This window comes from Manacus candei, unplaced genomic scaffold (genome assembly GCF_025592945.1).
Source record: "Manacus candei isolate 608988 ecotype Guabito, Panama unplaced genomic scaffold, ASM2559294v1 h1tg000067l, whole genome shotgun sequence".
Classification (NCBI taxonomy): Eukaryota; Metazoa; Chordata; class Aves; order Passeriformes; family Pipridae; genus Manacus; species Manacus candei.
In genome coordinates, this window is record NW_026138115.1 from 8,128,040 (window position 1) to 8,200,128 (window position 72,089).

A 72,089-nucleotide genomic window follows, 5' to 3' on the forward strand; every position below is an offset into this window, starting at 1 on the left:
TGATATGTACAAGTGCTTTGTAAGCTTAACCTGCTACATCCTCCTTCACCTCTAACACCCTTTCCCCCCAGCTCACCACCTTTTTATTCCCTCCTAGCATTGTGTTCATGGAAATACTGGAACAAAGATTATAGAGCTCTGAAATTTCAGCCAAGGAGAAACTTTGCCAACATTTTTTACCTGGAAAAAAATGATTTTGAAAAAGAAAAGGTAAGGAATAGTCTTTATTTTAATCTAGAATTGCACAAACTAATTGGCCGCTCTGGGGCATAGTTATTTGGCATAACATATTGCTTTGGGAGCTGTTTCCAGGTACAGCGTGGAGCAAATCAAGCCCTTTCTTGTTTCTGGGAGTTCCCTGTCCTTGCCATGGAATTGCATTAAGCAGTCAGAATGCTGTGGTCAGTGGCATAATTGGGTTTGGTCCCGGAAATTATGGGAATTCAGCCAAAGCCTCTGAGGGAAAGAGAAAGGACTCTGTAAACAGTTGTAATTGGGTCTGACTGGAAAAAAAAATCATTAATGGTGCTGTGACTTTTAAATTGCTAAAGGTGTTCTTATACTCTAATTCTCCCCCTAAATGTCTGCATTTTGTCTCTATTGTTACCCCTATGTCTATATGGAAGACATAGTTCCTTTCAATTCAGTACTGAAGAGACGGGTTGGATCCTTACATTCTGCCTATACTTTTTTATCTCCTTCCTTTAGTATGAGAGGTAGCAATGCTGCCAGAAGGTAGAAGTTTTAAATATTTCTGCTACCCTGTGGGGCAGCTCCCCCTATATAACAGGAGAACCATTGCAACTCCCCACTTCTACTATCACCCATCATCATTGTGGTTGTATGTAACTCCGCTGATAACCAGGTTATGTATCAGATAAGTTGCCTGAACATTCTGAAAATACCTGAATTGTTCTCTGTGGAACATATATGACAGAGACAGCTGCAGAGGAAGGCAAGATATCCAAAGAGATCAATAATGTAGATACCTCCATTCTGAAAGAAATAATTGGGAGACAGGAAGAACAGCTGGGTAGATGGGAAAACAGCTAACAGGGAATAAAACTGCAGCATTTTGGTAAGAGAATTAAAAAAATGGTTTGTGTATATCTGTACGCTTAAAAGAAATTCTTGATATACAAGGAAACAGAATGATCAGGACTCATAGTTTTTCACTTTCTTGCTCAACACAGTAAAAATTAGTTCTTGGAGCCAGGATGGTGCTATGCCATTCTACAGCTGAGCCTGTGCACCATTAGGGAGTTGGCCCAATTGCATCTCTGTGTTTCTTCAGTTGTTACATAGAGTAGTGATGTTTGCCACATTTTCGTCTTTTTGTCCCAGTGGATGGCAGCTGCAGCACCAGGGAATGACATTTTTGAAATGTCTTTTTTGTCAGATGAGGCCTACAAGGGGAGAGAGTGAAAAAAGAGGCATGAAGACTGACCTGCGTGCCTCAAAACTTGGCTGCTACTTAATCTGATAAAATATATTGACTTTGTATACAGACTTTGTTCTAGATAGAAATAAACAAGAGTCGTGGTCTAAAATCTAAGGTGAAGACAGAGTTTTCTTCATATAAAATACTGGCAAAACTGAAGTGCAAGAACCAGAGTGAAGCCCTACCCTGTCTGGGTTGACTAATGCCCAGTAGCAAAGGCACTCCAGAGAGGGGCTCTACTTATATGATTTAACTAAAAAAACCTTGTGTTAGACTTGGTGTGTAATATATCTAATGATCTGGAAAATGCATGTTGGATATTCTCCCTGAGGGCAGGAACCTAGACACAGAAAGACAGCTGTATTTTTCAAAAGTCAAGATTACTGCTCAGCTTTCACACAATCTGTACACATTAAAACTGACCCTGTCTTTTAAATATTGAAGAAAGTAAAAAATCAGTGGAACTAGGGAATTACTGAAATAATGTAGTACTTTTGAAGCCAGACCCATCCATATTTAGGAGGAAAAATGTAGTGGAAGCAATGCAACCTGAGAATTATTTTCTGCATAGTTTCAACTTGAGTTCTCACTCCAAATTCAGAGATAGACTTGTCTAAGTTTCCAGGTATCTCCTTGGCCTCATCACACAGCATCTGAATGTGTAAGAAGGCTTGGGAATCTTCATGATGCCTGTGAGGCAGGAAAGGTATTCTTGTTTTACTTTTGTTTTAAGGAGGAAAAGAAAGATATGTGAAGTGAATTGCCAAAGGGCATACAAATATCTGTGCCAGAGCCAGGAAACAGGTACAAGTGTACCAGCCCAATGCCTGAACCAGCAGATTTTTTTTCAGTCCTATCTATTTATGCATTACATAGAGAGGTAGACGAGTAGTGTAAAGATTTCCTACTATGCATTTGCTCAAAGCATAGATGTTTTACATAATTGCTGTGACATTATTGGAGAAGTCCCTGGTCAAACACACACCAAGCTCATGTCCTGGAAGTCTGTTTCAGTGCTGTAAGACATAGAGAGAAGTGGGTCTAATATCTTCTGTCTTGGCCCTGAGTCAGGGTCAAGAGGATATTTCCAACGGTTACTTTTTCAACAAAGAACGTTCTGAAATCCCAGGCTGTGTGAACTGAACAAATGCTCAGAGCACACACTTCTATAAGAAGCTTGTTTGCCTACTAAGCAATTCCCAGTAATGTCTTTGGCTGCAAGCTATTGTTATTTGTTTGTACTGTGGCAATGCCTAGAGGCTCCAGTCGTGGATCAGGGCCCCATTGTGCTAGGTATTGTAGAGACACAACAAAAAGGTCTTTGTCATGCTCTTAAGTCAAATCTGAGGTGAGTCTGGGAAAAGAACTTTCCCAAATCCAAAGTTCTAGGGCCAACTTCTAAGCAGTTTACTGCTCTCTCCAGACTTTGGGTTTATCCTTGGTTTTCTCATCTGTATTGTTTATTCAACACAGATAATAAGTGAACTCTGAAAACAGAGTCGGAAATGGAGAAAATCGATGTAGTTACTGATATTTGCCACTGACCTTTTAAACTAATAGCCAACCAGTGATTGACTGAGGTGCCTTAGGAACTTTGTTACCGTCTTGGGGTTGCTTCATCCCTCTCAGTGTTTTGTTGTGGTGACTAAAGTGTATCCTGAGGCAGAAATGACTCTTGCCAGAAAACCAACTTTTTCTGTCCATATTTCAGATGTGTGTATTTCATTTGCTTCGTGCATATGCCATTGCTGGGGGTATCCACATGACAACAGGATTTTTGCTCCTCAGGCATTCACCAGCTGCTGGTACTTGAAGTCACATTCCTTTCTGTATCACATCACGTTTAGTTGCCGTGGATACTCTTGTGATGCCAAAAACAAAGGATTAGGATTTGCTGTAGTCCTTCCTCTTCTAGAACAAAAGGTTCTGCTTCTGAATGTCCTATCTGCAGTACAGGCAAGTGGAGCAGTGAGGGTCACTGAGGCAGGAGAGTACTGAAGCTCCACAAAACCTGCCACCCTACACATATGGCAACTAGGTGCTTACCTCCCAAGAGGACTTTGGGTGAATTAAATAGGGAATTAAACTTGTAGTGAACTATTAAGTGCAAATACCTGCAAAACCATGTCAGATCCCACCCACCACATGCTCCCCTCACCCCATTTCTTCATCTTACCAGGAAATACTCCACCATTCTTTCAGCATTTGGCTTTTTATGTTTCCTGGATGTCCTCTTTACTCTTAAACTTAGAACGAGAATAAACTTTTCTAAGTTTTGGAGATACTTCTGATGGCACAGAAAACAGGTCTGGAAAGCCCCTCTTCATCTGCTGGGAAATCACTCTGTAATGCAAGAGGAAGACAGTCTGAAGCTGTAGTTTAGATCTTTCTGACCCTCAAAAGCAGTTCTGTAGGAAGTGATTCTATTTCAAAATCCACATTCAGCTAACAAAAGAAAAAAACTGAAATATTTCTGGCAAAATATTAATGTTAAATATTATGTTTATTCTCAGAATAATTCAGCATTTATTACTCAAATCTTAGCTATTTTGATCTATATCCCAATTAATTAAATATCTTTATAACTAATTTTTTAATTTTTAAAAAAGTATTCTTATGCTCAAAATAAAAATGAAGTTAATAGATTTAGCCACTGTTGGTGGGCTTGTTTCATTCACCTTTTCCACCATGGATTTTAAACTTGAGAGACATTTATCAGCTGAAACAAAGCCTTTTTTCCAGTTTCCTTTACTGTCTTCTGAGATGCATTCCAGACTTTCAAAGAAGCCACAATAAAGCTTTAATTTTCTATTTATATGCTCATACATTATTTTCATTCATATATCTATAACCAGACAAAGATCCTGAAAATTCACATAGAAGTATAATCACTTTGTTCTTCTTTTGGGATACTAACTCATAATTAAATAGATGCAGCTGAACGACAAAAATGTGGCATTGAGACTGTACTGCTGCAGTAAGGGCAAAAACCAATGGAAACAGAAGTTCTAAGGTCAGCGAAGCAGATTGTAATAGGAACTTCAAAAATCAGGTTAATGTCCTGGTGCATCCATAGATATCCTGTACCAATCATGTCAGTTACAGATAGTGTTTTATATTTTGGCTTCAAAATGGGAATAATTATTTTGCTGTGTCAGAGCCTTTTGTGGGGAATAATACCTATTAGTGACAGTATCAAGAGAAACAAGAGGCTTAATTAGCCTCTCACTAGAGAACTGATATCTTCCTTAGAGCCAGAGACAAGAGGTGCCGAAGGCAGCCAAAATTCAACCCTTTGCTGTTTATTTAATGAGTTAACTCAGAGTTGGTATTTGTTATGAATTGTACAGTTAAAGAATTTACTTTAAAAATGCCTTTTTGTTGAGTCTTGAATGTCTTGTCCAAAATGTCTCAGTTTTAACAAACTTTCAGAGAATTTGAGCCTGACCTGAATTCTGAACCTGGCCAGATGTAACACTGCCAGGCAGCATCTGCAGCTCTGGGTTAGGTAGCTGCAGGAACATTTCCAGGGTAGGGCTGTGCGCTCCAGGTCTGCAGCCTGGCTGAGCTTCACCACCCTGTTGGAAGGGGTCTCAGGCTGCTACTGTGGAGCCAAAACTTACAGAGTTGGAAGTCTGGAAAAGGTTTTTTGGATCTGCAGGGCAGGCCTGTGCCACCACTCCAGCACAAGCTGTAGGTAGGGACTCCCCTGTTCCGGGACACAGTCCTTTCATGTCTTCTTGCTGTAGAGTCAGAGAAGCAGAAAGGAAAACAAAGTGTTAGATTTATTGTTTTATAAGTCCCTGCCTTAAAATAAACAATTTCCTTCTTGGGGACAAAATGTCCCTTAAATGAAAATATTGTATTTCTTATAAAAACTGTTAATGCTGCTGAAATGTTGGAGATAATGAATGTAATCATTGCTTTTAAGGTGTCAGAAATGTATATGGTCATATTGAAACAAAGTATAGTCTACTTCAAACTGATCACACGTAGCAAGTAACAATTGTGTCTAAAAGATTGTAACCATCTAAAGTTTTTAGAAATGTCTTTGTTTAAAAATAAGATTTACCCATGCATTTTTAAACAATTTAAAACCATTACAAATTGGGTCATAAGAAAATACATTTATTTTATTTTTAGTCTCTTGTCTTCAGGAAGAGGATAGGCAATTTCCCTGAGTTCTCTGAAATATTTCTATTAAGCTCCAAGCTCTCATTTATTCAAGTGATAATTTTCCGTGTCTAACCTCAATTTTATTAGAAAGGAAAATTTCTATAACTTGACTCAGTCCCTATTTCATGTTGCACTGCAAAGGAAACCCAGCTGTTTTTACAGACATATCTCAAGCAAGGTGACCTGCCTTTCCATGTAACTCTTGCAAGCACAGTGCTGCCACTTTTACAAAAAAACGGTAATGTGAAATAGTTAAATTCTTGACATATATTTTAGGGTGTTACGAAATTAAAGTCTTAACCAAACTGAAGGTGGATTCTTAAAATAACTTGTAGAATTCAAGTCTTCTGTAACATTTTTGATGTGGAAGATCTGCTAAGAGGATAGAATCATAGAATACTTTGAGTTGGAAGGGACCTTTAAAGGTCACCTAGTATAATTGCCTCTGCAGTGAATCCCATCCAAGCTGACCTTGAATGTTTCCAGGAATGGGATGTCCACAGTTTCTCTGGGCAACCTATTACTCTCATAAAAAATTTTTCCTTATTTCTTGTCTGAATTTACCATCTTTTAGTTTAAAACCTGCTGCAACAAGCCCTGCTTAAAGGCTGTTCCTATCTTTCTTATAAACCCCCTTTAATTATTGAAAGACTGCAGTAAGGTCTTCCTGAAGCCTTCTCTTTTCCATGCTCAACAGCCCCAACTCTCTCAGCCTATCCTCACAGGAGAGGTGCACCAGCCTTCCAATCATTTTTGCGGCCCTCCTCTGGACTTGTGCCAACAGGTCCATGTCTTTCCTGTGCTGAGGATCCAGAGCTGAATGCAGCACTCCAGGCGGGGTCTCATGACAGCAGAGTAGAGAGGCAGAATCATCTTCCTTGGCCTGCTGGTCAGGATTCTTTTAATGCAGCCCAGGGTGGCTTTTTGGGCTGCAAGTGCACACTATTTAATCATGTCCAGCTTCTCATCCACCAGCACCCCCAAGTCCTTCTTTGCAGTATAGTAAATGATCTATCAAGGACAAAATATATTTGTTCTGAAATTTAAATTCACATATTTTTTTCAAGCATTTTCCATTCCTTAACCTTAAAATTTGCCTGTACTACAGGAATTTATCATTAAAATTGGCCATAGCAGGTCTGGAAGTCCTTGAGTTCAGGTAGCCAGAGGACGTTAAGACTACTGTCCCTAGTTGGTTTCCAATGACTTCCACATTCCTTCTCATGGGGCATCCCTGAATGTTTTCTGGACTATTAGATTTCAGAGCAACCCATCTATCTAGGTCAGCCTAGGCCAGCTGATGGCACTGGAAGTACCAATTTCATTCACCACCTGCAAACTCAGAGAAGATGCTTTTAAAGGCAGCACAGAAAATGTGTTTTCCAAAACCATTTGTTTGTACTCTTGAGCTTGCGAGAAACCTAAGATATTGTTTTCAGTGTGACTCAGGCAAATATTATATTTGAAAAATATGAGATTTTCACTAATTCAAAGTCCTTCAATTTTTGTGAGTTTGCACACATCATTACACGAGTCATTGTTTATAGCATACCATGGCTGGGCTTCGTGAACGAAGATTTGGGAAGGGCTCTACCCACGTTTGTTACAAGTGTGTTGGTGGCTAAAAAGGCCAATATGAGACAGGCACGTCCGGTTGGAAAAGGCACAGCAGAAAGACTCCTTAGGAGGTATATTCTGCAAGGCATGAATCTTTTTGCGTTGTCTTTTCTCCTCGAGAGTGATCCTGAGTGCTTTCTCAAAGGCATCGGCAGCGTTATAGATGGTGTGTATGTGTAGTGTGTATGTTATAGCATAATGTGGTATCTTTAGATAGAACAGTAATGCTAAGAAAAATATAAAACAGGTTGCTCTTTGGTAGAGAGTATGGAGATCTGAAACTAGTAAATCTACTAATGACTGAACTTCTGCTGTACTTTCAACTGGTAAACTGTCATTTTTGTGCATCATTTTGGCTGCTGCTCTGTGTACCTTCAATGAGTGAGGAAAAGACCCACAGCTTCTGCCTTTGGCTTGTCTTGCAGGCTGACTGTGGAGGACAGCTGGTGCATGGGGTGCTGCAGGCAGTCATTGGGCTCCCAGGCTGTGTGCACAGAGGGGACTATGTACTCTCACTGCAAGAAGACCATGGTCTGCACTGGAGAAGACAAGGGTTGCAATAAACAAATATAGATAAAATGTTTATCTTCTTATTTCCCGAACTTATACAAAATTAAGAGACCAGCTTTGAGAAAATTGCACTGGTAAACTGTTCTCTGTTGTGAGCAGCATCTTACTGTCTTCACCCAAGGAGGAGTTTCATATTCCAAAGGCCCTAGTTTGCAGAGTTAAAAAAAGTTGTACATTTCCTAGAAGCCTGAAGATTTTTAGCTACTAGAAATGCTAGAGATTTCCTCATGGTAAGAAAAACCACAGGCTTCTCCAATTACAAATATAATTGTAATTCACAATTAGAAGTTACAATAAATAACATTTCCTGAAGAACACTCTTACCAAAGACCAGTTCAAACTTGTAGTCATTGTTTGCAGGGCAGGAAGGATACATTGTGACTGCTACCCCTTATGTGGATTATACATTGCCATTACTAAAAGAAACATTATGCCCAACTTGGAAACACTCTTGAAAGGCAAAGTGAAACATTTGGAATGAGAAAGGCATTTCTCAAATGGCTTTTTCATCTTCTCCATCATTCTGTCCCAAAGCATTCAAGACGCATTGTCATCTGTCAGACTAAACAGAGAAAGGAAAACATTATTCAATTCCTGAAATATTTCAGTGCCCACACATCCTCAGTTCTCATGACTTTTTTCTTCAGCCATTTGTGTCAATGATATTATCTATTCGGAAAAGTATGAGGCAATAGTATAGAATGTTAATTTCTATAATGTCTTTCATTCCATGTACTGCCACAAACAAACACTTTACCAAGTTAAATAACATACCTATGGAATTAAAATGTTACAGAAGGAGAAACAAGGATACGCCAGTGTTTTCTGCTGAAAGCAGAATAGTGATGGCAGCTTCTGAGGCTTGTTACAGTGTGCAAATGAGGGTGGTCTTATAACTTCAGTTTCTGTATTTCAGGGACTTTGTTAAGGGCAGGATGCTCAAGCAGAATTTCGAAGAGGGCATTTCCAAGACATGAAAATGGGGCAGAATGGCATTTCAGTTCTATTTAACCAGTTCAGCTCTATCCTGCTTTTGTGTTTGTTTCTGATTGCATACAAAACTCAAAGGGATACCATTTTCCAGAATAGTGCACATTGATGTAACTCTTAAATTTACAGTGTGATGCTGGTTTATACGAATTAGAGGTTTAATAAATCAAGAAAGTGGAATATTAGGAGTTTGTGAGTTTTTTGTAGTTGTGAGCTGAAACTTTACTAAGACAGCCTATGAGATTTTGGGCACACTTAGGTAAGATACTACACTCTATTCAGAGCTTAGCTTCCAGCACACATCTGAACTTCATTTCAGTCTGAAGTTTTATGTTAATCCAGGTCTGAATTCTACTCTTTAGTGCATTTGTCTCACTTTTATCCTGCCCATACTGTGTGGATACAATATACAAATATTGTCTCACTACTTAATCTGTTAATGAATCACTGACTTTACAGAAATATATACAAAAGTAAATACAAAACCAAAATAGAGCATAATTACATCACAGTGAAATCTTTGGCAGCTGGTTCATTAAAACAGTCACGAAGATAATTTTTCAGTCTACATAAATATTAGTGGTAGATGCCCTAGCATTGTGCTTTCCAAAGAAAGTTATGCATAATCAAATATTGGATTACTCACATTCAGTGATTTATGAAAGTAATCATCCTCATGGGAGGCAACAGCTAGACCTTTTCTCTTTGACATTTCATAGTCATTAAAAAGGTACCTCAAAATATGTATGCTTGACTTTGATACTAGCTTAAAATTACACTGGGAAAAGCCCTGAAGTCTAAGTGCATACAGAAAGAAGAAAAATCATTTTTTATAGTTATCTGGACATTGTGAAGGAGCACTGATGACACAAATAGGATGTAAACTCTTGTATAGTTGGCTGTGTTTTCAGTTTTATGCTGCTAGTGTAATTCTGTGAGTGAAAAATATAAATGTTACATGTAAAATACAACAGTTCCTCTTGCAAGAGGTAGTCTATATTTAAAAAAAAATTAAAAAATGAAGAGTCACTATAGATTAATATATTTGTATTATTTAGGCATGAAATAAATCCTCACATAATCCAGTAACAGACGTTACATTCCTTAACAGCGTCTTCCAGTAATTTAACAAGTATGGAGCAGCAGTGTAGGTAATGACATTTAAAAGTTGTCAGTTGCTTGGTGTTTGAAGTTTTGCAATTCTACCTCTCAATTTATGAATAGTTGCCAAATAATTCTACACTTTAATGAAAATTGAGGATTTTTGAATAAAACCGAAATAAAGCATTCCACAAAGCACTGACTTAGCACATGCTAACCTGTACAACTTAGCAAAATCTGACCCATTCAGTCCCACATTATCCAAACTATTAAGAAAGGAGATTAAGAGAAAACTAAAGAAAGAGAGAGAAAAATCATAGCTACCACTAGAGAATCCTGTGAGAGTCCAGCTTCCACGTGTACAGGTGTTAGGGTTCAAACAAACACAGAGAGCACATGGTGCTGCTTTTATGTGCTTTGGCCCCACTGTGGCCACACCCCCTGCTCCCAGGTGGGACTTCTGCTGTGCTGAAATCTGGGGCTGGGTTAGGGGCTCCAGGGTGTGGTATGGGCTGTGCTCCTGATGCCCAGTGACTGCCAGCTGCTCCAGGGCTGCACTAGGAGTCTCACAGGGGTTGGAATGTGGGACAGGGCATCACCTCGCCTCTGTGAGATTTGACATGTTCCTCCCACTCCCCTACACACACCTGAGTTAGTCCAAGCCAATAATTAATATAATAATCCATTGTCTCACAAACAGGAGGATGAAACAAGTATTTCCTGCTGCTTTACCCATACTATTTGCCACCAGTACTATTATCACAAGCCTTTTTTGTGCTATTATTTCATCCCTGCAAATATTCTTCAAAGAATAGTCAGGGAGCTATAGAGCTAAGCTTAATACAGTTTTTGAAATATACTATAAAGTGCTGCAGACCAGAATCCAATATGTGAGATGATCTGATCATTCCCACTTATAAAAACAGAAATGATCATAATAACTAGTGACTCAAACTAGGTCCAGCTGGACAGCTGGAATCTTTATGTGAATTAATAATTTACTAAGGTACTAAACAGAAAGCTATTTCTCTGTCTTCTGAAAAAAGTTGTGAATGTCCCAAGGAACTGGAAATAACTGATAGTCCTCTTCATCTAAAACCTCATCTATTTTCCTTTTAACATTCTCAGAAAATCAAAATCTGACATGGCTGTCAACAGTCTCAAAATCTGAGCGAAATACTCTGCACTATACTGGAGTATAGTGGAGAAGCAAAAAGGAAGTCATTCACTCTCCTATATATTACAGTGTCTAGATATACAATGACAGTATTCTTCAATTAAAAAAAGAATTTGAATTCAGTAGATCCAAGTCCTTCTGGTATTTTTTTCTGCTGGTGTATCCATGTAGAAGCAGTGATACTTTTGCTCTGAGACCATCTCCTATAAGGACTGGATTTGTTTCAATGCTCACCATATGACTTAATTTTTCCAAAGAAATTATGAAAATATTTTGTAAAATCAAAATATTTGAGGTGCAGCTAGCTTAGTGTCATGCCTCTAACTGTGGCTAAATATGGTTGCCAGAAGAATTTCAGAATAGGGCAAATGTACAGATATTTCTACATCATACTTTCCCAACATTTTTGGATTTCCTAATGCAACAATACATATTTCTCCATTAGAAATATAAATTATGTACCTCTTACTTAGTTTTGGGGACCTGTTTTATGGAAAATAAATATATCCAGATAAGCATGTACACACACACACACACACACACACACACACACGGTTGTTGTCGGAGTCTCAATACGTATGTAGATAAATTCCCATTCTAATGCCAAAGTGCATTCTTGGTCTACTTGGGTGATGGCAGAAAGCAGGTTGCTGCACATCGGTACATCAGTGCATGAGTAAGATTTTTATTGATTGTCTGTGGAGTATACCTGTGCCGGCTCAAAACATCCAGCCTTCATGGTTGACATCTGTCCTCAAAAACTGTGGGCACTTGAAAAAAACACGGAATCACAGAGAATCACAGAGAATCACAGAATCTTTAAGGTTGAAAGACACCTTCAAGATCATCTAGTCCAAGCATCAATTTAGCACCAGAATCACCCCTAAACCATATCACTAAGTGCCATATCCAGACACCTCTTGAACACTTCCAGAAACTGTTACTCTACTACCTCCCTGGGCAACTTATTTTTTCTAATATCCAGTCAGAATCTTTCCTGGTATGACTTAAGGCCACGTGATTTCATTATACAAAATAATAAAAAAAAATTGGAAGGGAGATTTTCATTGTCTTCTGACTCTTAGATGTTCATTTGGGGAATGTTTTTTGACCTTTTTTCCCCCAAAGATTTAAAATAAAATTTGTTTCCAGTTCCTGAAGTGTCATGTAGCCACATCTTCAAATACCTTAAGCTGTTAGGAAAGCAGCAAATCCAGCTAGCATTGACACAGCAAGTAATTTTTAGGTAAAAAGCTTCAGTCAGTCTTTCACAGCCACTGCTACATTCCTTCTTTATGATGCTTTAGAAGTTCCAGACAGAAGAGGAAGTGCTGAAATACTCAGAAAAAGGCACTTCTCTGCCCTAGGATGGAGTCCTGTCTGGAACTCAATGTGAACCACTGTACCATGGAAGGGAGACCGTTCTTGGGCGAGACTGATTCTGGCTTCTACAAACCTATGGCAGCTGAAGACTTGATCTAAGATGTAGGGCTATAGACTGTGACCTTTTGTGTGCATTCTTCCCATAATTATACAACAAAAATGCAGACTGTTATTTCTATCTTGCTAAATATCAGCTGTGAATTTGAAACTGTCCAAGATCCAGACCAACACACTTTCTCTTTAACTTAGAAGTTAAAAGCTTAAAAAGTAGGCAAAAGCCACAAGCTGGAGATCAGGGATAGCAGTATGTCTTACAAAAAGAGGTGTGATAAGACAATACTGATGGAAATTTGTGTTTGTCTGTTGGGTAGAAACTGGAAATTTTCTAAGACTTTCTAGGAGAAAGCCGTGTGGAGTGGTTTTGGGATGTCAGAAAACTTTGACAGTAGTCAGGTAGGGAGAGCCTTTAGGAAGGTCAGAGAATGGGTTGAGGGAAGGATTTGAAGAAGTTGTCATTAACTTTGCAGAAACTGCGAGGTAAGAGAAATAATAGCAGAGAAACAAAAGTTATTTTATTACTGAAATTATATTTGCCAATCAAACATTTCTATTTAATGAGAATAGGTGATAACAATTCCTAGGAAGATATCATGGGTCTCAAAACCATTTAATCCTTGCTCACTTGTGTACATACAAAATCACAGTGGAAAGAGAGCTCTGAGGTCAGTTCAGCAATTCTTTTTTTGGCACTAACCTGTGTTTGTCTTCCAGATGATCAGAGAAACTTATTGAGCAATGTCTTGTAGTCAGTGATAGCAGAAAAGATATCATAATTATTTCTGATATTTGGTTGGTGCTGTGCCTTCACCAAGCCATGGCTGCTGAGGCAGATACGCAAAGCTTTACATCACGCTGACTGAGCTTTTCCTTGATAACAGGAAACACCTGCATAATGTTAAACCAGAGCAGATTATCTACCTTGCAGGTATCTGCAGCTTCAGAAGGGCCTGGAGCACTTCCATAGCTAACTGGTTTGTGGTCATCATCAGTATTATAAGCCAGAAGTGAAGTCTCTTCCCCCTCTGAGCACCTTCTGAAACACTTTTGTAACATGTACCTTTCATGCCACTTCATTAATTTCCTCTGCTTCTCAGAGTATCTTGTACTTTTGTAAAAAAGGCTGATAGTGAACATAGTCCCATGATGCAAATTAACAGGCATAGCAGACTTAACTGAACTGGATTGAAGTCAAGCCTGTCCGTACAGCCCATTGCCATGCCAAAAAGACGAAGATGTGAGTTATGATGTATCTCCTGTGTGTTGTAATTTTTTCTATGTGGAATACTCAAGCAGAAATATTATTGGTGATTCAATGTATTTCAGCCTGATGTATTATCTAGAAATCACATATATTTTTGAACAGGTAACAAATGGACATATTTTGCTCGCTGATAAAGAAATATCTTGACATATTAATTTGTTGTAATCACCTTTTCCAGTCTTTTGTTACTTTCAGCTATAGTTTTGTTAGGAAGTTGTTGTAGATCCGGAATGGGACTCCTAATGAAGATGAAATGCAGTTGCAGAGCAGATATAGCCCAGTGTACAGGGCCATCTGTCTAATTCCAATGAGAAACCTAAACTTAAATCTCCAACATCCTAGAAACTGTAGGAGCTCTCTCTTCCCCCACTCCCTTCATGATCAAGCATCAGAGGTTCCTTTGAGGATTTATGTTTTGTACAGGATCTGGTAATATTTAAATGAATTATGGCCTAAAATAAATGTGCACAGAAAAAAAAGGATATATGATTTTTGAAGTATTTTTAAAACCAGTAGAACTTAAACCCATCAATTCAGGGAGTCACAGCTGTGCATTGTGCCAGGAACAACAAAATTAAGTGAAAGAGTTTTCTTATTTTTCTTCTTGGTCATCCATCTTAAATGCAAATGCTCCTATTTGTGCAAATGTTGACACTGAAAATAGGATAATCAGGGTTTTAGTAGGATTTTACTATGGTGAGAATCAAATACAGTGTTATCCAATGACTTTGTGAAGGAAATTATTAACTCTGCAGAGAGTCTGAAGTGACTACAGATAAAATTGGAGAGAGCCTACAGAACTATAAGCAAAATTTATGTCTATCCCTAATGTTGATTTTGGCACAAAGGGAAATGACTGAGCAAGTGCAAGAATAGGAAAAAATTAAACTTTGTCAGAAATTTTTTAGTGTTCTTAAGCAGCCTGTGAATAAATCAACAAGAGAGAGAAAACTCCCAGGTATGTCCACAAAACTACCTCTCATTAGATGAAGGACAGTGAACAGTGGCTCTTCAGTTGAGTGAAGGCTACCACTGAAGCAGGCCATGCTTTAGGCAGGAATAGACTGCATTTTGGAAGTCAGTCTGAGTGTGGAAAATAGGGAGACTGTAGGGAGTGGAGTTAGTAACAGTGAAATAGGGAACAGCATTATTAACACATTGAATACATTACTCTCCTGTGATAAGTGAACAAGGGCATGTGTTCTGAGACTGGGACTTCCTTGCTTTTCAGGCTAGAGATAGATCTGATGTTATTTCATGTTGTCCTTGGATTTGGCAATATTACATCTCACCAAGAAGGAGTCATCTTTTCATTGCTTCTGCCACCTTTTCCACATCCACCTGTGGTGACAGGCTAAAAAGGTTGATTCAGTAAAGCAGAAGTATTTCTTCATGTGCTTGTTTTGATTTCAAAGCTTTAAGTTTGCTCCTCCTTTGCACTCTATGGAAAGCCGACCAATGCAGAAGTATATAAACAGCTTCTGGGTTGCCAAATAATAGAATTCCCTCATAAGTTAATGAGGATGGGCACTCAGGTGAGATAAGGTGTGGCTCAGTAATTGTTTTTTTCCACGTATGTGCAGGTTTCTTTGTTTGTTTGTTTGTTTGTTTAATACCTCAAAATGCAGAGATTTTTGCTTGTTTCTTACATTCAATATTCTAACATTCTTATTTTTTTATAACCAAGGTTCTACTTTAGAAATTTTAATTTTAGAGCAAATATTTAAACACTTGTTTATTTTCTGCTAAACACAGGCCTGAAAAAGCATGTGTTTACAAAGTATTTTTGGGGTTGGGTTGAGAGTTGCGGCAACAAGAAAATCTAGGGTGGTTTGGGGGTTTTGGGGGGAGGGAGAGGTTTGAGACAAGAAAAGACACTAGTACTTTTTGTGAAAATCACATCTTTGAGAAGGAAAACAACCTCACATGTTTTCCAGTTTCCCACAGGTATAAGATGGAATAATAGTTTTATTCTGCAAAATAGCTATGCTTCCTTTCATAATAAAGTGGATAGAAGAGCTTTGATTTTGGCCAGATTAAAGAGGGGACACTGCTACTTGCTGTGAAGTGTGTAACCTATAATGCAGCAGTAGGAGAGCTGCAAAGAGAGCCTTTTTCTCGACACTGCGATACTCAGTTGGACTAAGTACTTGGAAACACGATTCTGCATGTGTTTAACTTTTGATGCACAAATAATTCAGCTGAAGTCAAGCTCACATGTGATTCCATGCACCCTTCTTGGGAAAGTATTCATTACTGCTGGGAATATTCCGTGGAGCTACGTGTATAAGGGCCACCTATATCGAGAACAAACATAGACAGTGTTGCCAGGGAACCCCAGGAGCTTTGAGAGTGCACGACAGCAAAAACAGACTGAAAGGGTCTGTCCTGTACTGCTTACACTGCAGAAGTACACACTGTGGATTATAATCAGCCCCTTGAGGGCTGCCAGTTTATCCTGCCTGCATTTCACTGCAAATCATTCCTCTCTGCTGGGTGTATAGCCACTGTGACACTACTGAGGTCATTTTACTTGAGTCAAGGTGGCAGTCGTTACAACTAACTACTTCTTTGGCAAAACATTGACAGCTTTATGGTGAAAGTAATTTCTGAGAACCTGGAGTCCAGCACGTCCTTATTTATTTTTGTCTTAGATGTTTTAAAATATTTGGTTACACCATTAAAACTAGTGGATCACGTAGGTCATGTTAACCAGCTATCTTTCTTCTCTCTGTCATTGTACTCACAAACCCATGCTTGCATTAGGGTCAGAATATTGTTATTTTTAACTTTCTCTCTGGTTGCTTTTGGGCCATGTCAACACTTGTTTTCTTCTTTTTTTTTCACAGCTTTTTAAAAATCAAGATTCTTGTCTTTGTCCTCAGGGCATTTCTTCATTTAACTCATCTACACAGGAGGACAGTCGAAGCTGCTGTTTAGGAAGATGGCCACAGACATCAAAGACTAGCTCTGAAAACTGTCTACTCTTTGCACCTTATTTTATTGTCATGGAGTCACCCCTACCTGACTTATCTGTGCATTTGTTTCACCGTTTTTTCACGTGCTTCTATGTTAAATGTGGGATGTTCTTTTTAAATGAGCCAAAACACCACAATACTGACTCTTAGAATCATAGAATATCCTGAGTTGGAAGGGACCAACAAGGATCATCAAAATCCAACTCCTGGCCTTGCACAGGACAGCCCGAAGAATCCCACCACATGCCTGCTTGTCCAAACATCCCCAAGAGTCACACTATGTGCCTGAGAGCAATGTCCAAACACTTCTTGAACTCTGTCAGGCTTGGTGCTGCAATCACTTCCCTGGGGAGCCTGTTCCAGTCCCCAACCACCCCTTGGGTGAAGAACCTTTTCCTAACATCCAGCCTAAACCTCCCCAGACACAACTTCAGGCCAGTCCCTTGTGTCCTGTCACTGGTCACCACAGAGTGGTGCCTGCCCCTCCTCTTCCCCTCAAGAGGAATCTGTAGACTACAATGAAGTCTCCGCTCAGTCTTCTCCAGGCTGAACAAACCAAGTGACTTCAGCTTTCCCTCTAGAGCCTTCACCATCTTCATGCCCCCAGAGCCCTTTCCATGGCATTGCTTTCCAGCACCTCATTCCCCAGTCTGTATGTACATCTGGGGTTGCCCCATCCCAGGTGCAGAATCCAGCACTTTCCCTCATTGAAATTCATGTGATTGGTGATTGCCCAGCCCTCTAATTGGTTCAGGTCTCTCTGCCTTTGAGTGAGTCAACAGCTCCTCCCAATTTAGTATAGGCAGACTTATTTTATTTTATTTTTATTTAAAGCACTCTTGTGTGTTTTGCTTTTGCTGTGTACAAGACTTTAGCCAATGGATACAGTAAAAGGTAACTGTATATATAAGGATTTGTGAACCTAAGATTTGTGAACTGTATGCTGGCAACTCTGTTGCTTAGCTTTTCACTGTTGTGTGATTAGCTTTCTGGGCTTTGTGTGTGGATTCTTGAGATAATACAATGCAAATTACAAAAAATGGAGGCAGGACAATGAATTCACACAGCTTTGTCTCTTGCCTCTGAAAATTATGGGTAGAGTCTTAACAGCAAAGACAAAACCAAATAAGTGGTGTTGGTGGTGAAAACAGAACATCTCCTGTTTCAGATACTAATTTAAGGTCAGGAGGTAGAAATGAGGAGTAACTAGGAATGCCTTAATGGATTCCTGTCCTGCCATCAAGGCTTTGAGCTTCAATACATTTATTCAAATCTTCAATGCTTCACAGCAATATTACAGAAAGTAATTACTTGGCCATTGTTTGTGGAATTAGTTTCTAACTGCAAATGAAGAACAATATAATTTTCTCAAATTTGGCTGAGATGAGTTTTATGTAATGTTTTGATTCCATTTCTATGAGTGTAATAATTTTCTATTTTGGTCTGGCTGCTTGGTGAAAGGCAAACAGGGGTGCAAAGGAGTTTTTTGAAAATGCTTGGAAATGCTTGTTAGGGAATTCATGGCATGAAAACCAGCCAGATGGTACAAAGTCTAGAATAAAACCAGGTCTGGTCAGTGGAAGTAGAGATCACAACAACCTTTAATAGACATGACCTGCCCTTAGGCATCAGATAAACTTTGTTCAACCTGTGATGTTTAGAAGAAAGAAGTAGAGACAATGAGACATGTTTTCATTTCTTTCTTCCATCAAGTTTGCTACTTAAGCCTTTTCTCATAAAGTAGCAACAGTTTTATTTTACTTAAATTGATATCGTAATTAAATGAAAAGCAGAACTGCCTTTCAAAGATTTTAATTTTTTTTCCTTCCTCTAAGATAAGATACCAGAGTAAAGTTATATGTACAGAACAGCATGAATGTTCAGTAAATATGTGGTGTATCTCATCTTTATTTCAGAAACTTCAACACTGGGTTCCCTCAATAGGTAGTAATCTGCAATACCAGATATGGGTATCATCCTGAAAAGTTCAGGTAAGTGTAATAATATATTTAAATTATTCTGGATATTGCAGATTACATCTCACTGTTTTTTGTTAGAGGTTCATTCTTTCACATACTGGTACAGAAATGAGTTTTGAATGAGTTCTTTTGCGCCTTGAAATTTTACTCAACCATGTAGTAATGTTCTAACTTTAAATACCACAGGAGGCTTTCATTGTTTGAAGGGCTGACAACTGAAGAGTATGTTTGCACAGTATGTTAAAGAGATCTTGGGGAGTGTGAGGAGAACAAGGAGGGTGCATGCGTGTGTTGGCTGTTTTTCAGTATGTTACCACTATGTTCAGTGTGTTTGGTTTTGTGCTCTACTTTCTGAACTACTGTTTTATTCTCTGTGTGTAGAACTTTAAATTTGGAAAATACTGCCACTGGAGAGCTTTTCTAGGTGCTGGTATTGTCCCAATTTTCTTAGCAACTGTGTGCGTCAAAAATGTATAGATTTCCAGTACCTCAGTGACACAGAGAAGGACTGTCATTCTGATTTTAAGACAGAACATGTGCAACTTTTCAACATGACAGTCTCTCTGTGTCAGGATGAAAATGAAATACACAAGTGCTGGATTCAAGCTCAGTTTTGGCATGATCTTCCCCTGCACTGGAAAGGAAGAAATTGTACCTTTTCTTACCCAGAATTAGAATTCTTCTTTAGCCTATAAGTGCTCATTAACTTTTACATACAAGTGACAAATACATGAGCACAGTGCAGGATAGATCTTTGGCTGATGTACATTGATCCGACTCCACCAGTCATATGAAACTATGACAATTGACAACATCTGCTCATATTCATTGCAAGAAATTATTCTCCTTAGTGCTACGTATGATGACCAGCTCTTAGAAAAAAATTAATTCTAAAGGCTGAATCCTCGGACTCTTAAATTTCTTCAAGTATTGAGCTGTGACCTTCACTTAAGCTCTTTGAGTTCACACAGCATCATACCTTAACCCTTCTTTCCTATTTGACTTTATTCTTTCTCTTGAATAGTGTCATCTTCAGAGCATTTGAGTGGGCCTCCAGAAATCTGAGCTTAGTTCCTGGTCTTGCCACAGGCCTTCTTCAGGCAGTACTTTATATTCCCTGCTTTCAGTGAGTTATGGATTTAGAACTGTTGGTCTAGTGAATATAGGTGAAGAGATTTTGATTTATCTGTACTCCTGTACTACTATGATGCAACTATGAATAATCATATTAGTACTGTGTTTGTGTACATATACACACACTGAATCTCTCTCACTCATGCCTGTGTCATGATTTGGGCACAGGTAAAGAAAAATAAATAATGCAAAAGTGTAATAATTTAGGACTTGTCAGGCTGAGGGATGCTATCTCTTTGCACAATCTCTCAAAATCATGATGAAGTGCCTAGGCAGGGAAGGGACAATGCCCTGGAGCTTGTTTCCAATGGGTGTTGGGTTGTTTTTTTCTCCCCCACTCCCTATTTTCTGTTCTACTTTCTACCACTGCAAAAATTCTCTTAACCATTCTGCTATTAATCAATGCATTTGCAAGTGACTTAATTAAAAAAACCTCAATTATGCTGAACACCAGAAATTAATAATATCCATTGAAACAATCATTGTTGTCCACATCAAAAAGATTTTAGCAGTAGACAGGATGCATAAATGAGAACAACATAGGCAGCAGAACCTGGTATATATATGCTGATGATTAAAAAAAATCAAAATACCTTTTAATCTCACAATTTAATTATCCTGTAATTCAAATAATTGCTTAAGCATTTTTTAATTGAAACGGAAGGAAGAAATTCAGTAAAAATTAAAAAAATGCTATACAAGTGATTGCTAAGTTCACTTCTGGATACTCTGTTGTTGCTATTGTGGTAGTAGCTGCTGTGATAGTGATGACTGCTGTGCTAGATGAGGGCTCCTTTTGTGTTAGGTGCTGCACAAACACTGGGTTCAGCAGTGAAGCGAAATTAGGCTCTAGGATCTACACTGTGAAACGAAGGCAGAAGAATCTATACTTAAGTGGTTAAAGGAAATGGAAATTCCTTCCTGTACCTCCAGAGCTGAGGGCAGAGTTGAGGCAAAAACCCTAACAGTGATTTAAAAAAAATAAACCCCAATATTTAATGAAAACTAATCTTGCATGTTTACATATAGAAAAAACTTATGTAAATGAATAGAGAGGCCACAAAAAGAAACCAATAAGACACATAAACTAAAGGCTGTCAAGGCTAGGATTAGACCTTATAACTTGACTCACAATTCCTCGTAGTTAGTAGATCATACTGCATGACACCAGTCATGTGTTTTCATCATCCATTCTCTGGCTGATTAGTTATTTTGAGTCGCTACAAACAACATACTTAGTCTACAGGTTTTCCTTTCCCTTAAAAGTCTGTTTTTCCTAATTCCCAGATAAACTGGAACACCTCCTGTAAGCATGATCATTATATATTTAAGAGATAGAAGGAAATCCCTTAACCTGTAAGAACAATGTCTGGCTTGCCTGCCTTTTGTAGAAGCTTGAGTATGCAAAGAAAGGTCAGTGTTTCTGCACTATACAGGAAACCAGAGATTGCTTATGGTCAATTGCCTCAAGTATTTTTATGGAGTTTAGTGACCTGCTTTTTTAGAGCAGACAGTGTCAGCTGCAGGTTGTTTCACCATGTTTTTTTTTTTCCTCCAAAACCCATTTATTTTATACTTAGTGACTCAGTCACTTTTGCCAAAAAGGCTTCTTAGTTTTTTATTCCTCACAATGGGACATAGAATGGCGTTGAAAGGTATTGTAGCTGGCATAGCCTGCAGGCACTGTGAAACTGGGTAGAATACTTCATCTCTTTCTCACTGTTTAATCTTGGCTTACAGTCATACAGACTTATTAAAACAAAATGGAAAAAACCCAACCCACCCAAATATTCCAGCTTGATTTTTATCTGAAAGGGCTTCTGTGCCAAGAAGACACCTGGTTGGTTTCAGTGTTATTTTCCAACATAGCCAGATTATTAATTATTTTTCTTTTTAAGGGCCATGTCAGAATTTTGAACTCTGAACATCACGTACCTCTCCACAAAGCAGATGTATAGGATGGCTTTTATTAATTGTCCCATCCTGAGACTGCAAGGTACTGACAAGAGGGCATAGTTGTATTAACCAGATGAAGATCTGGAATCTCCCTGAGCTGTTATGCCTTTGCCTTTTCATCAACACACCCTAGAATCTTTACTTTCTTCATATTTCCAGTGCAGTTTCAGACTTCTGCCTAGTCTTTATCAGTTCTCTCTTAGTTTATGACCTTGAACATTTGGAGATGGACTTCTAAACTTGCCAGTTCCAAACTCTATGATTATAGCAATAATTCAAGAAGTCAGGAGCCAACTGGAAATTCAGTTTCAAAAGTGAAATTCAGAACTACAGGCATATCATGAGCCCAAGGAGACATTTCCAGAAAAAAAAGCTTGAAAGTTGCTATACTAGAAGTGAAGTTGTGGCTGTCAGTTGCTGTTATTACGCTAAATAATGATAGCTGGCCTAATGCTGGAAAGCATGTGACACACATGAGGACCTCTGTGATCTTGCAACAAGATGTTTTAGCTGCAACCCACTGGAGAGAAAAAAGGGGTACCAAAACTGTACTGAGAGTTATCTAAAGCAGAATGAGACCGAAATAACTGAACTTCAGTGTTATGTTCCTGCAAGAATGACACTGAGGCTGACTGCATGCTTCTCACCTTGTATTCTCAGTGGACTTTGGATGTACATCATATTTAACACAGCCTTAGGGACATATCTACTTGCCCAGGCAGTCTCTAGCTCTACAATCATCTCTTTTCAACAGCTTTGGTCCAAAAGCAAAGCCTGAGAGTTTCTCCTACCATGATTCTAATGTTGCTTACCATAGATGTATATGGCATTTGTAGTCTGATTTAAAAGTGAGAGCAGGCTTTCATATATCTGGCTGGGTCATGGGATTATCCTGGAATACAGAAGGTTCCTCAAGTGCTCTGTCAGATATGGCAGTTGAAACCTCTGAGAGCAAGGAGTATGTATAATACACCTTGTAAATGAGGACCTCAGAGTATAAGGTTCTTTGTAGCCTTTTATTACTTGTTCTTTCTATATCATACAAATCTTTTCCTTAGTTCACCATGAAATTCATCCCGACTAGGATCTGGTATATATTGTCTGAGTCATTTCATTCTATCATTACAATGTATTTTTTCATCATGACATCCTACTTAATCTGTCGTTTGATCTCAAAATCTTAGCAAAGTTGAGTCTGGGTGGTATCTGGATGAATGTCTTCCAAGAAAACATCAATATTGCACAGGAAATAGCACTAGTGATTCATGACAAAATTATGATTCTTTGATTTGAAATACTTTAGAAATAATAAGTCTTCTGTATTTTGAAGAGGTAAAAAAGCTAAGTCATTCAATTCAGCATGAACCCTGAGGGGGTTGGGTTTATGGTTGGTCTTATTTTTTTCTGTGTGGGAAGCCTCTCCATGTTGTATAGTGTTGCTTTACTGTTGCCCCTTATTAACCCCAAGATTAGTCTGTAGTGGCTCTACCTGACCCTCTCTCAGATTTTTGTCATACAGGAGGTATTTGGTAATAAATCCGTTGGCCCACCATTACTGCCCTTGCTGCCAGTATGTCAGCTTATTACACTTTCTTCAGGACACAGCGGGTGCAGAAGACTACTATGTGCATAACTAACTTGCTACTTAAGTGTGCTGAGTGGTAGAGGCTGATGACTTCTTTAAGATGAATTAAATATGTTGAAGAATATGTTGCTAATATTGTCAAAACAATAAGAGGCATTCACACATGAGAAAATTACTTGACCACTTGTAGAAGTGAAGTATATGGATCAGGATGGGTGGGATGCAAAGGGAATGAGTTTTTTAAATCTAAATTTGCCAGTAAGATTACTATTCCTCATCAGCTTTCATATTTGCATCAAACATGACATGTAAAGATGAAAGGCTTACCCACAGACCCAAAGAGAGCCAATGATCAACACCCATTATTTTCCTAGTTTCCTGAACTTTTGAAAAGTAGTTTGCTTTTTTCCCTTTCTGTTCAATTTTAGGAGATGTTTGTTATTCTGAGTTAAAAAGTTAATGAAAGGGTATTTATGTCACTGTAAATGTAAGATGCATCTACACCAGCAGAGGCATTCTCCTCATCACAGGCTTTGCAAGGTCTAGCATAATTTTCAAAAACCTTGCAATGATTTTTTTGTGCCAGTGGAGCAACACAAATTGGGCCAAGCCAAGTCTGATCTTAGATATAATTCAATTGAATTTGGATTAGTGACTTGTGTGGTCCAATACATATTCTTTGCTCAAAGGAAGATTCAGAGGGGATGATACACCAGATGGCTGTGCTGCCATTCAGAGGGGCATCAACAGGATAGAGAAGTGAGACTGCAGCAATGTCATAAAGTCTGACAATGGGAAGTGCAAAGTCCTACACCTAGAGAAGAACAGTCCCAGGCACCAATAATGCTGGGGCTGACTGTCTGGGAAGCAGCTCGACAGAAAGGACATAGGTGTCCTGGTGGACTCCAAGTTGAACATGAGCTAATAACATGATCTTCCAGCACAGAAGGCTAGCACCTTCTGGTCTGCATGAGGAACAGCATTGCCAGCAGGCCAAAGGAGGGGATTTTCCTCTCTACGCAGCATTGGTGAGGCCCTTCCTGGAATGCTGTGGCCAGCACTGGGCTTCCCAGTACAAGAGGGTCATGGACATGCTGGAGCAAATCCAGCAAAGGACCATGAAGCTCATTAAGAGAATGGAACATCTCTTATCCTAGGAGAGCCTGAGAAAGCTGGAAGTGTTCAGCCTGGAGAAGAGAACTTAGGGGTGCATTTGTGTGTCATATTGCCACCCATATTTTTGTGTTCAATATCTGATGTGGAGGGAGTAAAGAAGATGAAGCTAGACTTTTCTCAAGTGTTCTCTCCAGTGTTACCCAGGGACAAGAGGCAATAGACACAGACTGAAACACAAGAAAGACCACTTTAGCAGAGGAAAAAACCTTTTCATTGTGAAGGTGATCAAACACTGGAACAGGTTACCATGAGAGGTCGTGGAGATATTCAAAACTTGACTGGATAAGGCTCTGAGCAACCTGCTCTAGCTGACCGTGCTTTGAGTAAGGGAGATGGTCTAAATGATCTTTGACTGTTCATTTTAAGGTCCACCACTCTGGGATTCTGTGTAATTATCTACAGATAACTGAACCGTATGAACATTGGAGAAAACTAGCTGCCATATTTTGCATTCCTCAGCAAAACTAAGGTCAATGGAGTGATCTTTTGAGAATAAAATATAGGTGTTAAAAGCCTTTCAAACTCTCGAAATTGTAGGTTTGTCAAATCCTCTGCAAGAGAAGTGGCAGAAATCACGTGCCTTGAAATTTCTACTAGTTGAGACAATCCTTTTGGAATAATTGTAGAGAACAAGATATTTTGGCATAGGAGTGGACTGCACAAGTCTCTGCCTGTTCGGGCAAATTTCTGTGATTCAGATATTTCGACACAAAGGGACACATGTTATTAAAGCAGTACTTTATTTGTGTTATGTAGATGTACTTGCACATGACAGGGACTCAAAATGTACTAGCAAAAAAAAAAAAGTCATAGTCAAGGGGAGTAACTGGGTAACTGTTGTTACCCAGAACAGTTTGAGCTAGATGTCTTATATTCTAGACTGTGTGAAGGATTTATCTGTGTAATGCAAGTGGGACATAGAAAAGCAAAATGTGTGAGGCCAGGTTTGCTAGTCTAGCTGTGTCCTTCCTAGTACCTGGAAAGCTTATCCATTGCTTACAGATTTTGCCTATCTGTGGGACCTGAAATTGGAGGTTTTGTTGGTTTTGTTGTTGTTCATACCTTCAAATATGACTAAAACATTTAGAGAAAGCTGGGCAGCAATGCCTTCCCAGCATAGTGTGCAAATTCACAAAACTATCGCAGGGGAAAAGGGAAAAGGTCTCTGATTTAGGCAGCAAAGTATTTCTGCTTACCTGATACACATAAAGGATTACTTTTTACTGCATGGTCCCTCATTAATTTTTATTTGTTGCTAGTCAACTCCTTAACTCAATTCACTCTAATTAATTAAAGTGATAAGATACAATACCCCAATAGACCTATTAATACAAATGAGTGGAATCAACCTTGCTGCACACCTGTTCTCAGTAATCTGCTCAAATACTAGTGAATTATAATTGCCTCTCAGAAATAACATCCACGATGACATCTTGTTATTCTTTGTTGCTGGCTGATAGAGGCTCATGTTATCACATCGCACAGGATGCTTTGGAAAATACAATCTCTGTGACTGTGAACTATGGCTGAGCTTCATACATCTTGAACAGACAGCTCTAATTTGCTTGCAACCCCACCAGATCTGTCTGAATTTATGGCTTGAAGTGTTATAATACAAAAGTATCTCAGAAATATCAAAAGAGATTCACGTTTCCAATTTGGGACCATAAAGTACAAGAAAATCTCCCATTTTGCCCCTTTCTCACCCTCAATGTCAGTTTAAAAAATCTTTGTCTTATTCAAGAGTTTTGTTCCAGAGCTTAAACTTTGGTCCTCTAAAATGACTGCTCAAGCCCAGAGCCCTGGCATTTTGCATTTGCTAGAAAAGATAAAACTGAAATCCTGAATAGTAGTTTCTTCTTCAGGCAATGATCTCATGAAAGCTACTCCTAAATGTATGTTGACAAGACAGTCCACCAAACACTTTCACCCAATTTGCCCAGCCTTACAAACAGTATATCTTGGCATACAAAAGTAATCCAGAATTGCAGGATTTTTGGTACCTATTCTTACAGTTTTCTGTGTGCTGCCACTTCCAATTTATACTCTACTGTCTTCTTGATATGATATTTGAAATGTCATGGCAGTCAGGTGAAGCCCTGGGTGACTGGAAAAAGGGTAACACTGTACCCATCTTTAAAAAAGGTAGAATGGAGGACCCTGGGAAGTACTGATCTGTCAGCCTCACCTCTGTGCTGGGAAGATCATGGAACAAATCCTCCTAGAAGTTATGCTAAGGCACACGAAGGACAGGGAGCTGATTTGGGACAGCCAGCACAGCTTCACCAAGGGCAAGTCCTCTCTGACCAACCCAGTGGCCTTCTATGATAGAGTGACTTCATCAGTGGACAAGGAAAAGGCTGCAGATGCCATTTATCTGGATTTCTGTAAAGCCTTTAACGTGGTCCCCCACAACATCCTTTTCTCTAAACTGGACAGAGATGGATTCAATGGCTGGACTGTTAGGTTGATAAGAAATTGGTTGGATGATTGCATCCAGAGGGTAGTGGTCAATGGCTCAGAGTCCCAGTGGAGATCAGTGACAAGTGGTGTCCCTCGGGGGCCTGTATTTGGACCAGTGTTATTTAATATCTCCCAAATCTTCGTTCGCGAAGCCTAGCCATGATTCAATATCTCCATTAATGACACAGATGAAGGGACTGAGTGCACCATCAGTAGGTTTAGGTTAGATAATAGCAAGAAACTCTTTGCTGTGAGGGTGGTGAGGCACTGGAATAGGTTGCCCAGGGTAGTTGTGGATGTGCCATCTCTGGAAGTGTTCAAAGGCCAGGTTGGATGGGGCTCTGAGTAATGTGGTCTAGTGAAAGGTGTCCCTGCCCATGGCAGGGGGGGTTGGAACTGGATGATCTTTAAGGTCATTTCCAACTCAAATAATTTTATGATTCTATGATTCTTCTGTACCACCTCCTACAAAGGAGAACATAGCATCTCTAAGTGGTACACTTTCCTACCTTTTCCATAGAAAATTTTAAACGGTATTAGATGCAAGCAGCAATTCCTTGTTCATTTTCATAAAATCTACTGTCCAGAAATCAAGACTTCATTGCTCTTACACACTTAGATAACACCTGCTAAAGACATAGTATGCTCTCAGATATCCATGTATCACCAGTGACGTCTGGAGAATATTAAGAAGAGACTAATATACCTCTGAAAAACAAAAAGGATGTTTTATATACATTTAGTTAAAATATCTTTGGAACAGGACGCTGAAAATGGTTAAGAAACTGATGGAGTTCACTAGCCAGAGGGATCTTTCCTGCTTCTCGGTAGGGATAGCAATGATTGGCTAGGATTATTGTAGCACTGTATGGATCAGTTAGGTACAGAATTGCTCCTACATTAGAAAAATAGCCTTTGAGAGTTTAATGTTGTATGCATTAAAATTTAGTGTTCTTAAAAATGAAAAGCAGGGTTGAGAGATACATCCCAAGTCCACGTAGATTTGTTATGAAAGGAAAAAGAGGGAAGGGCATATAGTCACATGGGGAAAGGGATTGAAAATTTTAACATGAGGTGGTATGGCCTTTAGCTGTGAGAAGAAGCTGAAGTGTAGTCTTGATTGCTTACTGCATGCAGTCTGACATTTTGGCCAATATGATGGGGAGAATGGCAACCAGTATGCAACTGTCACCGTAGAGGATTAGCTCCTGGCAAAGTGTGAAAAAATAAAGTAAAAGGAAGCTGTGAAATTCAGTTGGTGCAGCATACTACTCTTTTACTGGTGACCTCCTTCTTATGAGGAACAAAAGGAAGTTCTCTGATAGGAAATGCAGCATTTTTCTTGAGGGCAGGTGGCAGGAGTGCCGAGAACAAGCCCCGTTCTTAGAAATAGAAAGGTGTGGTTTTGCACAAAAAAGAAAAGCTTCTTTGTTTTATTGCTGTGAGTAGCACTGCTGACATGAAACCAAACAATTCAGGAAAGGCAAGCACCTTCTTAGAAAGCACATAAAAATTGCTAAGAGAGTTCAGTAGTAAAGTCAGTGGGATTTTTTTCCTGATATGTTGAAATGTTGATATCTCTGAAATAATGAAAAGGAGAAAAAAAGGAAAAAGCTGTAACATATAATTTAGGGCTTGATCTTACAGCTTTTACTTGTGCAAGTAGTTTCACTGTTTTCCAAAGGCTTATTCCATGTGGTTAAGCATTATTTTTCCCTAAGCTTAGGTTGCAGTAATAATTTTCAAACATAAAGGTATTTGGGGACAGATCTTTCTCTTGCTGAGGTCATGAGCAACACTTCTAACTTATTTCAAGCGTCCTTTAATCTTTTCAAGGCATTTTTAATTAAAATGAATTATTTACTATGTGTACAGCACTTTGTAAGTACACATAGCTACGTAAGTGCGCTGTTGTTATTATTGTTCAGTTCATTATTATTATCTTTTAGGTTTACCATAAAACTAACTGTGACTTAGCTGCTGTTAAGCTCCTTAGTTCTCAAGGAAAATTAACATTAAAAAATGCTTTGACTTCTTTTTTTTTTTAAACCATGGCAAATTACTACTACTGCTGATTACAGCAGTGATGATAATGTACAAGCAGTAGGTGAACCAATTTAGAGACTGATTGTAGCTACACTTCTTTAATAAACTACTCTTATGAATTGCTGTGCTTAACTTGATCGTGATGGTCCTATTTGGAAGCATGGATACATGAAAATGATTTGTCATTGCTCCATTCTTTTTATAGTCACCAACATTGATGCACATTATGCATGCAAACAGATGAACCCTTAGAAAATCATAACTATACACCTGGTTTGTACTCATGTCAGTGGTCACAAGAGGTACAGGGCAGTGGCAAGTCAAAAGTGGAAGGTACTTGCATTATGCCTGTGCATATGTGTTACAAGAATGGGACACTTAATCTAATGATGTCATAAGGAATTTGTTTCAGTATGAGTGAAAGATGCTAGCTGCATTTGCAAATCCATGCATTTGAAGTTTCTAAATACATCTTGCTTAAAGTTAGGTGTGTGCATGCTCCAATGTTTTGGAAGATATTTTCAGGCAGGTTTAGGAAAATGATCTGATTTTTTTTGGGAAGAGGTACAACTTTAACTTTTTTCATGTGAAATTAGAACCTTGCTAACATCCTAAAACAGACACTCTGCTAAGTTTCTCATTGAATAGCTATAGTAATAAATATAAAAGTATACCACTAAACATGTCAATAAAGTTACATGTTTTTCAGAGTGCATATATGCCTTAGCCACATATATTATCAATGTTTTGATGTAAAAATTAAATTTTACTACAGGTAAATATTGTGAATTAATAGGAATGGGATCGGGTGAATTTTGGATACCTCTGAGGTAAATGCTGCATAGCATTATTTAGGCTACAAAAATACTTGTCCCGCACTTAGTTGTCTGTTGGTTTAGTTGTAACAGAAGGACCAGAAGAATACTTTAGCCCTTGGAGTTTTTAAAAGAAATATATAGCAACATATAGGATATAGTCTATCTCTTTTATTTCCTAAATTAATAATGTTAATCCTACCTGTACACACTCGGAAAGAGACTTCATAGAGAAAATCACATAAAACCTTGATAAGATTCTTCATACTTTGAGTGAAAGGGAATAATAGGTTACTGACTAGTTAACTTGAGGTATAATGAAACTTTACAGATGAATTACATTAATTTTTGTGTCTGCTGTATTATTCTGATGACTTCTGTTAGTAATATATGACATATGCATCTTTCCTCTGAAGATGTAAAAAGCACTTACAAGCTCACTTAAGTTTCGTTAAAACCTGTATTTGATATAACTCTTTAGGTAGAAATAGATATATAGGAGAAACTGTGGCAGAGGTTTTCGGTGGCTTATTTAAATGCACTCAATGAGTTGCTTGCTGACTGGGGACAGGTTTTTGATTCTTAATCTGTCATTCCATCTAAATCACGTATTTCTACCACCACCACCAGATTCTTCTGATGTAAAGGGAATTACATTTAACTTTCTGAATCACTACATTTCCTTTCACATGCCTGTTCAAATACAGTTAGGAGGAAATGAAAACTAATTTTCCCGTGTATATGCTCATAGCATTTATTGAAATGGTCTCTCATGCTGAACCTCAGAACAAGCAGCTTTCATCATCTATGAAAACTTTACCTTTCCCAAGAGAAGGCTAGCTGCTTGGAAGTTTTCTTTTTCAGGTTAGGAAGGTGGCATAACAGACCCTACAACAAGTATTTAGGCAACTATAAAGAACCAAATGCACTTGGAGCAGCAAAGGACATGGGGGGGAATAAAAAGCAAAAGTCTTGGTCCCTGTACCTGTGTTAAATTTATCTTTAAGACGAAGATTTGATTTTTTTTTTAAAGGAATTGTCCCATTTTTATAAACTTGCATTTTAGGGTACTCTAACATTAAATCATCAAGATCTTCTTTACTTGACCTACTGTCATTGACCAGCTTGTTGTGGCATCATCAAGTGAATAAAGACTTGAGAATCAAAACTTTTTTTCTGTTTATTTCTGGATGTAATGATTCTTTGCTGTGATAAAAAGGGTAGACAGATTTACTGAAATAAAAGAATTACAGGACCCTGAAATTCAAGTCCTGACTTGTGACTGCAAATTGCTGAATTTCTCAGTGACTCTGTCCTTTTCTCCACTTCTTTCTTTCAAATTTGCTATTTAAATTGAAGTCCTTCAAGGAAGGGATTTTCTATAGTATATACTAATACAACATTTAGAATAGTTGATTATTTAACCTGAACATCATATTTATAAGTAAAATGAACAAACCTTAAAGAAATGAGCATGAATCATGACCCTAATGTGGGGAACTGCGGTAGGAGATGGATAGAAGCAGGGATGGGATTGTCCAAGTGTCACGAAATTCTAACCACAGAAAATGAAGAGTGACAGAACACACTTTTGCAAGGCACCTAGGCCTAAATAATTTCTAAATAAAACAGGGTAATGGGATTAAAATGAACTTAAAAAAACCTCAAAACTAAACAACTAAAGAACCCAAAGCGGTAATGGAAAAGTTAAATTTCACCAGAATCAAAGCAGAAGTTTCAATAAAGCTACTCTCTGAATGAGTCTGAAGTCAGTGTTAGCAGAAGCATTCTTATTTATAGTACACAGTTCTTGAGTACTTTCTACTGCTCACATTATTGAGTTAGTATCCTCTCTAGCATCCCTATTATCTGTGGAAATACAACTCATAATGTGAGGAGTGCTCTTTTTCATGTGAGGAATGAAACACTAGTGAAAAGAGTGAGATTTTTTTTTGGAGAGGTGACTGACTTGAAATATTTTCCTCAATTTCTTTTGTTGCCAGAGTGCTGTAAAATACCCTCATGGGGAAAAAAAAAAGAAAAAGCACATCAATTTATACGTATGTGACATCCCTCTATAGGAAGCAAAAAACCACTTCTTGCATTATCATTTAGATTGTTTTAGGGGGATAGAATTAACTTTTCCTAATGCTGCAAAGAAAATGTCCTGTATGAACAATATTTCAAACTGAAGACAACATAATAAGAAAAAACCCCAAACCCCAAAACAAAAGCCCAGCATGAGCAGATGTTCTGAGTAGTTTAGGAAAAGCTAGTGCCCTGGGGCTAAGGCAGACTTTGAGCAATATTGTGCATATGTCCCACGTACATTTAACAGTTTTTAATAAAGAACCTGTGAAACTGAAGGAGTTAATTGAAGAAATGCCATTCAGAAATGGCCTGAAAGTAAATGTATAAAACAAATTTACAAGGAGTTTTGGACAGTTACAGTACGGTTTCATTCAAAGATTTGTAGTTTCTGTCATGAATATTGAAACTACTGAAATGAAAAAAGAAGCCTTGGCTTTCAGTCTTTGATATAAGAAGTTCCTTGTCCTCACTTAGGGAAATAAATTGCCCATTAACTCCTTACTGCCTCATCCAAGAAGATCGCTCCCAAGGATGAAGACCTGGAAACTCATGGATATCCCAGGAAGCTGCAAACTTCTGGGATATTTTGGCTGCAAATTCATGATTTATAAAAGACATGCAAATGAAGATAATAAAGTACTGAAAAAACTATGAGAGGAAAGGTTAGTTTGGAAATTTGAATTCTACTCAAGAAAACTTCAAAATTGTCTGACTTGACACTGAGCATGAATGGTATTCAGATGAGCTTTCACCGAGAATAAAACCCTGATGAAACTGCTTGTAGCTGTTAGCTGGGATGGTCATTCCACTACATTTTGCTTGGCAAGATGGAAGAAGGTTGAACTAAACAGGGTGTGTAAAGACACTAAGATGGCCATTTGTAATGTATGAAACTTATAACAGGATTAAAGGATCTGATTTATAGATTAAGAAATGCTGGAAAGTCGTTGTTGATTCTGACTTCAGGTTGGCAATGGCATTAGGGAATATAGTATAGACCAGGTCAATCTCAGATTAAGATAGCTTGTTTATATATTTTTAAAACACATTTTTTGTTACATTTTTGTACTATTTTCCACAATAAGTTGAAAAAGAAAATGAGTTCAGTACCACTTTAGTATCAAATGTGAGCAGGATGATGATAAAATAGTAGATTTCTAATGGCTTCTATTTCAGTATCCACCACTTCCTAGACTTTGATTAATGCTTAGAGCATATAGTTACTAATCTCATGCATCCAAGAGGCTACTTTTGAGAAGAAACCTTCACTCAGAAAGGTAAACTGCTGCATTACTTACTGTAAGATGTTTAATTTCTTTGTGTTCCAGTGCTCCAGATTGAAAGAGAATTGAATATTTGGGACAAAGCACAGCAATATATATATTAGACCTACAAGGAGGTACTGTGGCTACCTTTTTTACTTCTAGCTGGATATCTTTTGATAAAGACTGGAAAACTCAGTTCTCAATCCATGGAAGATCTGAACTATGGCATTGTCTTGGTTTGGGAAGATATGGTCGGAGAATAGGATTCAAGTTCAAGGAAACAGGATTCTTAGCAATTTCTGGTTTTGGCTTTACTACAAATACAATAATAAGAACTTTTATTATGGCATTTCAGCATTTCTGCCTCCACTCCTACACAAAAATTATCTACAGGAGGTGGAACTTCAAAATATATGAGGATGAACAGAGGGAGATTGAAAGTTTGGGTCACGTATAGCTTTCATCAGCAACTGAAATTCATGTACAAATATGCAGCAAGAATGACAAGGGCACACAACTCATTTAATTCAGTGGTAACACACTGTATAAGAAGCTCTCCAGAGGGATACAATGAAGCAAAAGGTCAGCGATTTCCTGGGAAAACGGAAATGGCCCTTTCTCAGCTGGAAAAGCTGGGACTGGAGGGCTTTTCTAGAACTTTGAGCCAAATGACTTAGAAACCACTACAGAGATAATAATAAAATTTTACATCCCTTGCACCTCCCCTCCCCCCTGCCCCCAATCTGTCTAGTGTTTTAGATGGGTAGGAATACCTTAACATCATAACTTATTGACAGCTATGCATATAGCTGACAGTATAGTTCTAGTAATGTGAGAGGAAGACTTTAAATTCTGGTCCTAGCTTCTCTTGGGAGTCTTGGAGGTAATTTACAGAGTCTACGGGTAGATTAAGTTGTTCTCTTCTCATATTCAATACATAAAAGTCTATTTTCCTTTTCTTGTGCAATATTCAGAGTATTTGGGCTGACTAATTTTAATTCTGACAAGGTCTTCTGATTGTCCTTATTTATAGATCCTGTTTTTCTTAAAACAAGCTGCCTTATCTATTAGGGTGGATAGGGTGTTTTGGTTTGTTCCAATACTGTCTGACTCAACCAGGTGTGTTTTAGCGTCAGGTTTGTTTACTGTAGCTTATTGAAACAGGGAGATTATTTTTGTTTTGCATAGAAATTTGGGGATCATTAACAAAGGGATGTGGGGATTTTTTCTAGTCTCAAATTTGTCACTATTATACAACCACACCCATGAGTCAATTTTTTCATTTTGCTGTCATACAATGCAGGCTCTTAGGAGGTGCCAGACTGACAGCTTTGAAGCCAACAGAACAGGTTTTGCAGAGACATCAGCAGTCCCAGTTCTCCTTGTGCACGTTGATCTTTCTGAACCACTGTGGCTTGATTACAAGACAACCTCAGTTATAGACAACTGGTATATCTAAGTATAACTTGCCAAATCTTAGGATTTTTTGTTCTTTCCCTATCCAGAAGTGACCCAATTATATGGTCTTTTTCTTCCTTAGTTCAAATGAATACTGTCCCAATTTGGCATCTACTGGATGAAATGTCCTAATTGTAGTGCTGCCTTATGGACTGAGTGGGCAATGAGGCTGACTACCTTTTTGCTCCAGGAACTTCACTCCAAATTGCCATGAGGAGCTGTTCCTGTGGGCAGTTTGCATTCTCCTTACCTGTGCTCAGCCCCACTGCAGATAAACTTAAGGAATCAGGTCTTCTGGGCTATTAAATCAGCACCTCTCACAGCTGCCAGTTTCTCAGAATAATCAGCTCTCAATTACACAGCATAATGGCAAGGTAGAACAATCCAAATAAAACAAAACCAAAGCTGATACAAAAGTCAAATAAATTAGGCAGTAAGGATAGATTTAGTGTGTTCACCTTTGAAAGGCTGGTAAGCAGATTCTATAGAGAACAGAGGCAGCTTTAAGTAGGCAGAGTGGGGCTGGTTACCTGTGGGATGAAAGTTGCTCCATTCAGATGTGGTGCCGTGGCCGGGAATGACAGAGGAAGGTAAGGCCTGGTGAATACATACCATGGGTAATCTGTTCAGGTAACACTGCAACTTGCCTGAATAATTTTATTTTTAATTGAACATATTATTTCTTTAAGAACATGTGCTGCTGATCCCAATCAAAAAGTGCAAATAGACAGTCATTCAATGATCCACAGCATTTTAAGTGATGGAATTGTTGCTGAGAGAAGGGGGTGATTTTTCTCTTTCAGCAAAGAGAAAAAATGCAGTTTTATGAGAGGTACAAATTCTTGTTTGCTGTAATGAAAAACTTTTGCCCAGGGCCAGGGAGGCAAAGCTAAGCAAAACTTTTCTCCTCCCCATCTCTAGCCATATCACTCTGCAGCTGCACAATTCTCCAGGGATAAGCTCATGGACACACTAACTAGCTCTGAAACAAAAAGCTTCATTCTTTGTTTTTGGCAGTGAAAGCAGTGAGAAGCGGCAAGGCAGGCACACAGGTTGTGCTGAATCCCTCGGGATGGTCTCTCCCATGAACCTCCTGGGGGTAGGACCAGAGCAGTAGCCTTGCTTTCCTGTTGCTGTGAGGTACCCTTTTGCAGCTGTGCTGCAAAGAGTAACTGCATTCAAAATAGTCTTGCTTAGTCTGAGAAAATAAGGCTGAGTAAACAAAATATCAATCAATCTACTTATTTTGTACTCTGGGGTCTTGCACTTAGGTACCTAGATACAGTTTGATGGAGTGCCACAGCAACTTACACAGGTAGTTCAGCCACAGGTAAGTAAAGACCTACACAACCAAGTGCAGGTTGTAAAATACACTATCTGACATGCAAAAAGCTGGTATGGATCTACTATAAAATGGTGGCCTGAGCAGTTGTAACTCCACCTCACATTTCCTATGTCCAGGTACAGTTATCAAGGCAGTTACAGTAAACAAACTTACTAGTTCCTCATGTCCTGATCTTCATGCTACTGTGGTTGAAACTGGAAAGAAACGTGACGCTATGCATGGATTCAGTTTTGATGGCACTGAATTTTATAAACATTACAGAATATGAACATCTATACCGATACTGTTGACTTCAGCCACATACAAGGTTTATTAACAGTGAATGCTTTAATGTTGTTGGCTTTGCTCATTCCACCTTGACAAATTATGGATGATATGTTTAATTTCCCATTACTGAACCTGACTGCTCCTTAGATTATGAGAAGACTTTTATTTTCTTTTGCTGATGAAGAACTGAGGTACATTGTAGGGCTGTGCCCAAATTATATAGGAAGTTATGGCAGAGCAGGTAACTGAAATGAGCTTTAGCTGAAACCTGTCTCAGTTCTTTCATGTATAACTTCAACTATGCCCAATTCTTCCTCGTGTATCAAATTCATCAACTTTCCCTTCAAGAAAGTAAATGTCTCAAGGCATGAAATATCTAGCCTTTTTTCCTTTCTTCATGACCATCTGCAGGGAAATAGCAACAGACTGTTGGCTTCAAATGTGAGATTATGCTCTAGATACCCAACTTTCACAAAAGATGCAATTAGTGAATTCCCTCGTATTTTTAATATCTGAGATAAGTAAACACAGGGATCAATTGTTTCAGTCAAGAAGGAGAAAAACAGTATCAACAAGAAGAAGGGTTAAGCTTTCCTTCTCTGTTGAGGGCTGCCGGACTCTGCTGTCAAGTTGACCAGTAGTGCCTTGTGCTCTGTAGGGACAGACTGCTTCTGAAAACAGTAATGGTAAAACCTATCTTTTTACATTTATTTAGAAAAACATTTATGTCTTTATAGTTGGATTAGGGAGTTATCACCCATCTCTTGACTGAAGCTCCCAAACACAGCCTGTTGTAGTTCTGTTTAACTCAATACACACAGTCTGCCTTATAGGCAAGGAAGGTGACGTGGTAAATATGAACTACCATCTCACACCAGTGCTCCATGGGCTTCCTGCCCAGCTTCCAGCACTTCAAAGCTCCATAGCTGTCTGGTCTCCAGCTGTCTTACAAACAACCTCTTCACCCATGAAGCATGCTGTGGGTAGGGGCAGTTGTTTCACAGGAACCCAGAATACATTATGTTCCCAGGGTAAGTTCTTGCCTGACTTTACCTCCAGGGAACAGGAAGAGCCTGAGCTGGACTGTCCTCAGAGCTGTTTGCAAACTGTTCTCAGAAACAATGGCTGATGATTCATCTGGCACTGTCATCAACAACCTCCAGGCCTGCCGTTTAACAGACCTTCCCAAAATAAAGAAAAGAGACCTTCCCAGACAGAATCATACATTTTTTAGTGGTGGATCTACAGAAGAGTAACCTAGGCTTAAGAGTGCTTGTAATCAAGTGATTACATATGCTTGCCTGAGGTTAGAGAGCAAGCTAGTTTAGCAGCTCTGGGGACCCTTGTTCCTGTCTTGTGCTCACATGACATGAGCACACTGACTCATCCACGTGTGGGGATATATAAATGCCTACTTATAACGTGTTTTTGCAAGTTTTAGTAATAAAGCCAGATCTGTGAGGTTGCAGTCCTTCTATGGCAACAGAACACTGTCATCACCAACATTTGACTTAAAAAATAGTTTGAAAAAGAAACTCAGTTCCTTTGTTTTTGTTTATGTTAGTAATGCAGAAGGTCACTGGTTTAATGTGTGCAACATTTTAAAGTTATCTCTATGAATAAACATTTGCTGGAAGATATCCTGCCTGGGTGATATCTTTTGAAAATGCCTGAAATTATGCTACCTAAATAAACTTTTCTCTGGTGAGAACAAGCCAAAGTATGGGGTGGCCTCTCTAGAGGCAGACATCCTAGTATGATAGGCCAAGTGATATCACAATATCTGAAAATGACAGACCCTAGAGCAGAGAAGATGGATGGTGTCTACCCTCTGCAATTGCTAGCAGTGAAAGGATAGTGACGACTGATGAAGACCAAGGTACATTATTGAAGTAAGCTTGTACTACTCATGAAGGATGTGAGTTGACAGAGGTTACATATCATGCTGGCATCTCTGGGAATGAAATGTATCTGATGCATGGAGCCTACATAAGCACATAGGGAAGCCATCCACTGAAAACCAAAATTGTGGATGTCTGCAACATGATATACATAAAATATTTACCTAAGGGATTTAAAACCATGCTAAAAAAACCCCAAACAAAACATGTCTACTGAATCACCCCCAAAAAAATCATGTGAAAAGAGGACTAAAAATTGGACTAAAAAGGTGAAACAAAGAGAAGTGGAAATTAACAAAACAATCCTTCAGCATGGGGCTGCAGGGAATACTTGCAGTTGCTGTAACACACATGGCTCTGCCAGAGGAAATTTCTGTTTTCTCTTTACAAGATTTTAACCAAAAGTTAGTTATCCTTATTAGACTAGTGGATGTAAATAGTTATCTTAGGGGAATATTGAAATCCTTGAAGCTCAGTTGATTAATAACACTGAAGGCTGAAGCATATTTTTATTTAAGCAGGGAATTGTAGCTTAAAAACCCCAAATACATCAAAACCTTTTTTTCTCTCTTTCTCATCTTCTCTTACACATTGGTAGATGAATTCAGTGCAGGGTGTTCACTTATGTTACCAAGAAAACAACAAAAGTCTTTAAACACTGTACATGTTGTACTTCATGCAGGTGGGAGGAAGATGTACAGAAGTGTGCCCTTTTTTGGGATGCATCAACTCACACACCTTCCTGGAAAAGACAAAAGGACAAAGAAAAAAACCTCAGCCATGAGAAAAAACATCGACAAAGAATTCTGTGTTGCTCTGTCACTTTCCATGTCATATGAAAATACTTCTTCCAAAATTTGGAAGCATTTTGTAAGAACATTCAGAAGCATATTGGGTTTTTTCTCTCTTTCCTTTTCAAAGTAAAGCAAAGTTCCACCCTTGCTCTCTGTCTCTCTTTTTTGTCCTCTCTCTTAAGGGAAAAAAAAAAGTTTTGAGAATTTCATTTTTTTCTATTCACTGCAGCCCTAGCCAAAGTAAAGCCCTCTTTTACATTGACGTCAAGATCTTTACTAAGATTAGGGTTTCATTTCTCTATTGCAGCAATTAGCTAGGGAACGTATAAAAGGCTTCAGGGAAGCAAGAGAGGACTCCAGAGGGGAGAGCACTTTGCACCATAGGCAGATAGCAAGAGAGAGTGCGAGAGGAGGAAGGCAGGAATACAGAAACGCGGAGTGGGGGGGGGGGTGGGGTGGGCGGGGGAGGCAGAGAGGGAAAGAGAGGGAGGGAGGCAAGGAGGAAGGAACAGAAAGTTTATGTACATAAACCTTTTTAAAAAAGTATTGTTGCACCTGGTAGCTAGCTTTAGTGACACAGAAATGAGAGGTCTGTTCAGTGCTTAAATAGCTGAGAAACAATGGGATAGTGCAGGAAAGTTAACAATTAACAGTCTCAGCTTAAATTTTGTAACTGCAGGGAACTGGAAACACAGCTGCCTCTCTCTTCAACAAAAGCAGGTCTCCTGGTTAAGAGAAAAATTTTTCACATCTTAATTTCTGAAAAATAAGCAGCTCAGAACTGAATGAGTATAGTTCAGTTATGGTTTTAACCAGCCTGCTCATATTTAACTATCTCTGCTCATTTTAAAAAGAACAGCTGAGAGAAGAATAGGGAGGCTTTTGAAATGCCTTTTACTTTACTCTCTTAAATGAGGGTACAGAGCAATAAAGAGAGCTAAAGGCATCCAGCTGAAAAGAAGCAGCAAGGAAGATGGGTCTGCTAAGTGTGGATTTGCTGATCACGCTTCAGATCTTGCCGGTCTTTTTCTCCAATTGCCTCTTTCTTGCGCTGTATGACTCTGTGATTCTCCTGAAACACATGGTGCTGTTTCTGAGCCGCTCTAAGTCTGGGCGCGGTGAGTGGAGGAGGATGCTGACCTCGGAGGGGCTGCGCTGCGTCTGGAACAGCTTCCTCCTGGACGCCTACAAGCAGGTGAGTACACGGGGACGGGGACTGTCAGCTTGGGGTGGGTGAGCTGGGATGAGCATCCCGCTTGTCAGCGAAGAAGGAAAGGGAATGACTCTGTGCGGTGCAGACTGTTTCCTAGCTGATGTTAAGTTTGATGGGAAAGGTATCAGTACTGAATACTGAATACTGAATACTGAAGGGATCAGTACTTCTAAGTCGAGGCTAAGTATTCACGAGATTCTGGAGCTGCTGACTCTGCTCTGCCACTACCTCTCTGCACAGCTGTGGCCACTCCAGTTAGGTGTGCCTCAGTTTCCTCACTGGCACGAATAATAATCTTCATATTTTTCAAGTATTTCAAGATCTTCATATAAGAGTAATTGTAAAATGCTCTAGATGTTTTCACAGCTGTTGTTTATTTGTTTGCTGTATAAGATCCTCAGATATTATAAAAAGACTGCATCTTCAGATAGAGCTCCACAGAGACAGATGTCAGCTATGTAACATAGAGAGTTGTTTTGCTTAGAGTAAAACATAGAAATGAACCATTGTCATTACACTGGCATTTTCTATTACTCATATGTTAACTTTTATGCTGGGCACAGGGTGAAACAGTGACCTTTTTTCCTTCATGAAAACAGTGACAAAGGGACATGTCAAGAGATTAAAAATGAACTTGATTAGCTGTCGGACAGCTGCCTGGTGTTCTAAGATAATAAAGCCAGTAGCAATTATGCAACATGTACTTTTCCTCTTAAGATTTCTTCAAACATTACCCAGTAGTGCTGTCCAGGTCTGATGAGGTAGCTAGAGTTCCCTTTTATAGATTGAAAAGGTGGACCCAAACCCATGAATTTTCCTGCACAGACCACCCAGTTAGAAGAACTGAATTCAGACCTCTGTGGCTTTCAAAACAGTGCTTAGTCTGTTGATGTGTTGTCTTATTTAGACCATCTAATTTAACATACCCCATGTGATGTCATCCAGATGACAGCTCTCTTTTTTGAAATATTTCTTTTTGTATCATCTTCCCCCCCAGTTCCTTTTTTCACCTCTACAGAGGCATTTGTATTTCCTCTTATCTAAAGATGTGAAGAACTGGTGGTGTTGGTGTTTTCTGGCTTTGTGATATGGAATACAGTCTGCTTAATGTGAAACCCAAGACATTAATTTTCAGTGTAAGACAAATATAAATAACACTATCTTTTGCCAAATGGGTCAACCTCTTACTGCCACCTTAAGAATCATCCAGCTGGCTACCCAAATAAAATAATGCTGAATGAAGCCCACTATTCTCCTAGCCCGTTTAGTCTTTTTTTTATTCCTTTCATAGATATTAACTACATTTAGAGTGACCTTTTTAAATGGGATGGTGAACGCAATCATTCCCATTTTACAGACAAGGCAAGACAGGACAGTTAACACATGACTTGGTCAAGCCTCCAGCGGAAGTTCATAGCACAACTCTGTGACAGTCAAATTTCCAATTCCCACATTTGCAACCTGTTTGCAGTCTGAGGTCTGGAGAAGCTGTGAAGCTGTAAGGAACCTCATATTCATGAGGTATTTTCAATCTCATCTTGCTTAAATTACACAAAATGATTTAAAATCAAGATATTGCCTGTGTTTCTGTAGTTTCCAAACTAAGTTACGCTTTGCCTTTCCTTCAGTACTGTTGATGCCAACCATAGATGCTACAGGGATGATGACTCTGTGCTATTTTTGGTGTTGGTAATGAAACTCACTCCTTGAACTTTGGCAACTTTATTCTCTTTCTTATCACCATTAAATCACCCAGGTCGTTCAGGCCAATCAGGCTTTAAGGTCACTAGAATGAAATCTGGGCCTCAATGAACTCAGCAGAAAAATACATATAAATATAACCAAATTTTATCACCTTGTTCCAAAAAGGGGGAAAAGTCCATTCATGGCAACTATCCTTAAGACATAAGGAATTGGCCAACAATTAATTCATGGAAAGACTCTGTTTTACTTAACAGAATTATGGGCCATAAGCAGAGAAGATCATTGGAAAACCTTGATTGTCACAGAAAGGTACTTAATGTAGAAGTCAAATTATAAAGGGGACATAATAAACTGAGGAGCAATATTGGAAGAAGAGTCATCACCTCCACAATAGAGTAGAAACTTCTTTTACTTCTGTAAGGAAGAAAAAAGGAAAAAAGTTTCAGCTGAAAGGGTGTACTGGTAGAATTGAAAATGATTGAAACATACTCTGCTTTGTGACATGTTTAAAAAGCATGAAAAATAGTGAAATATATTAAACAATGACCCACTAAGCATATTTTTCATTAAATTACCCTTTTCTGAATCCTGACTAGGACTGCCCAGTTGTGATATCTTAATCTGAAACAATTAGGGAGGGTAAGAAATGAAAATATCATGGAATCTGGATACTATACAGAATGCCAAAATGCAGTCAATACAATAACTACTAGTGCTTATTGCTCCAATTTACAAGCTGAAACCAGGAATTAGCCAAGTACTTAGGTAGGTGCTTAAACTCATTCCATTGAGAAGTATTTATGAAATAATCACCATTTTTCAGCTTGAATAATAGCATTGCAGATGTCTAAGATAACCAAAGCTAGACTGCCATTTAGCAGAATACTGGATCAAAGAAGTAACCATGCTTGGTTTTACTATGTTTTGTGTCACTTACATAGAATTCTTCCTGTGTACATTTCATAACATTTTTCACAAAAGTACTTGATATAAAATTTCTATTTACAGAAAAAATTACTGGAAACCATTCCAGAACAACACTGTGGGTGGATATTATACTCTAAATTAAAGTAAATTTATTACAAGAAAGGACTTCTGTCTTAAAAGCACACAGACTGTCCCAGAATGAATCAATTTTTTTTTTCAAGACTAATATCTGCAAGATATGACCTTGGAATGGTTAGAGTATATTTGAAAACAGCTATTCTAATGTATTTTCTCTTTTTCTAGAAAAACTTTTTAATATCTTACTCAAATTTCCACATTTTTTCCTGCCTTTTTTCCTTATTAGGTATTATTGCACATGACTTTGTTGGGGGTAATCATTTTGTAGGTAAGATTACCTAGCAACAGTTGAAGATTTTAACATCCTCAGCGGGGAATCAATGTAAAGTTTGTTGTATTGTATGTAGACTATATTCAGTATTTATTTTATTGGAACATTCTATATGACTGTTTTTTTCCAGATTTTAGAGTTCTACTGGAATCAAAATAGTTGCTCTTTTGTTTATTTTGATTTTTGATGTAAATGTTGTCAATTATTAATATATTTTTTTTACTTCCTTAGCTCTCATTAAAGTGTTTGTCACACTCACTGTTGATATTGTCTACACTGCACCAGCTTTGTGATTTATAGACCATCCTCCTATTATTTTCCAAGAGGCAAATGTGTCTTACATTACAAGGGATTCTTTAGGACCTGATTAACTGTCATAACAGGGATAAATAGAGCTAGCAGTCAAGTTAACTTTATATACTTGAAAGTGTGCAACAGTTTTATTTAAATATTCTTTTTCATATATGTATGTGTTGTGTGTTTGTAAGAATTTACACTTTTATACGTGTTTGCATGTATAAAGATATATATACTTGTGTGTATTTGTCTCTATACAAGTACATACATGTATGTATATAAATGCAAAAATGCACATACATAAACATACATAATCTACTCTTCCAGGAGTCAATCCTCTCTCATTTTTCTGTATATGTATACACATACATATGTGTGTATGTATACATATGTATAGGTATGAATGCAGCCACACCTACTGATGAGAGAGAAAAAATAAGACTTTTGGGGAGGGTGTTAGTGTGATTTCTGCATGATTTACATAGACCATTTCTACAAATGCCACTGAGGCATTTGTTTTAGCCTATAGTATGTATATGGAATGCATCACACATATGCAGAAATCCAGGAAAAAAGGTAGAGAAGTTTTGAAAAAAAAAATTCCTCTTAAAAGCTTTTTTTGCTTTCTTAATTCCGATGCTTTATTTAGTACTGGGATGAATCTGCTTTCTAAGATTTCAGTGGTGAGAAATCATTATCTTACAATGCTTTTAAAATGGGTTCAAAAAGGTTGTGCCCATTAGCAGTGCCCAGTGTTGAGGCCTCATGCTGGGATCATTTCCAGTGCCAGATATGAGCTCTGTGTTTCAGCAAGGCAGAGTTACCATTCCTGGTCTCCAGTAGAGAGCTCTAATGTTATCCTTGAGGAGATCATTCCTCCTCTCCACCTCAGTGCAGGATAGATAGGGGGAAGACCTTAATGGCATCTCCCTGAAGCAGCCAAGTCCTTAGGAATGCTGTAGTGCATCTATGGGGGCAACACGCATGTGTGCACATACACATTTGTGGGTAAATGTGCGTCACAGGCCTTAGAGGGATGCTGGTATCTCAGGTGATGGATGGTGATAGGTGTGTGTGTGTACTTGTACAGCTTTTTACTGCCTTTAGAGTGGGCCAGCAGCAAGCTCTGGCATGACAACCCCAACACAGAAGAATGGCTGGCGCAGGATCCCAGATTAACAGCGTAGGCCCAGCTTTGGATGTAGCAGCAACTCAACTGGTTCAGTAAACACCCAGTGGGATTTTCCTGAGATTTCAGGGAGGAACAGTTAAATTACCTTTGGCTACTTTTGCCTGCCTGATAAGTACATCTTCCAAAATAAATCCTTATGCCAAACAAAACTGTCCAAAAATTAACATGTTAAGCATATCCTGCACAGCATCATCACCAAAATATCTGTGAAAGTAATAAAAGCATGATCCTCTACCTAGTCTTTGGCTATTTAGTTACTCTTTGCTTTTTGGGGAAATCTTTTAAAGGTTGGAACAAAGACATAACTTCCATACTTATTGTTTGTATTTGTTTTGTCTGGCATGGTAAGGAAGTGTCTCTCTCTGCATCTGACAGTGATAAAGAGATTTTGTGAAAGAAAGCCTATTGTATAATTTCAAGGTTTAGAACTAGACATTGTGTGGTATTAAAAATATTTTATTGGCTTTACAAAGTTCAGCTTTGGCAGAATTGCTTTCACTGACATTTGCAAATGAAAACAATCTTGAAAGAAGTGAAAAAAACAAAACCAAATCACAATTAAAACCTCTCCTACAGGATTTGGAACAAAAATTCAACAGAATTTGGGCTTTTGTCATTATTGTTAAAGCATTGTCATTATTAATACAAATAATACAAATATATTATATATTAATAATCATGTTTGTTATAGTAGTGTCTGAGGACCAACTTAGACCAGGGACCCATTGTACTAGGCAGTACCCAAACAAAAGGAGCAGACAGTTGGTCTCATGGAACTTAAGAGTTCAACCACTCAAGACAGACAAAAGGTAGGAAAAGGAATATGAGGTCTCATCATACTTGTTTCATTTTGTGGGTCTAACTTCATTTCTTCCACATCACCACTTTGCAGTCCTTTATTTTCACCCTTATGCGTGAAAAACTGACAGAAAGAATGCTTGCTTTGTTGTCAAAGCTTTGTGAAAAATCCCTTTGGCTGTGACAGACACAAAAAATTAGCTAACAGTCACCGTTCAGGAAAAGGACTGTACATGTTTCTTGTGCCCTGGCTCTACCTCTCTGACAAAACCACTACTGTGTATTCATGTGGTCCTAAAGCTGAGTTTAAAAAAAAAAAATCATCCAAATTAGACTCAAATGCCCTCCAGGTGCTGAAGTAAAGGCCTCTGTCATCTGTAAGTAGAGCCCACCAGGGCAGCCAGTGGCCCAGTGGCCATGGTGTAGTGGGTCATGCTCCCATCTTGAGGGAAACATAAAGCCCTTAAAAATCTTTCTCTAGGTTCCTCGATCAGAGGAACTAAAATTATCCATAAGAGTGCAAGGCAAAAGACTCCTTTGTGCTTTCCCTACGCTATACATACTCATTTGTGGGACTGGCAGCTTTAAATGGAGAGAGCAACATTTGGCTAGTTATTTTTATCTGGACTGTACCCTGTTAATTTGTCTCCTACTTCCCTCCCTCAGGTCCACGCACCTGATCCTAAATAAAAGACTGTGGGAGAGCTCAAGTCATTTCCAGTCTCTGCTCTCCAACTCAAGTAACTGAGTCTCCTAAAGCAAGCTGCCATCTCCCCAAGAAAAATGAAGAGATTCCACATCCCTACATTACTCCAGACAAGGGTCTCTTGTGATTTTTATCAACTGCACAACTCTGGGTCGTGTAAATAAAGACTAAATTGTATAAATTCTCCAGCCAGAGTCTGATTTTGATTTGGATGAAAATATATCTAGCTAAATGAGTTTAAATCAAAGGAGAGAATATGAAAAAGTGTAAAAGGCTCCAGGGATTTAGGTCATTACCAATAGCTGCACTCTAGTCGCAAACATGGCATGTCCATACTTAAATGACTAATATCACAAACTGGTAATTGTCTGGCAGCACCTATTTTCTTTAGGGGCAAATTGACACAGCCTGATGAGTCTGCCAAATTGTTTGAAAATCCCTAATGCAGGGAATGAAAGCTGTATTCCAGTGCACAGGATCCAAGGAAGGTTATGCTGAAGCTGATAAAAGTAAAATAAGAAAAAAGAAAAGGTATATGAGGAGATGATGTTTTGTCCATGGGGCTTTACCCAGTCCTTATGGAGAATGTACCACAAAGTTAGCAGTATGTGCTATTTCTAGCCTGTAGTTTATGAATAGGGCTTTCTCTCCTGCTCCTACATCTCCTTCATTTTGCAGACTGCGTGCTAAAGCATCAGCAAGCTTGTTCCCTTTTCATTCTGAATGCAGACTCAGAACAAGCTGTCCAGCAAACACAAAGTTCTCACAAATGATGTGAATCACTGCTTTGGTGTTGGTGATTGCTCTTGCTGATGGCTGGGCTGGCTCTCAGATTTGGTTGGCCTACGTTGCGTGTCCCATGCAGGCTGTGTGGGAGGGGATGCCTGCGTGCTGCCTGGTTTCTACTTCATTCAGAAGGCTGGCATCGAATGGCCAAATGTTCATGCACAAAAGTACGTGATTATGGATTGCGTGTGAGGGGAATTCTGCTAGTTTGTTTCTCAGAATTTATATTTTGCCTGCTTTTGTGTAAGATTTCAAAAGCGGTTTGGCTGAATACATGGGGGTTTTTGTTTGTTTTCTCATTGCATTGATTTTCTTTTCCAAGAGCTATTTTTTCTTTCAATAAATAACAACAAAGAAGATGGCCAAGGCTTACAATGCAGATGATCAGCAAGGACGATATTGTCATCCTGTGTCAATCTGTTCAGAGCTTGGTGAAATAAACAGTCTCTTGGGAACGTCAGTGCTTCATCAAGACCAATTAGTGGAGTTGCCGCTGCTGCTTATGTTTAAGCATTAACGACTGGGCAGGGCTGCTTTTTGGAGTGCCTGACACTGGCATGGAACAAGGCACCGACCTAATTACTTCTCTACAAGAGCAGAAAATGCCTCGTGAATGCCTGCTTGGCAAGGATGTCTCATTAAGAGGAAAAAACCCATCACAAGCACTCCTAGAAACAAAAATTAAAATGATAGGTAACCTGCGGCCATGAGACTTACTTCATGACTGTGGGAAATGAAGAGAAACTGATATAAGGTGATGTATAGTTGTATAGATATATAAGGGCTTCTTTTTACTTTGTTTCCTCAATCTCTATTTTTTTAGTCAATAAGGAGTAAGAGAAACAGAATGCAAACTTGCATTGTTGAAGAACTGTGAGGTTTGTTGCCACCTTTGGTATCAATGTTAAATAGGACTTGAAGGGCATTCCCATGTTGATATCTGATGGAAGTTGTTTTATTGGTCTGTTCCTTCAGGGTTTGCAAACTTGCCTAGGAAATCAAGCGTTTGGTAGACCTGAGTGAGGAGCTGATAATGAGGAACTTAAAATATATAGCTTCTCTTTCTGCTTAAAGATGACCAAGAAGTAAACTGTGGTTTCCCAGTTCAAGAGTGTTGGCTAGATATTTTCAGTCACAATGGTTTTGTTAAAATAAAACCAGAAGAATAAGTGAAAATAGCTGCTCAGATGTTTCTTTGTCCTGAGCAGCTCTGTTCATTGCTGAGTTTTATGTGCTTCTTTTTACCTTTATTTTTCTTATCCTCTGAAGAGTGGCAGCAAATATCAGAAATTCAAAGTGTGCTCCTTAATTGTGATTTGTGAGAGAAATTACATGTCATTACTTTTTCTCTTTGACCGGACGAGCATATAGTCCTAAATACTGAGGCCCATTATTCATCCAGGGAATGGGTGCACCACGAATACTTACATGTCAGGCTTTGCCCAAAAGACACATTTTAGGCAAGCTAGCTCGGAAGAAGCATTTACATGGTAGTGCAGGAACAGTGAAGTTTTCTAGGTAAAGAGGGATCTAATGTTTGTGCAGATATGCATATGCTGTTTCTTGGTATGTGCCTTTTTTTTACAGTCACCAACTTATCACAAAATGCTGAGTTGTTTAGATGGCTTCTTAATTGAATGCATTCCACAGGACGGTTATGTGGATGCCATGTGATCTTTACCTGTGTATTTCTTTCTTCAAGTGTGGCCCTATACCTTACTCACTCCTGATTTGCCTATCTTACTTCACAGAATGGCAGAGAGAAATGAAGTGATCAACAGCTGAACAGAAGAGTACCTGCTACCTGCTAAGGTGTAGGTGGCCTTAAACACTGTAAGATGCTTAATGCTACTTCTTAAACGCAAGAGCCTGAGTCTCTGAGCCTGCCTCTTCTCAGGCAGGTCATTTCTTCTCAAAAACTGGGATATAGATATTTTCCTTCTTTGAGTTCAACGGGCAACTGAGTTCAATGTTCACACAGTAGGTCCTAAAGTCAGCTGTTTGAGGCCTCTTGCTTTCAAAGGCAGAGAAGCACAAGGCTTTTTCTAAACTGTTGCCGGGCTCTAGCAGATAGCAATGCTGCAGATGCAGGTTTTCAGAGACAGGGACACAACTGGCTGTGCTTTCCTGGGCCATCACTTACTTCTCTTGCCTGTGGTGCAGCTGCACATCCTCTGCTTCCAGTGGCAAGATCACCGCATTATTGACCTGGTGAGATCTGTGGGTCTCAGGCAGTCTTTTTTCTGTGACTCTCTTTCTTGCTGATCTCCGAGTGAGAATGTCAGCATGGTTGTGTTTCAATTTGCCCCACAGAAAATAGTCAAAATAAAGCTTATATCATGTGACAACATGCCCTGAGACCTTCTCATATAGCTGTGAAGTCTGGCAACTTTAAGGGTTGTGTCTTACAAACTTTGCTTTGATTACACTCTTGCTTCTGGTGCTCTTCTGATGAAATAGTTGAGAGTCATGAATAACTGTAGATTTGTTCAAGGTAGTCAGGTTTCTCAGGGAGAAATGGAGGATCCAGTATTAACAATGTACTTGCCTTTGGATCTGTGCAGCAGCAACTGCGTAAGTTCAGTATTCAGCTATCTCAGTTTCTTACTGTATCTGACTCACTAGAATATCCTATAATGTAATGTAAAATAGAAGTGCACCAGAAATCAGTTATTTATTCAGTTTTTACACAGTTCTCATTTAGCACTAACTTCTACAGACTTTAATTGTAGTTTCAGAAAGAAATACATAAAATGTAAAAGACTTCTGAATTTGACCCTGTATGTTTCCTTCAAAGCAAGATTTCTGAATGCAATCAAATAGTGTATATAGAGAGAAAGAGTCAGGGAAATACAAAGGATAATTGCATTGTTGTACTAGAGCTTGATGTTAAAGGCAGATACATAGGAATTGCTGTGGCAGAGCTCATTAAAAACTAATCGTATTATGTAATAATATGTTGTGGTTCTACAGTAGTTATCAGCTAAGGATCTTGGAGCCCTCTGCAGGCTCCACCTTATTCTGCCACTCCCTTCTGTGAGATGCTTATATTCTGGGGTTTTTTTCTATAGATATGCAAGTAGAAATGGTCAGGTAAAATTTTTCCACAATTGCCTGTTGTGTCCGAGTTACATCTGGAGCTGGAGCTAATAAAACGGTTTATTTTCCCCTCATCCTACTTCAACCATCATATAAACTTTCCCCTTTTTGTGCTGGATTTTTTTCCCCAATCATTTTGTAAAGAATCGTTGCAGTAGAAGGAAATATGTCACTCAATCACTGATGAAATTACTACAAATTGATTAGAAGAAATTTTAGACAGTGCAGTCTTGGATGGTCCACTGTCAAGACAGAATGTACAATGAATGAGCATCTGCAGAGATCCCAGAGATCTCTTATTTAGTACTCTGAGTATTTTCATTCTTGGACTGCAGGATGGAAGAGAATATATAAGTATGAAATCTTCAAACCTCTGAAAATTGAGAGGTACTGCATGTGTTGTGAAGATCAGGAATATAACGCAGAATGATTGAGAATTGGAAAAATGGCTTAAAATGTAGAATGCAGTTCAGTGGGGCTGAGTGCAAAGGATAAAATTCAGACTAATGAAGTACTCAAATCCATGATGGGGAGCAACTAGAAAGGCAGAAAAGGGACCTTGGCATTTCACTAGCTTTTAGCTAGGCATTTCACTAGTTAATCCCCAATAGACAGTCTACTCTTTTTGCAAAACAGCCGTGATGTCTCATAAAAAGCAAACATCTAGAATGTATAAACAGGTGTAGTCTGTGAGCTACTTCATTACATTAAGCAATTGCCTGATTATTCTGAGAATTGGTAAATACACTGTTGAAGTTTTGAACACTACATTTCAAGGAAGATGTGAACCAAGTGGAGACGACTCATTGAAAATGTCTCATTGAAAAAAAATGACTCATTGAAAAAAAATCCTATCTAGAAAATTTGTCTCACAGAGGAAAGTTAGAAGAAATTTGAGGTAGTCTGTCTTAAAGCAAATGCGAGTCTCCAAATACATAAGGGTGGACTGGGCTATGTGTGTAGTGGACAGGACAAGACAATTTGATTCAATTTTCTAACATTTTTAACATTTCTCTGATCAAATTTTCTAACATTAATGAAGTAGTATACCTGTCAGGAATGCTACATTTCCCTAAATTGTGAGTGAAGGTGGGCTAGATGAACTTTTTTAAACTGCTGCCTTTGATGATTTGCTATATCCCCATGCTACTGTCCATGGAGCTAGTTAGGTGTGCTTTTTGAAGACAGTAGTCATGAGGATACTGCACAGGCAAGTCACACTAACTTGCTATGTTTTAATTTGTTTTGCCATCAGGTCAAACTGGGAGGAGAAGCCCCTAACTCCAGTGTAATTCACATATCCAAGGGCAGTGATGGTAGCAGTAGCAGCTGGAAGAATGTTGGTAGCAAGTGTGGAACGAAATGCCACCTTCTGGACTTTGCCAATTCCGAGCGGCCACTGGTGGTCAACTTTGGCTCAGCTACCTGACCACCGTTCACAAGCCAGCTGTCGGCCTTCAGCAAGCTGGTGGAGGAGTTCTCTGGTGTGGCTGACTTTCTGTTGGTCTACATCGATGAAGCTCACCCATCAGATGGCTGGGCTGCTCCTGGAATCTCTCCCTCTTCATTCGAAGTTAAGAAACACAGGAACCAGGAAGAGAGATGTGCAGCTGCTCATCAGCTCCTAGAACACTTTTCCTTGCCACCTCAGTGCCAAGTGGTGGCTGACTGCATGGACAACAATGCCAATGTGGCCTATGGAGTTTCATTTGAGCGAGTATGCATTGTGCAGAGACAAAAAATCGCCTACCTGGGAGGCAAAGGCCCCTTTTTCTACAACCTGCAGGAAGTTCGGCTTTGGCTGGAACAAAACTTCAGTAAAAGATGAAATCCATTCTCTACAGAAGCTGTGTTAACAGATGTCCCTTTAAGGAGATGCAAAAGGGAAAAAAAAGAGAACATGCTGGTTTGAATAAAACCTTTCAGACGATTGCAGGAGAACACATTTGATAACAATTTCAAGTGAATGTTAACGAGGAAATGAAAGTTAAAAAAAATCTAGCTCCGCAGAAACATTGTCTGAAAAAAAATCCCACTCCTGCGCTTGCTGTGGGACAGAAGGGGTGAACAGGCTTCTGTGAAAAGGTGCTGCTGGCAAGCAGGAAGAGTAATAAGACCTGTCTCCTAGGAACCCCTCTCACGAAGTGTCAGCTCTGGGGTGAGCCAGAGGAAGCATTTCTGCTTGGAAGGCATTCCATGGAAAGGCAGTGCTGTGAATTTCTTCAGAAATGCTTCTTTAGTCCCCTGTGGCCAATGCAAAGAACCTGGGAGGAGCAGGAAGTTTGCAATTACTTGCATAGAAATGGAGTGTAGCGATTGTCTTTTCTTGGTAGAGAAGTTATTGTTTAGGGACTACAGGAACCACCATGCAATGCGTCGCTCAGGCAGACTGGCTGCTCAGATCAAGATGAACCATGGTCTGCTGGTATTTGTACTCTCTGTGCACATCTCTGCACAGCATATTAACTATGTAATGCTACCTATATGTTTGTATCCAGTAGGCAGGCCTGTGCCTGCTGAGAAATATGTTAAAATATGTGTAGTTGGACCAAAAAGACAAAGGTGATCAAATAAGCCCATTACCATTTGAAAACTAAAAACTAAAATACTTGGACTATTTATAACAAAACATTGAGAACCATCTAGAACATGCATCATGAGACAAAACTCAGCTGATGCCAACCAAACCTGTGGTTCTCAGAGCTGACAACACACATTTATCAATATTCTCTGGTTCTCATCTCTGTTTTTTACCCCATCTCCATCTCTTTCTGTCTAGCAATAGGCTTAAAGGTAATTTCATTTTTAGCTTTTAAAAAAGTAACTTATTTCTCTCCTTTATTTTTATTTGAGATAATGACCTTGCAGGTGTATTTTGGGGATGGGGGAATTTATGCACAACTTTACCTCATTGAAATGGAAACCTATCCTGTCATTTACCCTGTTAAATGTAGTCATGCTGACTTTTGCTATCTTAGATACATGAAACTAGTTTATAGCTAGTTTATCTGAATATGTTTATATTTTAGTTTATCTGCAGGTTAAGTCGTTTGTAGCTTTAGAATTGATTAGCTGCCGTTTTGCTACCAGATAAGCTGATGGTCGGTTTCACTCCTGTTCTCAAAAACCTTCCCAGAAGAGAAACAGGGAGGACAAATAGTGTGAATTAATGTGAATGGGTGTAAAAGGTGGTAGAATTTTCATACAAATGGGTCTGAGGAATTAATCTTATGTTTAAAGAGATACTGTGAGCTTAGAGTATACATTAAGTATTTCTAAAACTAAAATTATTTGATCAAGCCTAAGGAAAAGGTAGATTTGCAATGAACTAACCCACTAGATCTGAAAAATGAAAACCCATACGGAGATAGACTATCCAATTTTTCTCTCAACTTTGGCAGAAACATGAAACAGATAAGCAGAGTAAGTGGCAAATATCAAGTTAGTTCTTTCAATTTCTCGTTCTGCCCATTGTCAGGAATATGATGTGTTGATATTAACACAGGAAAGAACAGAAAATACATACATAATTATTTCCATTTTCACAATGCCCATTAATATTGTGTATTTCTTCTTGTTAGGTTGTTGGTCAACTTAGCCAATGTACAAGGAATTTGGAAATGTGTTTTCAAGTACAGATCTGAAATAATGACAGTAACATGGATGATTTCTCCCATACTCAGATTCATGCTTCCCATTCTCACATTTTCCTCAACACACTGTTAAACATATACACACACACACACTTACACAGTTTGGTAATGTGTGTCAGAGAAGGGTGTAAAGAATGGTCTTCAGATCTCCTGGTGAGCTTCACTTCTTAGAAGGCATGCGTCTCTGTGTGTGTGTATACATGTGTATGCATCTGTATGTATATAATACATTTTTATGTAAGTATATATACATGCATGCACATATAAGTGGTGTCTAAAACCCCTAATAATAATTATTCTGTTCTCCCTTCATTATTATTACTGTAACTCATTGCTCAGTGTGGAAGATTGTTATAGATCTTCATGACTAACTGGGATATATAACTGAAATTTTTAAACCTAATATCATAGAAACAGTAACATAGCCAAACTTCATGGTTTATTTAATCCAGCATCCTACCTCTGACTGTATCAGATGCTTCAGGGGAAGGTGCAATAGTTTCTTACAGAATTTTCATTAACTTCAGCCCTTATTATTTTTGCCTCATTTAAAGGGATTGTTGATGTCTCATCATCCCTATGAGCGGCTGATCCTGAGTTTTGAGGTCTAAATATTTTGTGAGGTGGGGTTACTACAGTCAAAAAAATCACACTTAAGAACAAAGAAAAGCAAACGAAAACAGATTTTTTTCAGATTTAAATTGGCTGCTTTTCATGTCATTCTCATCTTTTGCTATTATATGCTAAACCACTATAAACAGAAGTGATCCCAATTTTTCTTCTGTATGTCAGTCATTGTAAAATATATATAGAAATTTATGTACCTTTCCATTGTTCCTTGAGACAAACAATAACTCATATTCTTATTCGGGTCCGTATTCTTTGCTTGTCTCTGAATCTCTTCTATTTTTGCTACACTGTCCTTTTACTCAAGTGAGTAAACATGTAGACATTAATCCAAGTGAAAATATGTATTGATATACCCAGCATATCTTTTCCTTATATCCTATTCTTCAGTCATCTGAACCTTTTTTAATCCATAGCAGCTCCATAGCCTTTGTAAAACTTAAACTAGTCTTTTCTTTTTCTCTTCTTTTCCTCATTATACAGTTTAAGTCTGAACTGTTTATCTGGGAAATGCTGGACAATAGTTTAGCACAAGTGTTGAAACATGCCTTTAGTTCAGAGGAAAAAACCTGAGTTAGTAATTCAGTTTGTTAATATTCATTTGCACATCTAAAGTTACAATTATTTGTCAAGTCCATTCCCTCCTTTTGAATTTCCATTATTGTGTCTTGTAATTCATAGATGCCTGTTCATCATAGTATAAAGTGGCTCCCATACATGAGAAATCCACATTGATTTTCCACAAGAAAAAATGCACAATAACTTCATTTTTTTCTTAGCAATATGCATGACTGTCCTGTCTAAAACTTAAAGATAATCCAACCTCAATGATTATCAAGACAGATTTTGCAAATCCTTGAATTTCCCCAGAAAATTTCTAGTCAGAAAGCAGGGCTTTCTTCAAAAAGAAACAGGCTCAGAGGAAAGAAAAAAGTATTTTCTAAATGACTGATAGAAATATAGCCTCTTTTCTTTTTTTTTTTTGACAAAATTAAAACATTTTATAGAAAAGGTTTTAAATTAAACTTTATGCATTGTCCTCAGTTGATGATAAAAGTGACCATATATCAGATACCCCAAATTTTTGTAACAGTGGGTTGTTTTGAGTCCAGGCAGAAATTTTACTGCTTTGTTAGCCTTGTTCGTCACAGCTGGTCTAGTCTGCTGTGAGAGTGAATTTACTTCTGTCTCTTATTCTCAGTATTTCAGGGCACTATACCATATTACTTGAGGTGCTTCAGCGTGACATGCATATTGAGCAAAAGCTCACAAAATAGGTGCCTGAAAGTATTCTGGAAGGCTGCTGTATATAATAGAGACCCCAATACTGTGTCTCAACATTAGTATGGGAAACTTCCAGTACTTTTTCATTTTGAGCAAGGTAAAAAGCTATTCTGGGTTATCATTTTACATTGCTTTCTGTGCTTAGCATCTGTATTTAGCACTGTATAAAAGGAATGTAAAACATTTTGTACAGATGAAAATGATAGCATTTTGCTTTTCCTTGTGTAGACAACGATATAATTTTAAGGCAGCAGGAAAACATGCCCTGTCTATTAAAAAAAAGAAAATATATTGTGAAATATATTGCTGAACAACTATCTGAACACTTCGAAAAACAAAATGCAGTGATTTTTAGGAAGGTGATCTTGGTGGTGAAACCCACAAAGTATCAGTGCTATGCGTTCATGCATGTGTGGGAAGCTATGTTTCTGCGTGTGTGAAAGTGGCTTTTCTGTGATGTGGAGTATGGGGTTAAGAGTTTTTAAGACTTTCATTCAGTACTATTACCAAAGCAATAAGAGGTATCAGGTAGGGAATATTGGCCAGTTTTGTTCAACTTGACACCATGTCTGTGACAAAACCGTATTCAGTGACCTTTGGACCCCATTCGGAGTCTTCAGAGAAGAGAAATTGGGGTGAGACAATGGAGGCTTGTGTGCTTATGAAGATCGCTAATAAAAGAGTGATTAACTCAGTTAGCGTTCAGATGCCCTCACACTGGCATTCCTCTGTGCACCTTGATGTTTCTGTATTTGAAAGAGGGGTCTCTTTGGGTCTGTTAATAAGATCACCATGTTGTAGGTCCTGTGTGTACTATGTGTGTGTCATTGCTTAAATGTCAAAAATACACTTTGCAGGAGAGCCAGCAGAATTTTGTTACAATATGGTGCTCTGTGAAATATGCTTTCTAGATTTGTTTTTCTTGTATTATAATAAATGATAAAGAAAAATATACCTTTTCTGTGACTTCTTGTTCTAATACTGGCTGCTAACACAAAGTGGAATCTAGACATTAGACCAAGGAAACGTAAAACTGTATTTAATAAAAAAGCCTATGCCACCCTGACTAGATCTTCAGTAATACAAGCAAACTCCTTTATAAATGGTGGGACTAATTTAATATCTGACTACTCCTCAACTTTTAAGAAAGGTGAAGGGGAGAGAAACTGAGAGCTGCAAGGACTGTGGTTGAGTCTGCTCAGAATTGCACTGTTCAAAAAACATCTGCTTGAAGAAAACATGCCAAGCTGTGGGTAGCATATGAAATCTAGACAAATTTGTTGTGAAGGCATCAGCTATAAATGCCACTTCCATTTCAATGTACAGGCAAAAGACCAAAAATAAAATTAAACCCACAGCTGAATAGCTGTTACAAGAAAAAAAAAATCAAATGGAAAATGAGCAGCAACTTCCTAAACAAATTCAATTTGTGATTTAGTTGTATTTTAGAAATTTCCTCCTCTTTGTCATCTTTTGTTATAAAAAACATTATAGGACCTTGCATCTGAAAACTGCTTGTGAATATAGGTAAGAAAGAACATAACAAATCACCAAAGGGAAGGCCATGGAAAAGGTTGCATCCAAGTGTCCCCAACAGAAATGTTCATTACAATATACTTTTACAACCCCTGAAACAATCAAATAAACAACTCTCTCTAGATTATCTAGTTCACATCACAAAAATAACGCACAAAAGTACTGAAAGGAGACTTTTGAGATGTGAGAATATTCCTGTAGTCTGTCTGATAGTGATTATGACCTTTATAACAATTGTTACTATAAGGAGCTACTCACTACTCTGGAAGAAATAAAAAGACCTTTCAGGACCTTCTTCTTATTTCACAGGTGAAGGTAGATGTGATAAAATAACAATTTTATTAGAAGATAGGATCATTAATAAATAACTTGTTAAAAAAATCAGACTCAGACTGCTCCCAAATATTTGTCACAGTGGTTTGTTTGATTTGTTTTTCTGGAATAGATGATGTCCATGGTAGAAGTAAAAAAAAGAGTAAAATTAGAAAGTGGATTGTTTATAGAGCAATATTCTCAAGGTGATTACTACTGCTCTATATCTTACTTTCTGACAGAGAATTCCTGAGGCATAATAAACCTTTCCAAAATATAAAGTTCAAGCAAAGGACCTAAATGTTGGTTGAAGACTTTGATCACAGACAAGTTGACTCACTGTATATCCCTGTATGCTTCTAATGTTCATGTTAGTAAATCCACCAGCTTAATTGTGCCGTACAGAGCTAATGTGAAATGGAAACACATAGTTCAAATCCTTAAGGTCTGAAGATTTGTAAGGCTTGCTATGTGGCTTGACTAGAGAATGAGAATCCTTTTGAGGTCATATGTATGAAACATATAAATAGATCAAGTGTTTTAGTTCTCTCTAAGATAGTGCTTATTATATAAAATTAAAGAAGTAGTAAGAAGGAAAAAAATGGTCTCTGTAAATCAGTATTTCCCATATTTTCAATATGTGTATTTGTGTTATCCATAGAAAAGCTACTGTGACTTAGCTATTGGTTAGGTGTGCAGGTAATAGGAAGGGAAGTTTTCTTCAAAACCTTATCTTCTTTAGGAATTAATCAACTTTCGATGTCCTTTAACCCTGTTCATTTTCCCTTATACCTTTCCTGCACCTGATTTCCCATGTCCCTTTCCAATCTGTCATACCATTGGTGATGTTTCCCCCATTTCAGTCCTTGGTTTTGTGGAGTTTGCTTAAGGCTGCAGAATAGCTGAGTATTTCAAGTATAAGCACTTTTAAAAGGATGTCAGTTGTCTGAAGGTCAAGTGAGATAACAGGAGAATACAGTTGTACTGTTTATCTGTGTATTCTCAGTGTACATCATCTGCATGTAGGTTTGTTCTCAAACATGATTTTTCACATGCCAGCCTAGAGAGCTAAAGCTTATTTTCTGGGCAGATTATAACAACACAAATATTTAGCTTCCTGCAGACTGGAGGGAGTGAACATACAGATTTTAATACCAGCCCTAGCTACCAGAGTTTGTATTTCCCTGTGTCTGCCAACATTTTGTAAGAACTCTAGCCTCACACAAGGTGAGGGTCTGAGCACTATGAGTACCATACATTAGATGTGACCAGAAGTCTTTTGAGACAAATCTTTCTGAGGTTTTCTCAGAGGCTCATAGGAAATTAGACCAATCCTTCCAAGCCAGAAATTAGTGGACTATGCTTGTAAATGAAAAGCAATGGCTTTTTGAGAAAGGTAGTCTTGTAGCAGATGCTGATATAGAAGGAGCAACAGATTTTTGCTAGCTACAGAAGTTCTTTCTGAAGTGGTCTTTGCAGATCTTTACAGATGGACTGAGTGGCAGTACCAAAACTGTCCACAGCAGTTCACCCAAAGACTGAACACACCTAATGGAATATAACACAGCTTTGTCACTTGTGCTTCCAGGGTATCGCAAAACATTTGAAAAACAGGAGTGCGTCTCTACTACAGAGTAATTTGATAACAATTAGGCTGGATGCCTTGACTGAAAGTGCATATATAATATCACAGCTATTTTCTCAGGGTATTTCTCTTGCCTGTCACCACCATCAGTATAATGCTACTTCTTTGTTGTTTGATACTATGACAAACTGTCTAGCATCGCACCCAGCTCCTCTCGAATAGATTGCAGTGACCTCTTACTTTATACTGTGTGACACTGGTGCTGAGCTGATTTGAAGTTCAGGTCATCCTATTTGTTATTGAAACTGATATTTCTGAGTCAACAGATCAAAAAGCTTCCCAGCACTATTTTCAGCAGTGGAAGATCACAGTAGGTGGGGTTGGAAGGAAAAGTTCAACAGACCCTTTTTATTCCAATGGGACTTGCTGTATAATGTTAATTGCAAGAGTTTTTTCATTATATGTTTAGTAACATATGAAAATCTGCATGAGGCTTCCATTTCTATCTACTTAGACCGTGAAATTCTAACTTTTTCTATGTGAAATGGAATTTTACAAGTCACAGGTATTTTTTTCAGGTTTCAGAAACTGTAACTGTGACAAAGTCAGGAGATACTCCTTCCAGTTTATGACAACTATTTGGAGTTGATTCTGTGAATTGTTGAGGGAAGGAGAAAAATAGTTGTTGTCCTGTATCATGATCCATGTCAATGTGAGGCAAAAGGAAGATTTTTCAGGGCATACAACAATCCTTTGTGACTTCTAAAGCCTTCCTTGTTATTACCTCTGTTCTGGAGTGAGATAACCATGCCTTGAGAAGAAGCATGCTAGAGTAACCCAGTGGTGCTGTGGTTCTATGAGATGCTTTTCCTTTAAAGGACAGAATATCCCCTGAGCTGACGGCTTCAGAGTAACAACAGAACCACCCCCCGCCCCCTCAAAAAATCCCCAACAACAAAAAACCAAAAATGGACCATGAGAACTAGGTAAGTTTCCATTCTCAAACTGAGTGCGGAGGAGGATCTTCCTGTTGTAGTTATGCTGTTTTAATCAATTTCATGTTTTCTCCCACTACAGAAGGGAATGGGCTGCTTCAATGATTTAAACATTTAAGAGCTGGGGTAGCCTAGGCTAGCTGAATCTTTTTGCTGCCCCTTCCCCCTTTGTTTGGGACCAGGTAAATAGATATAATAAGTCATTACTAAGATTATTGCAGTCTGGATTATTACCTAGAATACCATCTGCCAGTATTTTGTCAAGCTTCCTTCTATTAAAAAACCATTAGATTACGTCTGACATTCATTTATTAACTGCAGATAAATCAGTTCTCTTGACAGCTAAATAGGAACCCAAGTAACTATTTTTTAATTGTGTCTACTACCACATGTTGTCGCTCGTGATATATTTAATAGTTGATAATACTTTATTAAATATATCTTAAATCTATTTGTGTTGTCAATAGAAAAAAAGAATAGATGGCAATATTTTGATGGGGCTTTGAGTGTACTGTAGACTTACATTTTCACTGACATGCCATAAAGAATTCAATTTGAAAAAATATATATTATTAAAGTGCAGCATGCATTACTTATGATATTTAGAGAACAAAAACTGTTGGGTAAAGTTGGTGATACTTGAATTTTGAAGTAAAATTCAGAAGCAATAGTAGTATCTTCATTAAGGAAAAGGACTTTCACATAGTGTCTCAAAGATTTTTTTGTGCATTTTTGCAATAACTCTTTTGCATAGAGTGGGTAATTAAAATATAGGATATTCCTGTTAAGTGTATATATATGCTTAGACTACATAATTTTTAATTTTAACAGAATGAAAGAAAACAGTGCTAAGTTTCAAATTTAAAGACTGCTTATATCACCCTCTTTTTAGTTTTCATATCTCAGTATGTTAAAAAAGGTTCGTGGAGTGTCCTGAGGATAACTCTACTGGAAATGTAATCACAGTTCATACAAGATCATACTACTTAGTTTGCTTTCTGACTCCTGGCAGCCTGAACCAGAGATGCACATGAGTCACCACAGAATACAACAATCAGTGTCTCCTTCAGGGCAGTATGTAAGTTTACAAATAGGTCCATAATGTGATTAAAATTTCTTAAGGATTTATGGGCTTTAAAAAATTAAATGTGGTTAACCTAAATACAGCTGATATAATAGAACTTCACAGTTCATACTTTCCATTATTCATCACTCTCTTTTGAAATATAATCTTCTGTGAATTTTTTTTCCCCAGAAACATTCCAACCATGAATTCATTCCAAAGTTGTTGGGTTTTTTTGTTATTGCTTTTTTTTTCTTTTGTGGAAAATGTCAAGACATTTTACTTTGCTATTTCAGAATGTGGTAAAGAATAGATCAACATCCACACAGAGACACACAGACGCACATTTTTACCATGGTAAAAAAAAAGACACAATCACGGTTAAACAAAAGGAGATGGCTGTACCAAGCATTTTTTACCTGATATATTGTACGTAAAAACTCTTAAGTAGAAATCTTCAGGAAAAATAATGCTCATGTAAGCTGTTGAAAACCTGTAGATGAGCATTTTATTCTGAGAAAGTGACAACATAATACAAACTGTAATACTACTTTCCACAGGTTAGGACTTTATATGTTTTTTCATTATAAGGATGAAGTTCTGGATGGATGGTCATGGAAGATGACTTCTTTAACAGAAGTTCTCCAAAAGAAGCCAGAGCATGTTAAAGGAATACCACCAGAAAATATGTGCCATCCAGTGTGTCTCCATTTTCAGAAAAATTTTCTTGCCATGGGTAAAATCAGCTCCTTGGCCATCCAAACTTTCATTATGACTATCCAGTTATTTCTGTAGAATCCTGCTGAAACTAACTTTTTTCTTTATTCTGTGTTTTCCCTGCATCTATAAACAAGTATATGTAATTGTATTGCTCTGAAAAAGCGCCTTCTTTCATGAGCCTTTGGAGACGTGTATACTTTCTTCCCATCCACCTCACTCTGCATGGCTGTCTTACAGGTAATCTGTTTAGTGCAAACAGCCTATGCCAGTGTTTCTGGGGACATGCCAACACACCCAGTGTACGCAGGGTCTGCATAGTCTGAACAGCATGTTCTGGCTTTGCCTGCAGTTGTGCTTGTTGTATATGCAGTAAGGGGTATATGCAGTAAGTAGACAGATCTGTGCTGTAGTGTAGATATGGTCTTTTCTGTCCAGAATACCAAATGAAAATATTTTTTGCAGAAATATGTGGATAACTTGCTTCATTAAGAATAAACAAATATCTTAGTTCACGTAAAATATTCTCCCTCATCCAATGGATTGGATGGGAAAAAAGACAGGTCTCGAACACCAGGAGTTCACAGGGCTGTTGAACACAGGAACAGATGAGCTTGCAGGAGGACCACTCCCCCTACACCAGCATCGTACAGTACATCAGGACATGAGCTGCTCAACTCATCTGTTGACGTATTTTGCAAATTAAAAAATTACAACTTGTGACTTTATAAAACAATTTTAGAGAAATCAAAATGTTGCCAGAACATGAAAGAATGAGAGAAAGAAAGGAAAATCCCACAACTGAAGGTCTCCAAGGAACTGAGAAGAATTAAGATGAGAATCCATAAGCACTGTCTACAGCGGTGTGCAGTAATTCTACAGCCTCACAAGACTGTTACCCAAACTGGACATACTTCGAGAAGTGTGTTTTTACACTCTAAACACTCAAAGTATAGTATTTAGAAGCACATTGGCCATTGACATTTTATTCAAGGAAAAATTTAGATAACTATGATAGAAAGTTAACACGAGTAAGTTGTAAAAGACAAAATTTTCAGAAGAAACTCATCTGACATTATCATAAGGTTAGTTATATTACAAAAGAAAGTTTCAAGAAAGTTTAATTTTAGTGATTAATCAACAATACTAACAAACCTGATTAAGCTGACATTAAATAGTTGAATTTCAGTGTGATGTAAACAACTTATTTTTATTGTTCCTGAGAAAAAGTTTGACTGAATCTTTAAACTTTTAAATTTAATTTAAAGGCCTGAATTCACCATGTGAAAATACCTGGAGCTTAGGCACTAGGTGAATCAGATCTAAGTTAAGCACCTGGTATGAGGCTGACTCCAGAGCTAGCACTCTCACCTCTAAGACAAAACCATGCTAGTACAGCCTGCACCATGAGGGACTCAAAATGAAAGGCTGTTTGGCAAACTATTTTCTCAATGCTCTAATGTTAGTATAATTTCTGCAGATGTCAAGTAGACCCGATATTTCACCACATTTTCCATTTAGTGAAGTTGTGTGACTGACCTTCACAGTTCTCAGGTAAAAAGGGCTTGTGATATAAAATTATGATCATTGACTAAAACCAAAAGTTTCTCAGGAAAGGAGCAATAAATTCTTGTTGTCCTCTTTCCTAAAGTTGCAAATAAACCTGGAAAAGTATCTGGTAATCCACTCTCAAGGAAAATAAGAAGTATAACTGAAGACTGGTCCACTTATATGTGCTTAATTAAGCAAACAGACAAATTTTTATTTTAATATTTTTTTTAACTGGGAAGTTATTAAAAAATGTGAGCACAGAGATAACATTCAGAAAAAAAGTAAGGAAAAGAGCAGAAAATAGATGCACTCTATTGGCAGCATTCATCACACGGTCACAGTTCTATTTGCCTTGTTCTTGCCTTCAATCCCTTGGAGCTTGTGTTGGTCTGCAGTTTAGGAGGAGGGTAAGCATCAGAGAAGACCAAAGAAGATAGACATCCCTGGAATCAGTGGAAGAGTAGGATATTTACCAAATTAACACTTTCTTCACCTTAAGTAATTGGATATTATATTCCTGCATACTTATTCATGAGTCTTTGGAATGTCTCACCCTCAGCAAGGTCACTGATGACACCAAGGTTTTTGGTGCAGTCAACATGCTGAAGGGAAGGGATGTCATGCAGAGGGACCTTGACACTCTTGAGATGTGGGCAGAAGCAAATCTCATGAAGTTCAACAAAGCAAAGTGCAAGGTCCTACGTTTGGGTCGCAGCAATCCCAAGTACACTTACAAGTTGGGTAGAGAAGTGATTGAGAGAAGCACTGCAGAGGAAGACTTGGGAGCCAGAGAGGGACTCTTTGTCAGGAACTCTAGTGATAGGACAAGGAGGAATCAGTACAAACTGAAAGAGAGGAAATTTAGGCTAGATATTAGGAAGAAATTCTTTACTGTGGGACACTGGAACAGGTTGCCCAGGGAGGTTGTGGATGCCCCAACCCCGGTAGTGTTCAAGCCCAGGCTGGACAAGGCCTTGAGCAACCTGGTCCACTGGGAGTAGTCCCTGCTCACGGCAGTGGAGGTTGGGACTGGATGATCTTAAGGTTCCTTCCAGCCCCTAACATTCTATAATTGTATGATTCTAGGATTGTCCCCTGGAGAACATTATCTAGGACTTTCTCCATTTCAATTTTAAGTGATAAGACACATAACTACTTTCCATTAGTATTTACAAGTTCAGTTGTAAACCTTCATACGAAGGTGGTTTTTTTTGTTTGTTTGTTTGTTTATTTTTTAGTTTGGGGTTTTTATTTTTTTTTTTTGTTTGTTTGTTTGCTTTTTTTTCTGTCAGGCTAAAGCTTTATTTCCCTTTTCTGGATTTTCTGAGACACTCAATCTCCCTTGTTATTAACTAAAAATCATGCAAAAAACCCATGTGCCTTTATCCAGGCCTGAATACAACCCAATTCTCCCATGTTTTCTGTTTCTCAGCCTTTTCCTTTAAACCTTAGACCACACTGACTAATCTAAAGTCTATTTTAAAAATTGCTTACATATAAATAAGGTTTAGAGTGTAGGATTTTGAAGATCCAAGGTATAAAAATCAATAGCCAACATTCTGTTTTGATCTTTTGTAAATCCAGGAGCCATTCGCAAATATAATCAAGGTTTTACTCACCTAAATTTTACTTGGTATGCATATAAGCAGACACTTTGTGCTAGCCTGTCCTCTGTTTAAAGTAAGAAAAAACAAAGTGCGGTAAAGTTGGCTCTGTAGGTCTTTGAAGGAAACTGGTAATTCAGACAGAATATTGTATAGTAAATGCTCACTGAATATCTCGTTATGCTTTGGAAGTTACTTGTAGGGTGTTAGTTGATATTGGTAACATTTACAACAACTCAGCTTTTCTGACTTATTTCTATAAAAGATGATAATGATAATCTTTTCTTTCCACCACCACTTCAATATTACTCAGGGGAGCAAGAAAAACATAGCTGTCCCTTTGGATGACTTTGTTACTTAAAAATAAATCTTTATTTCTTGCAACACTACATAGTTTATGTTGCAGTTCTAGTTCTTCCAGGTCTGACATTATTTCTGGACAATTATTTATGCATTTATGTCATTATAGATATCTACCTTTCATACAACAGGCACACATAGGCCTTGTTGCTTAAGTAGCATTCTGATCCATGGGCGTTTTTCTAAGAGGTTGGGTTTGCTTTTTTTCTGAATAACTGGGCAGCTGCAGGATGTCAGGAGATCAGTGGCCTAGCAGTTGGAACAGTGACCTCTGAATTGGTATTGCACTAGAGATCCTCTAACACATGTGTGGAGACTGCTGCCAGGCAGGCCTCGGTGACCCTGGGCACTGCTGAATTTCTGTTAAGCTTGCACAAGAGGAGTGGTATTTCCCCACTCCCTTTCAAAATATTAGTTTGTGCAAATCCCTTTTTGTTCCTTGCACCTGACAAGCTCTTGCCAGGTAGGGACTCAGTCCTGCTTATAATAAGTGCAGCCCTGGCACTCTGGGCTTTCATGTGAAGCTCAGGCACGGATTAGCTCTTGCTAGCTTTCTGTAGCAGGTGGTCAGAGGACAACTGCTGACAAGCTGGTTCTCAGTGCTGGTTTGGTAACACAATGTTGAGTGCTGCCTGCAAGGCATGTGTGCTGCTGAACTGTGTGTGGAGGATAAGCCAGATCAAGTGGAACTAGCATAACCCTAGTCCAAACCTGGGTAAATAGTGCATCAAAAATCTTTGTGAATGTATAGAAGACCTTCCAAGTATATAGTCTATGGCATAGAAATGAGTGATACTATCAGGACCTGTGTTCACATGTAGGGACGAAAGTACTGCTCTTTGTCTTGTTGGTGCTCCACTTATAAGGCCTACAGATTTTGTTGTTTTTAACTGACTTTTGTGAAACTGCCTGGAAATGCTTCTTTTTTTCTTTTCCTTTTTTTTTTTTTTAAATTCTAAACACAATATGTTGCAATGTTACGACCCTTTACTCCTTACCCTAAAACACATGTGCATGCCCATATAGCAAAAGACTTCTTATGCCCTTTGTATATTAACAGGCTGAATTTCTAATATGTTCATCTCCCATGCAGATAGCTCCATAAATTACCAGATTTCCAGAAGAGGCTCACCCGCCAGTTTTGTGAACTGGAATAAATGGGACCGAGATTCTACCATTAGAATTTTGGGAGCAATTTGAGTATGCAAAATCTGAGAGCTTTGATTTACTGCTGCATCAAACAGACACCAAGCCACAATCAAAAATATTTGGAAATGATATAAGAACCTTGATTTCAGGTGTCAGACATTAAGGAAAAGTCCTTAGACTTATTCTTGTCTTCTTTAACACAAGCTAATGCTGCTTTCTTGTCTTTGAATGGCAGCAGTCTCTGGACCTGTTTCTTTTCTGGTTTACAAAATAGGCCAGGCCTACTTTGAGTTCCTCCTAATCTGCAGCCCAGAAAAAGTGGAAATCTCATCAGACATTTTAAATCTTTGCCTTCGTCAGGGGTTGTTATTCAGTTAATGCCCTCCCTTTGGGTTTGCCCCATGACAATAGAATGTCTTGTTCAGGACAGAAAAGTTACGGGTTGGTTTCTTTTTTTTTTATTAAAGAGATAAGGTGAAGCTTACACCTAGCCAACAAAAAGTACTTGCTTGTATTAACCTGGACCTAATCTGTCTTCTGATGGTTTTGGTAAGTAAAAATATGTGTATGCATTAGCTGGAACAAACGAGACAGCCTCAGACACTAGTGATATAGGGTTATTTTTGTTAGACTAAGTAGAACTGTGCAGTTCATTGCAGAGGAACACATTCTTCTTGATGCTGGTCTGCTTTGGAAAAAGTCTTGATCTTTGACTGTTGTGGTGTATGATTTTTCAAGACAGAAGAAAAGTTTTGAAAGAATGTGGATTTGCACAAAAAAATATCAACCACAGCACTAGCAAAGTTGAGAATGGAAGACACTAAGACATTTTTGCATATTAGCTCCCTAAAATTCTACAAATCTACCCTAGTCTGTTTGGCACTCTGTGAGGACAGAAAAAATATGCTCAGTTCATCCAGTACTCAGTTTTTCTCTTGTTTAATAACAGCCTTATTCGAGAGGAAACTCTCCTGCCTTCCTTAATTTACCAAATAATAACTAATTGTTAAATCAAACTTGAGGCAGGTGTAAATTTACGCTGCCCTTGACACAGCAGGCACTAAAGGACTCTGATTTCTGTGCTAGTGCTTCCAGCTGAGGGTTTGGCTGTGGAGCTGCCTCTGCAGAGGCATACAAGAAGAGGATTTATTTTTCAGTGTATTCTTACATAAGAGTCTGGACACAGCGCAAGGCATGCGCTCTTGGAAAAGGCTTAGGCTATTCTTTAGGGAAAAGGGGGCAGTAGTGACTATGTTTTAGGATTATAGCTTCTTCTCAAATCTGAAAGAGCATATTGCTTATATTAGATCAATTCCAGATGTGCCAATATGCTGGCAGGGAACCAAGAAATTTTAAGAGGATAGGAGCTTTTACTTCTTGTCACATACATTGTTCCCTAGCATATTTCCGGTGCTTTCTATAGGGGAATATTTTTTTTTTAGCTTGAGTGTGTTGGTACTTACAGTGCTGATGATCCATTCTGTACTGTTGAGGGAGCTAAAAAACAGTCTTTAAAACAGCATTTGGCATTCAAGTAAATATCTCACAACAAAGATGATAGTCACTGATCATCCCTATGCTTCAGGCTGACTGCCCTCAAATTTTTTCAGCCTAAAGCTGTGATGGCCATGGCCTGGGGGTGTATCACAGACTTTCTGTCTTTGTCCTCAGGGTTATTACAACAACTGCACCGTGCAGGAACAATGAGATGGTGGCAAAGGGCTCTCAGATTTGGGATATGACTTCTTTGCAACTGGCACTTAAGTTTGGAAATGTGTCATACCAGGAGATTTGTAATGTGACTACAGTTAAACGACTGCTTAGCTCCTACATAGTAAGTGGGGTACTCTCAGACATAGTCTGGTTGTTGGCTTTGAGAGTTCCTTGCTTTGCTTTAGCTAATATTCTGAACATGTGCACAGGAAAACCTGAGCACAGAATCAATCACTAGGGACTTTGTCAAGGTTAAACAGTGAATTAGTTGTAGTGATTAATTACATCTCACCTCTTAATTCCTGACCAATTAGAGAATCATATTGCCTTGCAAAACAATTCCCATGCCTTCCTTTTATTCCTCCACACTATTTTCCCACAGACCTCCTTGAAAGCTCAAGTGTGGACACGCTGTTTTCCAGCCTGGAGTCCAGACTTGCAAGGAGTCATCTGTGCATTTCATTTATGTAGCTGTTCTGATACAGTTAGTGGTTGTTTAGCCTGGAGAGCCAAATAGCTCTGGGGCAAAGTAATCTGTCTCCATGCATGGTTTGCAACTAATAATATTGTAATACAGAAGAAACCTGAAGCACTGGATGTCTCCTTCCAATACTCTGACATTCAAGCAAGTAGGATATGTTTGAGACTTGCCAGCTTCTTAATCCAAAGAGTCTACATGATAAATATGATAGGTTAGAATAAGATAAATAGTAGGTTAGAACATGCAAAGACATCTCTTGCCTTCCCCTTATGACATAACATTTTCACACTTGCAGAGCAGCAAATTTGTATAGTATGTGTCTATTACAGAGGGGGAATTTTTTCCCTCTGTTTTCAAAAAGCAGTAAAAGAAGTCAAAGGGTAAAAACATTTTCAGATTTCTGTGTTCAAATTGAGGCTTTTGCCTTTTCTTTAGCTGGCTAAACTCCATGATTTGCTCTTTGGAGATTCTCAGCATCAGTTTATTAATGTATTATTCATGAGGGGAAAAAAGGCAGGAAATACACAGCTGAAATTACAGTTGTTTGATCTAACTTGTGAAGTCCTAGGATGTGAGTTTGTCAGCCTTTCAAGTCCAGCTCTGTGAGGAGGGATCTTTAAGAGATGTGTTAGTTTTGTCATGTTAGGTTTGATTTATGATAAAATATTCTAAATCTGGTTTAATTTTGAGATGCTGAAATAGAAAGATCTAACAGTCTGAAAAAATTTTGTGATCTGAATACCAAGAAAAGACAGGTCAAGGAAAGGAAATCTTTAGGATGGTAGGCAGGATAAATATAAGCAAGGGCAAACTGAGATGGAACATCAGAAGAAAAATCCTGGAATTAAAATGTGTTCAGCATAGTTGCAAGCATAGTTGCATAATCTTAGCTCTTTAGGACATTCAACATTAGATTAAAAATACGCCACCAAAACTGTAGCTATATATTTATAGGTTCTATCTGTAGACTCTATCCAAAGTACCTGCCTACACTTTTTTTAGAGCTCTTCTCACTGCACTACCAGAAAAGGGCTTGGGGTCAGCCTACTGGAGCAAGGAAGTAATCTACATGGCCTATGTACCTGTTTCAAACACAAGCTCTGGAGCCCAGTCCTCTTGCTTTATCATATCACTGTGAGCACATTCCCTTGTAAATAGGTGGGATTTCCTGGGAACATATCCTGATAAAAACTTTATTTCACTCCCTCAAATTAAACAATGTAACTTTACAGCTATCCAAACATAAACTAGATTTTCAGATCCCCAAACCTAGCTTAACCTGAAAGAAAGTGGCATCACTTCTTCTCCCTCTGTCATGTAGGAAGCACTTATAGGTCATTACATTACAAAGTTAAACTTCCCACTTAGTTTTCCTGCATAAACCTGGTGTATCTCCTAAACCTGATATATCTTTTACAATGGTGAATGTTTGACTTTTCTGCATTGTATGAAGTGGAGGCAATAAAATTAAAGTTCTCTCAAGTACTAGTGTGCTGTCTAATTATTTTTTTATTATTATTATTTCAGTTGTGGCTTTAAACACAGAGCAGAAGGTAAATTTGGGTCCTTTCCAACTTTGGAGCATCAGCAGATTTGCTAGACCTAAGTATTTAATTTTTTTTAAGTTATTAAAGCTGGCAGGCAGAATTTAGCCATTACCAGGATTTTGTATTATATTTCTATTCCCTTACACACTGCCAACTGCTAACAGCACATGGAGCTAATTCTAGGTGGCCCAGCTTCTGGAACCTGCAGGCTGAATTAGTTGAAAAGGCCTTAAGACACATTGCCCAAATGTGAGGCTTTTTTTAGATGGTAAGTCATCCTGCAGTTTAAGGCTAGAAATGGGTCCAGACAAACATCCTTGAACTGGAGAAGAAATATGGATACAAATTTTGAAACTAATATTTTTCTCTACTGGAAAAGAACCCCCTAATTTTCTATTTATCCTGTTCCTCCTTTTCTAACAAAGCAGTATTTTTCTGATCATGTGAATTTTATTTACTGACTACCAAGTAATTGCATGGTGAATAATTGGATGGCTTTGTAGGACTGGAAACGGAATACTGACTCCTTAACCTGTAGGTGAGTATCTTAGCCCCGTGCTGCCCCAGCAGTGAGTACAGATTGCTCTGAAATGCCTGCTGCGTGCCATGTGGTGGGATTCAGCCCAGTGAAGCCAAGCATGTGCATCACAAGGAACCACTTAGCTCTGTTGTCAGCCTTGGGAAAGGAGCATGGAAAAAATGGGTTTTAGGAAGAATGTCCCTCTTACTAACTACCCATTGTCTGGATGGACTGTATGTATGGCTATCTGAAAATATAGAAGTACTTGCAGTAATCGAAATCTCAATTTGTTCATGCTGAGTACCTGCCGAGCTCTGTTATCTTTCACTGACACTAGATGAAAATTAAATATTTGATTTAGCTGCAGGACTCTAGGTAACTGCCTAAATCACTGCTGGAAAAGTAAATATGATTTTAAAAGAAAAACTTGTAGCACAGAAAATGCCAGAAGGAAACAGTACTCAGCACTGCTTTAGTTGAGAAAGAACAATTCCTGCCATTTCTCAGCAGCGAATCTTTTCTTTCTGACCCAGCAGCAGTTGATTAGTTACCCTGAGCTGTTGTAATCTGCACCAAGTCCCACTAAAATCCCGTGTTTTTTTGCTTAAGAAGGAATGGTGAAAAAATGCAGCCCAGCTGTTACAATATAGAAACTTACAACATGAGCAAAGCTTGTAAAAAGAAGCCCAGCACAGAGAGAGCTTTTATTCATATGGATAAAGGTTTTCCTCATTTTCTTTTTCCTTTTTTTTTTAAATCTCATGGAACTTTTTACTCCTGTGGTTTTTTGCAAATCTTCTTCCCCTTGTTGCTGGGAGATTTAAAACAAACAGCCAAACAACCAAGAGTATTTAATGAACTCTGAATTACCCTGCTATTAACTGAGGGAATTTCTAGGTTTCCCACTTCCCCAATTGGCCTAAAATCACAAAAATAACCTCATCTTACTATAATTCTGTTTCACAACTCGTTTTTCACTGCTTAATTCCACTCTAGACTGGATTTTTCTTTCTTTTTAGCTCTCATTTTCTCCCTACCACACATATATCCACTCTTCCTCCGTCACAAACAAGCTTGCTCACCACTCCCGCATATCCATGCTCACATACATCAGGAGTGGTTTACAGCTCAAATTGAAAGATGTTTCTTAACAAAAAAACCTTCCAAAACAGCAAAACCTTTCATTGTTTCTGATGTGGAGCACAACTAACAAAACAAAGGAAACCAGAGTG

At 38.3% G+C, this 72,089-nt stretch overlaps 1 protein-coding gene across 2 annotated transcripts; it reads left to right on the plus strand.

The window, feature by feature from the left end:
• Positions 1–39,348: 39,348 nt before the first annotated feature.
• Positions 39,349–57,419, plus strand: DIO2 (iodothyronine deiodinase 2). 2 transcript variants are annotated; one of them, XM_051806404.1, is made up of 2 exons: positions 39,349–40,224; positions 51,416–51,988. In XM_051806404.1, exons 1-2 carry the CDS (start codon positions 40,003–40,005, stop codon positions 51,986–51,988), a joined length of 795 nt encoding a protein of 264 aa, XP_051662364.1. In that variant the 5' UTR covers positions 39,349–40,002. The 2 variants fall into 2 exon arrangements, with proteins under 2 accessions (XP_051662364.1, XP_051662363.1); XM_051806403.1 differs by having other exon boundaries at positions 39,350–40,224; positions 51,416–57,419.
• Positions 57,420–72,089: the final 14,670 nt, after the last annotated feature.